Source organism: Mixophyes fleayi, unplaced genomic scaffold, assembly GCF_038048845.1.
Source record: "Mixophyes fleayi isolate aMixFle1 unplaced genomic scaffold, aMixFle1.hap1 Scaffold_52, whole genome shotgun sequence".
NCBI lineage: Eukaryota > Metazoa > Chordata > Amphibia > Anura > Limnodynastidae > Mixophyes > Mixophyes fleayi.
Window position 1 is genome coordinate 129,600 of NW_027448212.1, and position 72,089 is coordinate 201,688.

General features: G+C 31.8%; 7 non-coding genes across 7 annotated transcripts; all 7 read left to right on the forward strand.

Moving 5' to 3' along the window:
* Window positions 1-19,572: 19,572 nt before the first annotated feature.
* TRNAP-AGG (transfer RNA proline (anticodon AGG)) lies at window positions 19,573-19,644 on the forward strand. The gene has a single exon. It is a non-coding gene; the product is annotated as a tRNA-Pro (tRNA).
* Window positions 19,645-23,794: 4,150 nt separating this feature from the next.
* TRNAP-AGG (transfer RNA proline (anticodon AGG)) lies at window positions 23,795-23,866 on the forward strand. Its single transcript has one exon. It is a non-coding gene; the product is annotated as a tRNA-Pro (tRNA).
* Window positions 23,867-24,781: 915 nt separating this feature from the next.
* TRNAP-AGG (transfer RNA proline (anticodon AGG)) lies at window positions 24,782-24,853 on the forward strand. The gene has a single exon. It is a non-coding gene; the product is annotated as a tRNA-Pro (tRNA).
* Window positions 24,854-28,883: 4,030 nt separating this feature from the next.
* Window positions 28,884-28,955, forward strand: TRNAP-AGG (transfer RNA proline (anticodon AGG)). The gene has a single exon. It is a non-coding gene; the product is annotated as a tRNA-Pro (tRNA).
* A 917-nt stretch (window positions 28,956-29,872) lies between these two features.
* On the forward strand, window positions 29,873-29,944 carry TRNAP-AGG (transfer RNA proline (anticodon AGG)). Its single transcript has one exon. It is a non-coding gene; the product is annotated as a tRNA-Pro (tRNA).
* Window positions 29,945-30,935: 991 nt separating this feature from the next.
* Window positions 30,936-31,007, forward strand: TRNAP-AGG (transfer RNA proline (anticodon AGG)). The gene has a single exon. It is a non-coding gene; the product is annotated as a tRNA-Pro (tRNA).
* A 3,958-nt stretch (window positions 31,008-34,965) lies between these two features.
* Window positions 34,966-35,037, forward strand: TRNAP-AGG (transfer RNA proline (anticodon AGG)). The gene has a single exon. It is a non-coding gene; the product is annotated as a tRNA-Pro (tRNA).
* Window positions 35,038-72,089: the final 37,052 nt, after the last annotated feature.

The window sequence follows — 72,089 nt, forward strand, 5'->3', positions numbered from 1 at the left end:
TGTACTCTGCGATTCCCTCGCAGAGTGAACCAAACAGTAGGATATGTAATAAGGTTCATTATGATACCACTCATGATGTTATTCCTTCAACCCTTTCCGTGTATTTCACTAATATGCATGTAACTCTGATATAACATATAAATACTACTATATTTCGACATAACTGACTATGTGTTGCAACTACCATTAATGTGTACTATTTTTTAAGTATGCGTGTTTGTGCGAATGTATGGTAAAAGACCAATTACTGTTGCTGCCACGTGTAATGGATGCGTACGAACTTTCACGCCATAGAGTACCCTTGTACGTAGATGCGTACCATACGCATCTTTTCACACAGACAACCAAGTTTGCTAGACTTTAATTGAAATGACTTTATCCAATTTGCTGACTTCGACATCACATAGAGTGTGATAGATTCTCTGATTATTCCCCAGAAAAACCCAAACACTGTAGGCATCATATATAATAAAATTGCAATATTGAAATGGGTTTACATTGTAAAATGTCTAGTTAAAGGTAATATTTTCTATACTTTACAAGTTTCTTTTTGTCAGAATTAAATTTTTAAAATAATTACTTCTTTTTGCTTTTAAAAATTTGAAAAACGCACTTAAATTTTTACTCCTAAATGGCTCGTTGGTCTAGGGGTATGATTCTCGCTTAGGGTGCGAGACGTCCCGGGTTCAAATCCCAGACAAGCCCATGACTTATAGTCATTTTCATCTTATTGTTTTTATTTGATTCAGTACAGCTAGCCATTTGAAGTTAGATTTTGTCAATTTCCAAAAATAGCTCTCATAACATTGTCTAAAACAAAATCCCTATGTATTAATGGGATGATTCTTAGTTAATGTTTCAAAAAGTCTCATGTGCCCAAACTGAATGAGACTATTCTTTGCAGGTACTTATGAATCTTGGCTTTATGATTTTCAAGTGAGTAAATTTAGTAAAATGTGACTCCTATGGTTACATTTTCGATGACTTGTACATTTCTTTTCTATGGAAGACAGTAGTGTTCCTAAATAAATCTATATTAACTTAAGATATGAATAAATAAAGTCTTTCTCTTGAGTGTCTTTATTATTTACAGATATGATACTAATAAAGAGTAGGTACTTTGTAGGTACTGTGATTCTTGGCTTTCAAATTTTCAGATGTGAATGCTTACAAAAATCTCAACATCAACAATATGTTATATTAATAAAAACTTACACTTTCATAAGTGCATACTTCGTAAGAAAATCAACCATATGGAACCATGTCAGATAAACAAATCTCTCCAACGTAGATGACCTGGAGTGTATTTAAAGAACAGTCTCATTTTGACACAAAACACAGCTAAATCATGTTCTCTTGTGTTGCTTATTGGTCTAAAAACGTACTTTTCACATAGAGTGTGCTAAATTCTCTGATTATTCCCCAGTAAAACCCAAACACTGTAGGCATCATATATAATAAAATTGCAATATTGAAATGGGTTTACATTTTAAAATGTCTAGTTAAAGGTAATATGTTCTATACTTTACAAGTTTCTTTTTGTCAGAATTAAATTTTTAAAATAATTACTTATTTTTGCTTTGAAAAATTCGAAAAACGCACCTAAACTTTTACTTCTGAATGGCTCGTTGGTCTAGGGGTATGATTCTTGCTTAGGATGCGAGAGGTCCCGGGTTCAAATCCCAGACGAGCCCTTGACTTATAGTCATTTTCATCTTATTGTTTTTAGTTAATTCAGTAAAGCTAGACATTTCAAGTTAGATTTTGTCAATTTCCCAAATTAGCTCTCATAACATTGACCAAAACAAAATCCCTATGTATTAATGGGATGATTCTTAGTTAATGTTTCAAAAAGTCTTATGTGCCCAAACTGAATGAGACTATTCTTTGCAGGTACTTATGATTCTTGGCTTTATGATTTTCAAGTGAGTAAATTTAGTAAAATGTGACTCCTATGGTTACATTTTCGATGACTTGTACATTTCTTTTCTATAGAAGACAGTAGTGTTCCTAAATAAATCTATATTAACTTAAGATATGAATAAATAAAGTCTTTCTTTTGAGTGTCTTTATTATTTACAGATATGATACTAATAAAGAGTAGGTACTTTGTAGGTACTGTGATTCTTGGCTTTCAAATTTTCAGATGTGAATGCTTAGAAAAATCTCAACATCAACAATATGTTATATTAATAAAAACTTACACTTTCATAAGTGCATACTTCGTAAGAAAATCAACCATATGGCACCATATCAGATAAACAAATCTCTCCAACGTAGATGACCTGGAGTGTATTTAAAGAACAGTCTCATTGTGACATAAAACACAGCTAAATCATGTTCTCTTGTGTTGCTTATTGGTCTAAAAACGGACTTCTCACATAGAGTGTGATAGATTCTCTGAATATTCCCCAGAAAAACCCAAACACTGTAGGCATCATATATACTAAAATTGCAATATTGAAATGGGTTTACATTGTAAAATGTCTAGTTAAAGGTAATATTTTCTATACTTTACAAGTTTCTTTTTGTCAGAATTAAATTTTTAAAATAATTACTTCTTTTTGCTTTTAAAAATTCGAAAAACGCACCTAATTTTTTGCTTCTGAATGGTTTGTTGGTCTAGGGGTATGATTCTCGCTTTGGTTGCGAGAGGTCCTGGGTTGAAATCCCGGACGAGCCCATGACTCCTTGTCATTGTCATCTTATTGTTTTTATTTGATTCAGGAAAGCTAGCCATTTGAAGTTAGATTTTGTCAATTTCCAAAAATAGCTCTCATAACATTGTCTAAAACAAAATCCCTATGTATTAATGGGATGATTCTTAGTTAATGTTCCAAAAAGTCTCATGTGCCCAAACTGAATGAGACTATTCTTTGCAGGTACTTATGAATCTTGGCTTTATGATTTTCAAGTGAGTAAATTTAGTAAAATGTGACTCCTATGGTTACATTTTCGATGACTTGTACATTTCTTTTCTATGGAAGACAGTAGTGTTCCTAAATAAATCTATATTAACTTAAGATATGAATAAATAAAGTCTTTCTCTTGAGTGTCTTTATTATTTACAGATATGATACTAATAAAGAGTAGGTACTTTGTAGGTACTGTGATTCTTGGCTTTCAAATTTTCAGATGTGAATGCTTACAAAAATCTCAACATCAACAATATGTTATATTAATAAAAACTTACACTTTCATAAGTGCATACTTCGTAAGAAAATCAACCATATGGAACCATGTCAGATAAACAAATCTCTCCAACGTAGATGACCTGGAGTGTAGTTAAAGAACAGTCTCATTTTGACACAAAACACAGCTAAATCATGTTCTCTTGTGTTGCTTATTGGTCTAAAAACGTACTTTTCACATAGAGTGTGCTAAATTCTCTGATTATTCCCCAGTAAAACCCAAACACTGTAGGCATCATATATAATAAAATTGCAATATTGAAATGGGTTTACATTTTAAAATGTCTAGTTAAAGGTAATATGTTCTATACTTTACAAGTTTCTTTTTGTCAGAATTAAATTTTTAAAATAATTACTTATTTTTGCTTTGAAAAATTCGAAAAACGCACCTAAACTTTTGCTTCTGAATGGCTCGTTGGTCTAGGGGTATGATTCTCGCTTAGGGTGCGAGTGGACCCGGGTTGAAATCCTGGACAAGCACATGACTTATATTTATTTTCATCTTATTGTTTTTAGTTGATTCAGTTTAGCTAGCCATTTGAAGTTAGATTTTGTCAATTTCCCAAAATAGCTCTCATAACATTGTCCAAAACAAAATCCCTATATAAAGAACAGTCTCATTTTGACAGAAAACACAGCTAAATCATGTTTTCTTGTGTTGCTTATTGGTCTAAAAACGTACTTCTCACTGTTATGTGCGTATTGTCGCTAACCAATAACGATTGTCGAACCTCGGGTTGTGTTTCCAAGGCATAAAAATTTATTCGCAAATAGTAGAATAAATATGCTCAAGCGAAGTAATAGTAAATACAGATGTTACTTATCGCAGGCACTCTGGATCCAGTGCAGTCATTCAATCCTGAAGTCTCTGGTTGTGTTTCCAAAGCACAAAGATTTATTCGCAAATAGTAGAATAAATATGCTCAAGCGAAGTAATAGTAAATACAGCCATTACTTATCGCAGGCACTCTGGATCCAGTGCAGTAATTCAATCCTGAAGTCTGGGGATAAGATGTCTGCACTCTGGATCACAAGCTGCTGCTTATATACACAATCAAATACAGTAATACAATGAAGATGGTATAGTTTGCATCTATTGGTCCAGGTCTCAGGAATGTCCAAGGGGTTGTCAATCATTGGCTCGTTCATCCTAAGGAATCCAAAGGAGGGGGTCATCTCTGCAGGGGGTATGCTCTGCTCTTCCCGCCAAGATTCCTTAGTCTTAAGTAGTTCATAATTCCCTACCATTCATAACTTGTGTATGCACTCTGCGATTCCCTCGCAGAGTGAACCAAACAGTAGGATATGTAACAAGGTTCATTATGATACCACTCATGATGTTATTCCTTCAACCCGTTCCGTGTATTTCACTAATATGCATGTAACTCTGATATAACATATAAATACTACTATATTTTGACATAACTGACTATGTGTTGCAACTACCATTAATGTGCACTATTTTATAAGGAAGCGTGTTTGTGCGAATGTATGGTAAAAGACCAATTACTGTTGCTGCCACGTGTAGTGGATGCGTACGCCCTTTCACGCCGTAGCGTGCCCTTGTACGTAGATGCGTACCATATGCATCTTTTCACACAAAGACAACCAAGTTTGCTAGACTTTAATTGAAATTACTTTATCCAATTTGCTGACTTTGACAGCTTCACCCTTTGATAGTGTACTAAACTATCACCCAATCACCGTTTCAAGTTCAGGATTATACAATACTTCTTCACAGACCATGATCTCGGTATCTGGTACCACCCTTTCAGTCTCTTTCTCAGTGTTACTCCTATGAGACCGTTTTCCACACTTCAACACAGTAGGAACACATTTGCCAACTAAACCAATTGTTAAGATGACACCCAGTATAAGGAGAAGGAGCTTACCTACACTAGCAACCATTTCCTGTACCCACTCCTCCAGACCGGAGAACCATTTCACAGGGTTCAACCACGAGAACCAACCCACCACCTTTTCCCCGACCTCATATAACGAAGAATTATGGCTCTTTCGAAATTCCCATTTCAGCTGTAAAATTTCATCCATCTTCCGGTCTATAACCTCTTTAGGGTCATCCGTATTATTATTGATGTACGTGCAACATTTGACACCAAACTGGGTGGCCAGTGTCACACAGTACCAACCAGTAATAGAGGTGAGATAATTTAGTACCAGTCTATGTTGCACCAACTCCTTCTTGTACGCTTGTAGCTCCCTTCCAGTATACCTGAAAGTGTCATCATACATCTCGGTGATATTATCTATTAATTTGGCTAGGTCTTGGATATATTTAAAGTTTAATGTTCCCCGAGCGGTCCTGGTGAGTTCTAGAGCAACCATAACTTGGAAACCAGCAGTTTCACTAATCAATTTTGTAGCTATGGGTTCCTCACCAGGAATAATATTTCTCTTGCCACGGTGTTCATACTGTGTGTGTATGTATGGTGGTGATGTAGTCTTGTGAATACCAACCATTTCTTCATGAGTAATAATCATGATTTCAGGAACCAGTTTAGCTAAGAAACACAAGCCCTTGGAACTCGGAGTCACCCAGGAATAAGCTTTCCTCCCACAAACAAAATACACATCATCAGGGAGAACATAAGGAGCAGTATGCCCATGAATTATATCACACAGAGTTTTGATAAAACTACCCATGCCCAGTGTCCCCATTTGTTCTAGACACGTGTCGGCATTAATGACATTTCTACATTTATCTGTAGAGACTTTTCCAATGGATACCTTCTTATGTTTGGTTATACGCCCTAATTTGTGACTTCCATCAACATTCCTGCCTAGTAGTGACCTTGTGAGTCTCCCTCTAAAATGAGTCTGGCGAGCCATTGTCTGATCTGATAGGTCAGCCTCCCAATTCTCCAGGCGCTTTGCATGAGATATATTTAGGCACAGCAAAGATCTGCCTATGGAGTATTGTCGAAGCGTCAGACTAGGGGACCTAGTGTTATTGTACCTCCCGTCTATGGGCCTCCCACCCCTCATTTCGAATACCTCAGATATGTTTATAGGGAATGGCACTAGTCCTATATTATGCTGCCCTTGAGGCACGTGAGAGCACAGCCAACACTCGGTTTGGTTTTGCACCTTACCCACCAGGGAGTGATAATCCTCCAAAGGATGCCCGCCTATATTCAGAGTACTGGGGGACTGGCATCGTTGGATGCATCTCTCTTCAACTAGGGAGTCGCAGAACTTGCAGATACAATACTCATCAGACAATAGCCCCTCACACTGCCTCCGAGTTCCTGAGCTAGCAGACCTTTTCATAACCCCTGGACCAAGTTTGATAATGGGCTGCTCTGAGTATCCTATTAACTTTTCTTTTGCCTCCATTTCATCCGTATCACTCCCAGAACTCTCCTCTGTCCTCCATCCTCCTTCACAAAAATAGAATGTCCTAGAAAGAGTAAAAACAAGGAAAATCCTGGAACAAAAGAAAAGCAAAAACTGCCACTCCATCGCTGGAAAGATAGTTCTGAGGCAATGTCTCTGGTTCAGGTGTCTCGACTTCAGGCTTTAGGTCTCCCGGAACAGGCTCACAAGTGACAGCTCTGTGTCGTCGGTCTTAGTTTTATCTTGCACTTTCTCCGGATTATGGACTCTCCTGCAGTGATTGGAATAGACCCAAGTGTCTCTCTCTGCAACCTTCAGTGATGTAGTACTGGTCCACAGCACTTGGTACGGGCCTTCCCAACGGTCTGTTAAACAACCTGAACGTAAGAAATTGCGGATCATAACAGTCTCCAGGTTCAACATCATGACAGTTCGTCTCTGGCATACCAGGTGACAGCATTTTTAGTTTTTGTTGTTGTTGTTTTAGCTGTCTACTCATTCTTATAAGATATTGTACAGTCACTTCATTATTACACTTCAAGTCGTCTTGTGGACTCACGATCAAATAAGGTTGTCGTCCGAACAGTATCTCAAAGGGGGAGAGATTAAGAGGAGGTCTAGGAGTGGTTCGAATGCTATGGAGGACCAATGGCAAAGCCTCAGGCCATGCCAACCCAGTTTCAGCCATTATCTTACTGTTACGATTTTGATGCCTTAGTCAGTATTAGCACAGGCTTACCTAGGGCGCGGAGTCTAACGGCCTTCCGGTCTTCACCAAGAACCACCGCAAGGTAGTGTGGGCTTAGCTGCCGAAGAACCGCAGGTCGCGGCCCCCAGATTAGCCTACTGACATAAGGGAGAAAGTTCTAATTGATGGCAGGCAGACAAGAAAATAGACAATGCGGTGCAAGTACAGGCACTAACCGTTAATTCCAGGCGTTGTAGGTCTGGAACAGTAACCGGTAGATGCACGGAGGCAATGGGTGCGTGGCAGGATCCAGAGAATAGTTGGTAACACAGCCGGGTCGGTACACAGAAGGTATCAGGTATACGGTGCCAGAGGGAGATCCAGAGAATAGTTGGTAACACAGCCGGGTCGGTACACAGAAGGTATCAGGTATACGGTGCCAGAGGGAGATCCAGAGAATAGTTGGTAACACAGCCGAGTCGGTACACAGAAGGTATCAGGTATGCGGTGCCAGAGGGAGATCCAGAGAATAGTTGGTAACACAGCCGAGTCGGTACACAGAAGATAGTCCAGTTGCGTAGTGCCAGGGATAAGCCAAAGAATAGTCAGGTCACAGCCAGGTAGGTACACAGGAGTAAGAGGAATAGAGGGGTTAACAGGGAACAGGTTCACAGGAGTCAGGACACAGGAACTGTAGCCAGGAACAGGAAACACATTGCTCTGACACAGGCAGCGTGTCAGAGCAGGGGAGATATAGGAGTTTGAATTCCCCGCCCAGGAGTCACACGATCAGCAGCAGAGAGAACCCGGAAGTGCGGCAGCGCTAACAGAAGAAGCGCTGAAGAGATGGACACCGCTGTCAGCTCCCGCTGACAGCGCAGCGGAACGGGAACAAGGTAAGTTCCTAACAGTACCCCCCCTTCAGGGGTGGCCTCCGGACAACCTATAAGGCTTTAGAGGGAACTTGGTATGGAATTTCTTCAACAAACTCGGAGCATGAAGGTCTCGTGCAGGAATCCAAGAACGCTCTTCAGGACCGTAACCTTTCCAGTCAACCAGGAACTGCAAGGAACCTCTGGAAATCCGAGAATCTAGAATCTCCTTCACCTCAAATTCCTGATCAGGTGCAGAAATAGCAGCAGGAGGTCTTCTTCAAGAGAAGAATTTGTTAACAACAAGTGGTTTGAGAAGGGAAATGTGGAAGACATTGGGAATCCTCAAGGTAGGGGGTAATTTTAATCTAAAGGCCACCGGATTAATGACCTCAATGATCTTGAAGGGACCGATAAATCGGGGAGTGAATTTCCTAGAAGGAACCAACAAGCGAAGATTCTTTGTAGACAATCACACTTTGTCACCAGGAGTAAGTAGTGGAGACGGTCTTCTTCTTTTGTCAAATGCTTTTTTACTGATGGCAGAGGTGTGAAGTAATTTGCGTTTGATAAGATCCCACCTAGACGAGAAGTCCGATAGAAGGGAATCCACTGCAGGAACCCCAGAAGCGGTTAACTCTTTGAAGGGTGGAACTTTAGGATGAAATCCCTGAAGAGCAAAAAAGGGAGAAATGGAGGTAGAGTTGTGAGAATTATTATTGTGGGCGAATTCTGCCCAAGGTAATAAATCAACCCAATCATCATGTTTAGCTGAAATGAAACATCTGAGGAATTTCTCCAATTCTTGATTCGTCCTTTCCGTGAGACCATTACTTTGCGGTTGATATGCAGAAGAGAAATTTAACTTAATTCCACAAAGACCAGAAAAGGCCCTCCAAAATCTTGCCACGAACTGAGTTCCTCGATCAGAAACAATAATATCTGGACAGCCATGTAGGCGGAAAATTTCTTTAATGAAGAGTTGAGCCAGAATAGGAGCAGAAGGGAGACCTTTTAATGCCACAAAATGAGCGGCTCGGGAAAGGCGATCGGTGACCACCCACACTACTGAGAACCCTCTGGAGGAGGGTAAATCTGTGATAAAATCCATGGAGAGATGACTCCAAGGTCGATCCGGAATTAGCAGAGGCTGCAGCAGACCGTATGGAGCTTGACGAGGAACTTTATTCTGAGCGCAAGTGGAACACGCCGTCACAAACTGTCGAACGTCCGAACGGATAGCCGGCCACCAATAACTACGGGAGATAAATTCCAAGGTCTTCTTTATACCGGCATGACCAGAAAAACGGGAGGCATGAGCCCATTTAAGGAGTTTAGTTTGGAGATGTGGAGGAACCAAAGTCTTCCCGTGAGGAATGATCACCCGAGTAGGAGTAGTAGCCAAAATACATTCTGGATCTAGAATAGACCTAACACTCTCTTCTTCGGTATCCATAGAATCAAAGGAACGAGAGAGAGCATCAGCCTTCTTGTTCTTGGACCCTGGTCTGAAGGTAATGATCATATTGAATCGTGAAAAAAATAAAGACCATCTGGCCTGACGGGGATTGAGGCAGGATGCAGTTTGTAGATAAAGCAGGTTCTTGTGATCCGTAAAAATAGTAACAGGAAATCTGGCTCCCTCCAAATGATGTCTCCAGGCCTCCAAGGCCAATTTGATAGCAAGTAGTTCTCTGTCTCCAATGCCGTAGTTTTTTTTCGGTGGATGAGAATTTACGAGAAAAGAAGCCACAGGGAGAAAACGTTCCAGTAGAATTCTTCTGAGACAAAATAGCTCCTACTCCAGTGGAGGATGCGTCAACTTCGAGAAAAAAGGGGAAGGAAGAATCTGGCTGTTGAAGAATAGGTGCCGATATGAAGGCTTCTTTAAGATACTTGAAGGCCTCTACCGTCTCTGGTGGCCAGGTCTTAGCGTTGGCAGATTTCTTGGTCAGGGAAGTGATGGGTGCAATAACAGACGAAAACCCTTTGATAAAGTGGCGGTAATAATTAGAGAACCCAATAAAACGCTGGATGGCCTTAAGTCCAACCGGTTGGGGCCAATCAGAAATCGCCTTTAATTTCTCAGTGTCCATACGTAATCCGGAGCCAGAAACCACGTGACCAAGAAAAGGAAGATGCGTTTTTTCAAAGACACACTTGTCCACATTACAGTACAGATGATGCGACCGAAGGCGTTGAAGAATCAAGGAGACATGATGGCGATGAGTAATAATATCAGGTGAAAAAATAAGAATATCGTCTAGGTAGATGTCAACAAATTGATACAGGAAATCCTGAAAAACTTCGTTAATGAAATTTTGAAAAACCGCAGGAGCGTTACAAAGTCCAAATGGCATGACAAGATACTCAAAATGCCCATCGTGCGTATTGAACGCCGTCTTCCATTCATCCCCTTGTTTAATACGGATAAGGTTGTAGGCCCCTTTCAAATCCAGTTTAGAAAAAATTGAAGCTCCCTTGATCCTATCAAAGAGTTCAGAGATTAATGGTAAGGGGTACCTATTCTTTTTCGTTATGGCGTTGAGGCCACGGTAGTCTATGCAAGGACGCAATCCGCCGTCCTTCTTTTTTACGAAAAAGAAACCTGCTCCTGCTGGTGACGAGGATTTCCGGATAAAACCCCTGTTTAAATTCTCCTTAATATATAGGGACATGGCCTCTGATTCGGGTAGAGATAATGGAAATACCCGTCCTCTAGGTGGTATCTTATCCGGCAACAATTCAATGGAGCAATCCCAAGGTCTATGAGGTGGTAACTTGGAAGCCTCCTTTTCACAAAAGACATCAGAAAACGAATGATATTGAGGAGGAATACTGGAGGGTGTTGGAAGACAGCCCATAGTGGGTCTATGAATCCTGGGAAGACATCGGGAATGACACTCTGAACCCCATGCAAGAACTTCCGGCTTCTGCCAATCTAAAGTGGGGGAGTGAAGTCTGAGCCAAGGTAGGCCTAAGATCAACGGGTTGATAGCCTTTGGAATGACTAAGAAGGAGATTTCCTCAGTGTGTAAGGCTCCAATGCGTAGAGACATGTTGACAGTTCTGTTCTTAATGGATCCTCCAATGATACGACTGCCATCTATAGCTGTAATGGCAATAGGTGGATCTAAGGGTTGCCTAGGCAATGATAACCGCTCTACAATGTCAGCTCGTAAAAAGTTCCCCGCTGCACCTGAGTCAATAAGCACTGGAAGAGACAATTGTTTATCAGTATATTGCAGAATAACTTGGATAGAAAAACTAGAATCCATAGGAGAGAGAATGTTCATACCTAACTTAGTCTCTCCGTCATCAGTTAGGTCCGATCGTTTCCCGGGCGCTTCCCACATTGACTCAGGACATGACCGGGTTCCCCGCAATAAAGGCATAAACGATTCTTGAACCGCCTCTCTCTTTCCTCCTGGGATAAACGTGCTCTTCCCAACTGCATAGGCTCTTCCTCCGGTGTAATAGGACTTTGGAAGCGAGGAGCCAAACGGAAAGTAGATCGACGGGAACTCTCTCTCTCCTGAGTGCGCTCACGGAAACGTATATCAATCTGGTTACAGAGAGAGATCAAAGCATCCAGGGTAGTGGGTAACTCTCGGGCTGCTAGCTCGTCCTTAATACGATCGGACAAGCCTTGCCAAAATGTGGCCACTAAAGCTTCATTGTTCCAACGAAGTTCGGCCGCCATAGTGCGAAATTGAAGGGCATACTGGCCCAGAGTAAGGGTACCCTGGCACAGACGGAGGAGTCCAGAAGCTGCACTGGAGACTCGTCCGGGTTCATCAAAGATGCGTCTGAAGGTTTCCAAGAAAGTGGCACAATTATGGAGAATGGGGTCATCATGTTTCCAGAGAGGAGAAGCCCAGGCAAGCGCTTGACCAGACAATAAGGAAATAATATAAGCGACTTTAGTTTTCTGTGTGGGAAAGTTTCCGGGCAAAAGTTCGAATTGAATAGCACACTGGTTCAAGAAGCCTCGGCATTCCTTAGGATCCCCATTGAACTTGGGTGGGTTAGGTATGCGGAGTTGAGAGGTGGTGGGAGCAGATACAACTGAACCGCTTGGAGCAGGGGCAGGCTGTGGGGCCGGAGCAGGTGGAGGATTAGGAGCTGCAACCTGAGCTGCTTGGAGCGTATCCAACTTGTTAGACAGAGTCTGCAGAATCTGTAATAACTGTTCTTGATTTTTCCCCTGTTCCTCAACCTGAGCCGCTAAGTTATCCAGTAGTACTCTCGCAGTGGGATTCCCTGTCGCTTCCATCAGTTAGATAAGGGTCAGAGCAAACTGTTACGATTTTGATGCCTTAGTCAGTATTAGCACAGGCTTACCTAGGGCGCGGAGTCTAACGGCCTTCCGGTCTTCACCAAGAACCACCGCAAGGTAGTGTGGGCTTAGCTGCCGAAGAACCGCAGGTCGCGGCCCCCAGATTAGCCTACTGACGTAAGGGAGAAAGTTCTAAGTGATGGCAGGCAGACAAGAAAATAGACGATGAGGTGCAAGTACAGGCACTAACCGTTAATTCCAGGCGTTGTAGGTCTGGAACAGTAACCGGTAGATGCACGGAGGCAATGGGTGTGTGGCAGGATCCAGAGAATAGTTGGTAACACAGCCGGGTCGGTACACAGAAGGTATCAGGTATACGGTGCCAGAGGGAGATCCAGAGAATAGTTGGTAACACAGCCGAGTCGGTACACAGAAGGTATTAGGTATGCGGTGCCAGAGGGAGATCCAGAGAATAGTTGGTAACACAGCCGAGTCGGTACACAGAAGATAGTCCAGTTGCGTAGTGCCAGGGATAAGCCAAAGAATAGTCAGGTCACAGCCAGGTAGGTACACAGGAGTAGGAGGAATAGAGGGGTTAACAGGGAACAGGTTCACAGGAGTGAGGACACAGGAACTGTAGCCAGGAACAGGAAACACATTGCTCTGACACAGGCAGCGTGTCAGAGCAGGGGAGATATAGGAGTTTGAATTCCCCGCCCAGGAGTCACATGATCAGCAGCAGAGAGAACCCGGAAGTGCGGCAGCGCTAACAGAAGAAGCGCTGAAGAGATGGACACCGCTGTCAGCTCCCGCTGACAGCGCAGCGGAACGGGAACAAGGTAAGTTCCTAACACTTACCCAGCTTGTTCTTTATAGTACCGTTTACTTTCTCCACCTTACCACTGGCTTGTGGTCGGTAAGGGGTGTGAAGTCTGCTACTGATTTCCATGAGTTTACACATATTTTGGAAGATATCACCAGTAAAATGGGTACCCCTATCACTTTCAATGATTCTAGGGATACCGAACCTACACACAAAGTCTTGTACAATTTTCTTTGCAGTGAACACAGCAGTATTAGTGGCTGCCGGATATGCTTCTACCCAACTGGAAAACACATCAATACACACTAACACATACTTTAGATTCCTGCACGGTGGTAATTTGGATATAGTCAATTTGTATTACCTGAAAAGGTCCGTCTGTAGGAGGGATGTGGGATGGCTCAGTTGGAATCGTTTTCCCAACATTTTTCCGCAAACAAGTAAGACATGACATTGCTTTCTTACCAGCCTGAGAGGAAAATTCGGGAGCACACCAGTATGCTCTCACCAGTTTGCACATACCTTCTTTACCCAGGTGAGTCAGACCGTGTGCTGCTTCAGCCAGGCTTGGATAGTATGTTCGGGGAGCTACAGGCTTACCTTGTCCATCACTCAAGAGTCCTGAGGACTCTTGGCCACATCCCTTCGCGTTCCAGACCGCCTTTTCCTGCAGGGAACACAAATCTTGCATTTCAATTAATTTCTGCATGTCTAATGTCTGAAAAACCATCATAGTCTCGGTCGATACAGTCATAGGTTGCCCTGCTGCCCATTTAGCAGCTTCGTCTGCCCTGTTGTTGCCCAACGACACTGGGTCTTCTTCAAAGGTATGGGCTTTGCACTTCAGCTTCTACCACATCCTGATCGTCTACAACAGCGTAACCAGTACATAGCTCTCCTGTCTCTGTCTGTCTATGGCAACTTCCATCTGTATAAAACGTAAAATCTACATTTCCTAAGGGGGTGTCACGTATGTCGGGACTTGCAGTAAAGGTCTGATTCAGGTGTTCCATACAATCATGCGTGTCAGTATTCTTGCCTAACTCATCATAAACCAGGGTCTCCTCACCTCCCACCTTTTGTGTCTCTAGAGAGCTGGATTTAAGGTGCTACATCGTTTGATGGTGATGTTTGAGGGTGCCATCAGGGCTAGTTCCCACTTTGTGAATCTAGCTGAAGAAACATGTCTGGTTTGGGCTCAATTTAACAGAGCTGATACAGCATGGGGTGTATAGATAGTTGAATTATGTCCTAGTACTACGTCCTCGCTCTTTTTTACCAGAAGAGCTGTTGCTGCTACACTTCTGAGACATGTTGGAAGTGATCTTGCCACATTGTCTAATTGTGCACTGTAGTATGCTACCGGTCTGCTAGCGTCACCAAGTTTCTGTGCGAGGACCCCTGCTGCACAACCATCAGCTTCTGTACAAAATAGCTCAAAAGGCTTTTCATAATCAGGTATTCCCAATGCAGGTGCTCTCATCAGACTATCTTTAAGATTAAAGAACGCTTGCTCTGACTCTTCTGTGTGTACAACACGTTCTGGTTTTGAGGAAGAGACTAGCTCCTGCAATGGTAATGCCAGAATAGAAAAACCTGGGATCCAGGATCTACAGTATCCACACATCCCTAAGAAAGTACGAATCTGCTTCTGGCTCTGCGGCAGAGTCATGTGTTGTATGGCCTCAATTCTGTCGGTTGTCAGCTGTCTTAGCCCCTTAGTGAGGCAGTGTCCTAAGTATTTGACCTTAGTCTGATATGGCTGTAATTTATCCTTTGCCACCTTGTGCCCTGTTTGTGAAAGATGAAGCAACAACAAATTAGTATCATGTAAACATGACATAAAAGAATCAGAGCACAACAACAAATTGTCCACATATTGAATTAGAACAGACCCATTGTGGGGTTGAAAGGATTGCAAACAGTCATGTAAGGCTTGGGAGAAAATACTGGGGCTGTCAATGAACCCCTGGGGTAGTCTGGTCCATGTGTATTGCTTTCCCCTGTAGGAGAATGCAAAAAGGTATTGGCAGTCAGGGTGAAGAGGGACTGAGAAGAAAGCAGAACAGATCAATGACAGTAAAATGACTGGCAGACGGTGGAATCTGCATGAGGATGACAGCTGGATTCGGCACTACGGGGAATTGGCTCTCAACAACTTTATTAATTCCCCTTAAGTCCTGGACTAATCTATAGCCCCTCCCCCCATTCTTCTTCACAGGGAAAATGGGACTATTTGCTGTACTGGCTGTACGAATTAAAATCCCTTGTTGTAACAGCCTCTCAATAACAGGGTATACCCCTAGTTCCACCTCCGGTTTTAATGGATACTGTGGGATTTTTGGAGCTATCCTACCACTTTTTAGATTGACCATGACAGGGGCTACGTTTGCCATCAGTCCAGTGTCCTGTCCATCTCTGGTCCATAGGGAACCTGGTATTTCCAGCAACATCCCCTTTACTTGAGATGGACTTTGTTCTATAACAGGAGAGTGTAACATTAACCTTTGAGGGGTGTCCAATATATCCTGTACCTCATGTGCGACCTTCTCCGGTATATCTAAGAACACACCATCAGAAGTACAGTATATGACACATCCCATTTTACATAACAAGTCTCTCCCTAGCAAGTTAGTAGGAGCCGCTGCAGACAAGAGAAACGAATGCTTAGTATGCAGAGACCCGATAGTAACTTCAGCGGGTTTAGTTAGAGGATAATGTAACACTTTTCCCGTTACCCCCATAGCTGGAATGGTTTTACTGGTCACCTGTAGATTGAAAGGAGAGGTTATCACAGATCGGGCCGCCCCTGTATCTACAAGAAAAGTTTGTTTCCTACCAGCTATGTCAAATATCATTGTTGGTTCTTCACTCTGACTCTCAGTTAACCTCACTGGCTGTAGACTACAGGTATGACCTGACCCCTAGCGCTGACTATTGATTTCCCGCGCAGCATTTGCTGCTGTCATATGTGCGGGTAGATGTGAGTCTTCTAGTCTATGTGAATCCCTCCTTGGAGGATATCTATGTGACCCACCCTTCTGTGTATTGAGTCTTTCCTTTTTACAATCTCTCATGTAATGTCCTTCCTCGTTACAGTTGAAACACCTGATCACTTTAGGTTTCTTGTTATATGGGTTGTATGCTGGTGGTCGTGTATGCACCCCTTCTAGAGCCTGTATACTTACCGTCATTAACCTATCACTTTTCTCTTCCCTTTTTCTAAAAAGGTTTTTGTCATGCTCCACAGCAGACTCCCTAAGAGAGTCTACCGTGACGACTCTCCAATTAGGTAATGTGGTTTGTACTCTCGTCTTTAAATTTTCTCTAAGGCCATCCATCAGTACTCCTACAGCTACCTCTCTGTGATGTGGGTCCTCACTTATGTTGGATATCCCAGTAAACCGTGTTATCGCTGCTATAGCTCTAGTCAAGTAATCTGCTGCTGTTTCACTATCCTTTTGTTTAATTGTGAAAATCTTACTCCAATTTACTACTACTGGAAAATAGATGGCTAAGTGTTTGACAATTTGTTCTATATTCTTTTGGTTAATCTCATCAGTCAAGGTGTCATCTTCCTCCAACAAACAATCTTCAATAAATTTTTGTATGTTAGTATTGGGAGGAAGACACGCCCTCAACACTACACGCCAATCCTTATTGGTTAGTTCGTGGGCATTTCCTAAGTCTTTAACAAATTTCTGACATTTAGCTAACTCCTTTCTAGGATCTGGGAATTCAGTCATAGTGGAACGTAATTCTGATCTAGTCCAGGGACAATGCATTGTAACATTTCTTAAAGGAACTACACCATCCTTATCCGGTTTCCCATTGGGAACTGATATTGTGCGGACTGGGAACGCACCCTCTGGTACACTGACTTCAGGGGACACTACAGGATTTGCTGGTTCTAGATTTAGAACGCTTTCACTCAAAGTGATCACGCTACTCTCACCTATCTCAGCCATTTTCTCATACTTGCACTGAGCCTCTAGTACACTAACAGCATGGGCAATGGCCGAAATCACAGTGGGTTCATCTTAATTTTTTAGATACACTTGATTTAAACTGGCTTAAAACAGGATACAACTTAGCAATTTTTCTATATTCAGTTTTAACAACGGCTGTACTTACCCATCCCGCCACATAAGGTGGCGGGGGCACGCTTGCGCTGAGTTCGCCACACTTCTCAACGGTTACATCCGCCTTGCGTGCGCTTTTTGCCACGCCTACTTCCGGTTTGCATTCGCTGCTCTGCCACGTGTTACCTTCCATTTGCCACAATTTTAAACAATCATTATGTCTATTTCTCTTTTTCGTTGACTTGATCAAACATACTTTATCTTTTACAGTATTTAGTACCTCTGCATTAAAACTTCCTATTGTTGGGAAAGGCCTATCACAGTCTTTGGTCATCTTGACCCACGTGTCACAATACACAGTTGCGTATGCACCATATTTCTTACACATGAGAAACCTAGCTGAACCAATAGGGCCTTCCTTATGCAGTACACTGACCATCTCTAACGTATGCTTAGCACCCATGTTGAACAATATACCTTCTACCCGGAACACAGACACACCACAATGCTCTGTTCCTTCCGGCTAACAATTCCAACTCTGTTGCTACAATCACAGCTAGAGATCTCTAATGCTCGGTGAATGTATTTTCTTTAGCCGCGTTCACTCGTTTTTCTCGCACCAGGCGAGGATCCCTAATACAGAAATAACAATGTGGGCCCCAAGGGCTATCAGCTCCTCGATACCCTGGCTCAACCACAATAATCTGTTGAGTTTATTATAACTGGGAGAACAAAGTCGATACAATCAACCAGCCTTTCCACTATAATTCCTCCTAGCTGCTTCACCAATTCGCACTAACGGTGCGGTTAGATCGCACTGCCTACCAATACTAATTATTAGCAAACTTTGCGATCTATTGGTAGCGCATTGCGAAAACCCGGTTTTCGCATTTGGTATACCTGCCCTGTATACCGTCCTTCAGTTGGGCAATCCGCCTCATCAGACAGCAACTGAGCACAATGAATAATGAACAGTGTATCTACATTACAACATCACACACTATACACCTTTTCTGCGCAGAAAATCTAAAGTTCCCAACAACAGTAATAATATCTCAGAGGCTTTCACAAGTAATTATACTATGCATTTATAATAACTATCAAAACCATTGTTTAACCACGTGTCAAATCTACCGGAAGTTCGCGTACCCTTTGTTGCGGAACCGTAATCCGTTGGTCTTGCGTATCATCGGCAACGAAACCTCCAAAGCTCACGAGCCCACAAATTGTTATGTGCGTATTGTCGCTAACCAATAACGATTGTCGAACCTCGGGTTGTGTTTCCAAAGCACAAAGATTTATTCGCAAATAGTAGAATAAATATGCTCAAGAAAAGTAATAGTAAATACAGCCGTTACTTATCGCAGGCGCTCTGGATCCAGTGCAGTCATTCAATCCTGAAGTCTGGGGACAAGATGTCTGCACTCTGGATCACAAGCTGCTGCTTATATACACAATCAAATACAGTAATACAATGAAGATGGTATAGCTTGCATCTATTGGTCCAGGTCTCAGGAATGTCCAAGGGTTTGTCAATAATTGGCTGGTTCATCCTAAGCAATCCAAAGGAGGGGGTCATCTCTGCAGGGGGTATGCTCTGCTCTTCCCGCCAAGATTCCTTAGTCTTAAGTAGTTCATAATTCCCTATCATTCATAACTTGTGTATGCACTCTGCGATTCCCTCGCAGAGTGAACCAAACAGTAGGATATGTAACAAGGTTCATTATGATACCACTCATGATGTTATTCCTTCAACCCTTTCCGTGTATTTCACTAATATGCATGTAACTCTGATATAACATATAAATACTACTATATTTCGACATAACTGACTATGTGTTGCAACTACCATTAATGTGTACTATTTTATAAGTATGCGTGTTTGTGCGAATGTATGGTAAAAGACCAATTACTGTTGCTGCCACGTGTAATGGATGCGTAAGCCCTTGTACGTAAATGCGTACCATACGCATCTTTTCATACAAAGACAACCAAGTTTGCTAGACTTTAATTGAAATGACTTTATCCAATTTGCTGACTTCGACATCACATAGAGTGTGATAGATTCTCTGATTATTCCCCAGAAAAACTCAAACACTGTAGGCATCATATATAATAAAATTGCAATATTGAAATGTGTTTACATTGTAAAATGTCTAGTTAAAGGTAATATTTTCTATACTTTACAAGTTTCTTTTTGTCAGAATTAAATTTTTAAAATAATTACTTCTTTTTGCTTTTAAAAATTCGAAAAACGCACTTAATCTTTTGCTTCTGAATGGCTCGTTGGTCTAGGGGTATGATTCTCGCTTAGGGTGCGAGAGGTCCCGGGTTCAAATGCCGGACGAGCCCATGACTTATAGTCATTTTCATCTTATTGTTTTTAGTTGATTCAGGAAAGCTAGCCATTTGAAGTTAGATTTTGTCAATTTCCAAAAATAGCTCTCATAACATTGTCCAAAACAAAATCCCTATGTATTGATGGGATGATTCTTAGTTAATGTTTCAAAAAGTCTCATGTGCCTAAACTGAATGAGACTATTCTTTGCAGGTACTTATGAATCTTGGCTTTATGATTTTCAAGTGAGTAAATTTAGTAAAATGTGACTCCTATGGTTACATTTTCAATGACTTGTACATTTCTTTTCTATAGAAGACAGTAGTGTTCCTAAATAAATCTATATTAACTTAAGATATGAATAAATAAAGTATTTCTTTTGAGTGTCTTTATTATTTACAGATATGATACTAATAAAGAGTAGGTACTTTGTAGGTACTGTGATTCTTGGCTTTCAAATTTTCAGATGTGAATGCTTAGAAAAATCTCAACATCAACAATATGTTATATTAATAAAAACTTACACTTTCATAAGTGCATACTTCGTAAGAAAATCAACCATATGGAACCATATCAGATAAACAAATCTCTCCAACTTAGATGACCTGGAGTGTATTTAAAGAAAAGTTTCATTGTGACACAAAACACAGCTAAATCATGTTCTCTTGTGTTGCTTATTGGTCTAAAAACGGACTTCTCACATAGAGTGTGATAGATTCTCTGAATATTCCCCAGAAAAACCCAAACACTGTAGGCATCATATATAATAAAATTGCAATATTGAAATGGGTTTACATTGTAAAATGTCTAGTTAAAGGTAATATTTTCTATACTTTACAAGTTTCTTTTTGTCAGAATTAAATTTTTAAAATAATTACTTCTTTTTGCTTTTAAAAATTCGAAAAACGCACTTAAATTTTTGCTTCTGATTGGCTCGTTGGTCTAGGGCAGTGGTTCCCAAACTTTCCCAGTTCGAGGCACCCCTAGGGTCACCATAATTTTTCCACGGCACCTATAAGCAAAAATAATTACCAGATAGTCACGTTTTTTTAGTAGTTACGTCAAAATGACGTAAGATGTATTTAGACCCCTTCACCATCACATTGTACCCCTTCATCATATCACTCTGTATCCCCTTCGCCATCTCACACCCTGTGTCCCCCTCTTTGCCATCTCATACCCTGTGTCCCCCTCTTCGTCTGCTATTACTATGTGCCCCCTCTTCGCCTGCTCTCACTATGTTCCCCCCTTCAGCATCTCACTGTGTCCCCCCCTTCAACATCTCACTGTCCCCCCCTTCAGCATCTCACTGTCCCCCCCCTTCAGCATCTCTTTCTGTCCCCCTCTTCAGCATCTCTTTCTGTTCCCCCCCCTTCAGCATCTCTCTGTCCCCCCCTTTCAAGTGCTCATTGATGCCCGGGTTTACTGGTGGGTACGGGCAACCAACACCAGAGGTCTACTGCCCCTCCCCCTTTGAACACACAGGTGTTTACCACAGACGTGATGTGTAGTTGACACTAGTGTGTGGTGCAGTACAGACAAAATTGAGCACCAGATCACCTCAGTTCAAACATGAAACAAACTTAATTTAACATCTTCCTCCAGCACAATAATTGTAACTGTTGCAAAAGTGCACTTTTTTTTGTTTTGTTTTTAATACCTTCCCCCTCTGCACAGTTTCTTCAGCAGGTATTATTGCTAGCTCCTTCACATTACATGGGAAGTGCCATCTTGTAGCGGCTGTTGCTTTCTTTTTCCTCAATCCTGTTTCTTTTTTATTTCAAATGGTAAGTAAGCCTTTAAAGACTGTAGTGTATGTTTGGTCCACCCATTGCACTCTGTTGAACATGGTTCTGACATTGTTTGTGATAGGCACATGTACAGTAGATTTCATATGACTCCTATGAACAGCGGAGGCAATCGTTTTATTGTTTGATTTATGAGACTGCTGCCTGTCGATTTTACTAGGAAGTTTTGACACTACTGAAGCACGAGACGGCAAAATATTCACAAGTAAAACGGTTGACCGTACATTGATAGGCTACAGTTTCATGGTTGTTGAATCACTACACTAAATGGCTGCTACAGGTTATAGGTGCATCTAAATAGATTATCAAACAATCAGTCTTGAGTTCTCGTTGACCGTTCTGAACGTCCTTCTGCATGTCTCTCTCTGTCCCTTTACTTACCTTCTTTCTTCATGTTCCGCTGTCTTCTGTCCTCTTTGCTGCTGCTTCTCACTGACACTGTCGGACGTGATGACGTCACGCCCGGCAGTCAGTGAGAGCAGTGAGGAGGATCCAGGCACTGGATGGGTAAGTTTGTTTTTTGTTTTTTTTCTTTCCTTCTTTTTTTGGAGGGCATTCACAGCACCCCTGTGACAGTGCCTCAGCACCCCAGGGAGCCGCGGCACACACTTTGGGAACCGCTGGTCTAGGAGTATGATTCTCTCTTAGGGTGCGAGAGGTCCCAGGTTCAAATCCCGGACGAGCCCATGACTTATAGTCATTTTCATCTTATTGTTTTTAGTTGATTCTGTAAAGCTAGCCATTTCAAGTTAGATTTTGTTAATTTCCGAAAATAGCTCTCATAACATTGTCCAAAACAAAATCCCTATGTATTAATTGGATGATTCTTTGTTAATGTTTCAAAAAGTCTCATGTGCCCAAACTGAATGAGACTATTCTTTGCAGGTACTTATGAATCTTGGCTTTATGACATTCAAGTGAGTAAATTAAGTAAAATGTGACTCCTAATAATAAAAACTTACACTTTCATAAGTGCATACTTCGTAAGAAAATCAACCATATGGAACCATATCAGATAAACAAATCTCTCCTACGTAGATGACCAGGAGTGTATTTAAAGAACAGTCTCATTTTGACACAAAACACAGCTACATCATGTTCTCTTGTGCTGCTTATTGGTCTAAAAACGTACTTCTCACATAGAGTGTGATAGATTCTCTGATTATTCCCCAGAAAAACCCAAACACTGTAGGCATCATATATAATAAAATTGCAATATTGAAATGGGTTTACATTGTAAAATGTCTAGTTAAAGGTAATATTTTCTCTACTTTACAAGTTTCTTTTTATCAGAATAAAATTTTTAAAATAATTACTTCTTTTTGCTTTTAAAAATTCGAAAAACGCACTTAAATCTTTGCTTCTGAATGGCTTGTTGGTCTAGGGGTATGATTCTCACTTAGGGTGCGAGAGGTCCCGGGTTCAAATCCCAGACGAGCCCATGACTTATAGTCATCTTCATCTTATTGTTTTTAGTTGATTCAGTAAAGCTAGCCATTTGAAGTTAGATTTTGTCAATTTCCAAAAAAAGCTCTCATAACATTGTCCAAAACAAAATCCCTATGTATTAATGGGATGATTCTTAGTTAATGTTTCAAAAAGTCTCATGTGCCCAAACTGAATGAGACTATTCTTTGCAGGTACTTATGAATCTTGGCTTTATGATTTTCAAGTGAGTAAATTTAGTAAAATGTGACTCCTATGGTTACATTTTCGATGACTTGTACATTTCTTTTCTATAGAAGACAGTAGTGTTCCTAAATAAATCTATATTAACTTAAGATATGAATAAATAAAGTCTTTTTTTTGAGTGTCTTTATTATTTACAGATATGATACTAATAAAGAGTAGGTACTTTGTAGGTACTGTGATTCTTGGCTTTCAAATTTTCAGATGTGAATGCTTAGAAAAATCTCAACATCAACAATATGTTATATTAATAAAAACTTACACTTTCATAAGTGTACTTCGTAAGAAAATCAACCATATGGAACCATATCAGATAAACAAATCTCTCCAACGTAGTTGACCTGGAGTGTATTTAAAGAACAGTCTCATTTTGACACAAAACACAGCTACATCATGTTCTCTTGTGCTGCTTATTGGTCTAAAAACGTACTTCTCACATAGAGTGTGATAGATTCTCTGATTATTCCCCAGAAAAACCCAAACACTGTAGGCATCATATATAATAAAATTGCAATATTGAAATGGGTTTACATTGTAAAATGTCTAGTTAAAGGTAATATTTTCTCTACTTTACAAGTTTCTTTTTATCAGAATAAAATTTTTAAAATAATTACTTCTTTTTGCTTTTAAAAATTCGAAAAACGCACTTAAATCTTTGCTTCTGAATGGCTTGTTGGTCTAGGGGTATGATTCTCACTTAGGGTGCGAGAGGTCCCGGGTTCAAATCCCGGACGAGCCCATGACTTATAGTCATCTTCATCTTATTGTTTTAAGTTGATTCAGTAAAGCTAGCCATTTGAAGTTAGATTTTGTCAATTTCCAAAAAAAGCTCTTATAACATTGTCCAAAACAAAATCCCTATGTATTAATGGGATGATTCTTAGTTAATGTTTCAAAAAGTCTCATGTGCCCAAACTGAATGAGACTATTCTTTGCAGGTACTTATGAATCTTGGCTTTATGATTTTCAAGTGAGTAAATTTAGTAAAATGTGACTCCTATGGTTACATTTTCGATGACTTGTACATTTCTTTTCTATAGAAGACAGTAGTGTTCCTAAATAAATCTATATTAACTTAAGATATGAATAAATAAAGTCTTTTTTTTGAGTGTCTTTATTATTTACAGATATGATACTAATAAAGAGTAGGTACTTTGTAGGTACTGTGATTCTTGGCTTTCAAATTTTCAGATGTGAATGCTTAGAAAAATCTCAACATCAACAATATGTTATATTAATAAAAACTTACACTTTCATAAGTGTACTTCGTAAGAAAATCAACCATATGGAACCATATCAGATAAACAAATCTCTCCAACGTAGATGACCTGGAGTGTATTTAAAGAACAGTCTCATTTTGACACAAAACACAGCTACATCATGTTCTCTTGTGCTGCTTATTGGTCTAAAAACGTACTTCTCACATAGAGTGTGATAGATTCTCTGATTATTCCCCAGAAAAACCCAAACACTGTAGGCATCATATATAATAAAATTGCAATATTGAAATGGGTTTACATTGTAAAATGTCTAGTTAAAGGTAATATTTTCTCTACTTTACGAGTTTCTTTTTGTCAGAATAAAATTTTTAAAATAATTACTTCTTTTTGCTTTTAAAAATTCGAAAAATGCACTTAAATATTTGCTTCTAAATGGCTTGTTGGTCTAGGGGTATGATTCTCGCTTAGGGTGCGAGAGGTCCCGGGTTCAAATCCCAGACGAGCCCATGACTTATAGTCATCTTCATCTTATTGTTTTTAGTTGATTCAGTAAAGCTAGCCATTTCAAGTTAGATTTTGTCAATTTCCAAAAAAAGCTCTTATAACATTGTCCAAAACAAAATCCCTATGTATTAATGGGATGATTCTTAGTTAATGTTTCAAAAAGTCTCATGTGCCCAAACTGAATTAGACTATTCTTTGCAGGTACTTATGAATCTTGGCTTTATGACATTCAAGTGAGTACATTTAGTAAAATGTGACTCCTATGGTTACATTTTCAATGACTTCCACATTTCTTTTCTATAAAAAACAGTAGTGTTCCTAAATAAATCTATATTAACTTAAGATATGAATAAATAAAGTCTTTCTTTTGAGTGTCTTTATTATTTACAGATATGATACTAATAAAGAGTAGGTACTTTGTAGGTACTGTGATTCTTGGCTTTCAAATTTTCAGATGTGAATGCTTAGAAAAATCTCAACATCAACAATATGTTATATTTATAAAAACTTACACTTTCATAAGTGCATACTTCGTAAGAAAATCAACCATATGGAATCATATCAGATAAACAAATCTCTCCAACGTAGATGACCTGGAGTGTATTTAAAGAACAGTCTCATTGTGACACAAAACACAGCTAAATCATGTTCTCTTGTGTTGCTTATTGGTCTAAAAACGGACTTCTCACATAGAGTGTGATAGATTCTCTGATTATTCCCCAGAAAACCCAAACACTGTAGGCATCATATATAATAAAATTGCAATATTGAAATGGGTTTACATTGTAAAATGTCTAGTTAAAGGTAATATTTTCTATACTTTACAAGTTTCTTTTTGTCAGAATTAAATTTTTAAAATAATTACTTCTTTTTGCTTTTAAAAATTCGAAAAACGCACCTAAATCTTTGCTTCTGAATGGCTTGTTGGTCTACGGGTATGATTCTCGCTTATGGTGCGAGAGGTCCCGGGTTCAAATCTCGGACGAGCCCATGACTTATAGTCATCTTCATCTTATTGTTTTTAGTTGATTCAGTAAAGCTAGCCATTTGAAGTTAGATTTTGTCAATTTCCAAAAAAAGCTCTCATAACATTGTCCAAAACAAAATCCCTATGTATTAATGGGATGATTCTTAGTTAATGTTTGAAAAAGTCTCATGTGCCCAAACATGTGCCCAAACAAAACCCCTATGTATTAATGGGATGATTCTTAGTTAATGTTTCAAAAAGTCTCATGTGCCCAAACTGAATGAGACTATTCTTTGCAGGTACTTATGAATCTTGGCTTTATGATTTTCAAGTGAGTAAATTTAGTAAAATGCGACTCCTATGGTTACATTTTCGATGACTTGTACATTTCTTTTCTATAGAAGACAGTAGTGTTCCTAAATAAATCTATATTAACTTAAGATATGAATAAATAAAGTATTTTTTTTGAGTGTCTTTTTTATTTACAGATATGATACTAATAAAGAGTAGGTACTTTGTAGGTACTGTGATTCTTGGCTTTCAAATTTTCAGATGTGAATGCTTACAAAAATCTCAACATCAACAATATGTTATATTAATAAAAACTTACACTTTCATAAGTGTACTTCGTAAGAAAATCAACCATATGGAACCATATCAGATAAACAAATCTCTCCAACGTACATGACCTGGAGTGTATTTAAAGAACAGTCTCATTTTGACACAAAACACAGCTACATCATGTTCTCTTGTGCTGCTTATTGGTCTAAAAACGTACTTCACACATAGAGTGTGATAGATTCTCTGATTATTCCCCAGAAAAACCCAAACACTGTAGGCATCATATATAATAAAAATGCAATATTGAAATGGGTTTACATTGTAAAATGTCTAGTTAAAGGTAATATTTTCTATACTTTACAAGTTTCTTTTTGGCAGAATTACATTTTTAAAATAATTACTTCTTTTTGCTTTTAAAAATTCGAAAAACGCACCTAAATATTTGCTTCTGAATGGCTTGTTGGTCTACGGGTATGATTCTCGCTTATGGTGCGAGAGGTCCCGGGTTCAAATCTCGGACGAGCCCATGACTTATAGTCATCTTCATCTTATTGTTTTTAGTTGATTCAGTAAAGCTAGCCATTTGAAGTTAGATTTTGTCAATTTCCAAAAAAAGCTCTCATAACATTGTCCAAAACAAAATCCCTATGTATTAATGGGATGATTCTTAGTTAATGTTTGAAAAAGTCTCATGTGCCCAAACATGTGCCCAAACAAAATCCCTATGTATTAATGGGATGATTCTTAGTTAATGTTTCAAAAAGTCTCATGTGCCCAAACTGAATGAGACTATTCTTTGCAGGTACTTATGAATCTTGGCTTTATGATTTTCAAGTGAGTAAATTTAGTAAAATGCGACTCCTATGGTTACATTTTCGATGACTTGTACATTTCTTTTCTATAGAAGACAGTAGTGTTCCTAAATAAATCTATATTAACTTAAGATATGAATAAATAAAGTATTTTTTTTGAGTGTCTTTTTTATTTACAGATATGATACTAATAAAGAGTAGGTACTTTGTAGGTACTGTGATTCTTGGCTTTCAAATTTTCAGATGTGAATGCTTACAAAAATCTCAACATCAACAATATGTTATATTAATAAAAACTTACACTTTCATAAGTGTACTTCGTAAGAAAATCAACCATATGGAACCATATCAGATAAACAAATCTCTCCAACGTACATGACCTGGAGTGTATTTAAAGAACAGTCTCATTTTGACACAAAACACAGCTACATCATGTTCTCTTGTGCTGCTTATTGGTCTAAAAACGTACTTCACACATAGAGTGTGATAGATTCTCTGATTATTCCCCAGAAAACCCAAACACTGTAGGCATCATATATAATAAAATTGCAATATTGAAATGGGTTTACATTGTAAAATGTCTAGTTAAAGGTAATATTTTCTATACTTTACAAGTTTCTTTTTGTCAGAATTAAATTTTTAAAATAATTACTTCTTTTTGCTTTTAAAAATTCGAAAAACGCACCTAAATCTTTGCTTCTGAATGGCTTGTTGGTCTACGGGTATGATTCTCGCTTATGGTGCAAGAGGTCCCGGGTTCAAATCTCGGACGAGCCCATGACTTATAGTCATCTTCATCTTATTGTTTTTAGTTGATTCAGTACAGCTAGCCATTTGAAGTTAGATTTTGTCAATTTCCAAAAAAAGCTCTCATAACATTGTCCAAAACAAAATCCCTATGTATTAATGGGATGATTCTTAGTTAATGTTTCAAAAAGTCTCATGTGCCCAAACTGAATGAGACTATTCTTTGCAGGTACTTATGAATCTTGGCTTTATGATTTTCAAGTGAGTAAATTTAGTAAAATGCGACTCCTATGGTTACATTTTCGATGACTTGTACATTTCTTTTCTATAGAAGACAGTAGTGTTCCTAAATAAATCTATATTAACTTAAGATATGAATAAATAAAGTATTTTTTTTGAGTGTCTTTTTTATTTACAGATATGATACTAATAAAGAGTAGGTACTTTGTAGGTACTGTGATTCTTGGCTTTCAAATTTTCAGATGTGAATGCTTACAAAAATCTCAACATCAACAATATGTTATATTAATAAAAACTTACACTTTCATAAGTGTACTTCGTAAGAAAATCAACCATATGGAACCATATCAGATAAACAAATCTCTCCAACGTACATGACCTGGAGTGTATTTAAAGAACAGTCTCATTTTGACACAAAACACAGCTACATCATGTTCTCTTGTGCTGCTTATTGGTCTAAAAACGTACTTCACACATAGAGTGTGATAGATTCTCTGATTATTCCCCAGAAAAACCCAAACACTGTAGGCATCATATATAATAAAATTGCAATATTGAAATGGGTTTACATTGTAAAATGTCTAGTTAAAGGTAATATTTTCTATACTTTACAAGTTTCTTTTTGGCAGAATTACATTTTTAAAATAATTACTTCTTTTTGCTTTTAAAAATTCGAAAAACGCACTTAAAACTTTGCTTCTGAATGGCTTGTTGGTCTAGGGGTATGATTCTCGCTTAGGGTGCGAGAGGTCCCGGGTTCAAATCCCAGACGAGCCCATGACTTATAGTCATCTTCATCTTATTGTTTTTAGTTGATTCAGTAAAGCTAGCCATTTGAAGTTAGATTTTGTCAATTTCCAAAAAAAGCTCTTATAACATTGTCCAAAACAAAATCCCTATGTATTAATGGGATGATTCTTAGTTAATGTTTCAAAAAGTCTCATGTGCCCAAACTGAATTAGACTATTCTTTGCAGGTACTTATGAATCTTGGCTTTATGACATTCAAGTGAGTACATTTAGTAAAATGTGACTCCTATGGTTACATTTTCAATGACTTCCACATTTCTTTTCTATAAAAAACAGTAGTGTTCCTAAATAAATCTATATTAACTTAAGATATGAATAAATAAAGTCTTTCTTTTGAGTGTCTTTATTATTTACAGATATGATACTAATAAAGAGTAGGTACTTTGTAGGTACTGTGATTCTTGGCTTTCAAATTTTCAGATGTGAATGCTTAGAAAAATCTCAACATCAACAATATGTTATATTTATAAAAACTTACACTTTCATAAGTGCATACTTCGTAAGAAAATCAACCATATGGAATCATATCAGATAAACAAATCTCTCCAACGTACATGACCTGGAGTGTATTTAAAGAACAGTCTCATTTTGACACAAAACACAGCTAAATCATGTTCTCTTGTGTTGCTTATTGGTCTAAAAACGTACTTCACACATAGAGTGTGATAGATTCTCTGATTCTTCCCCAGAAAAACCCAAACACTGTAGGCATCATATATAATAAAATTGCAATATTGAAATGGGTTTACATTGTAAAATGTCTAGTTAAAGGTAATATTTTCTATACTTTACAAGTTTCTTTTTGGCAGAATTACATTTTTAAAATAATTACTTCTTTTTGCTTTTAAAAATTCGAAAAACGCACTTAAAACTTTGCTTCTGAATGGCTCGTTGGTCTAGGGGTATGATTCTCGCTTAGGGTGCAAGAGGTCCTGGGTTCAAATCCCAGACGAGCCCATGGCTCCTTGTCATTTTCATCTTATTGTTTTTAGTTGATTCAGTAAAGCTAGCCATTTCAAGTTAGATTTTGTCAATTTCCGAAAATAGCTCTCATAACATTGTCCAAAACAAAATCCCTATGTATTAATGGGATGATTCTTAGTTAATGTTTCAAAAAGTCTTATGTGCCCAAACATGTGCCCAAACAAAATCCCTATGTATTAATGGGATGATTCTTAGTTAATGTTTCAAAAAGTCTCATGTGCCCAAAATGAATGAGACTATTCTTTGCAGGTACTTATGAATCTTGGCTTTATGACATTCAAGTGAGTAAATTTAGTAAAATGTGACTCCTATGGTTACATTTTCGATGACTTGTACATTTCTTTTCTATAGAAGACAGTAGTGTTCCTAAATAAATCTATATTAACTTAAGATATGAATAAATAAAGTTTTTTTTTGAGTGTCTTTATTATTTACAGATATGATTCTAATAAAGAGTAGGTACTTTGTAGGTACTGTGATTCTTGGCTTTCAAATTTTCAGATGTGAATGCTTAGAAAAATCTCAACATCAACAATATGTTATATTAATAAAAACTTACACTTTCATAAGTGTACTTCGTAAGAAAATCAACCATATGGAACCATATCAGATAAACAAATCTCTCCAACGTAGATGACCTGGAGTGTATTTAAAGAACAGTCTCACTGTGACACAAAACACAGCTAAATCATGTTCTCTTGTGTTGCTTATTGGTCTAAAAACGGACTTCTCACATAGAGTGTGATAGATTCTCTGAATATTCCCCAGAAAAACCCAAACACTGTAGGCATCATATATAATAAAATTGCAATATTAAAATGGGTTTACATTGTAAAATGTCTAGTTAAAGGTAATATTTTCTATACTTTACAAGTTTCTTTTTGTCAGAATTAAATTTTTAAAATAATTACTTCTTTTTGCTTTTAAAAATTCGAAAAACGCACTTAAAACTTTGCTTCTGAATGGCTCGTTGGTCTAGGGGTATGATTCTCGCTTAGGGTGCGAGAGGTCCCGGGTTCAAATCCCGCACGAGCCCATGACTCCTTGTCATTTTCATCTTATTGTTTTTAGTTGATTCAGTAAAGCTAGCCATTTCAAGTTAGATTTTGTCAATTTCCGAAAATAGCTCTCATAACATTGTCCAAAACAAAATCCCTATGTATTAATGGAATGATTCTTAGTTAATGTTTCAAAAAGTCTCATGTGCCCAAACATGTGCCCAAACAAAATCCCTATGTATTAATGGGATGATTCTTAGTTAATGTTTCAAAAAGTCTCATGTGCCCAAACTGAATGAGACTATTCTTTGCAGGTACTTATGAATCTTGGCTTTATGACATTCAAGTGAGTAAATTTAGTAAAATGTGACTCCTATGGTTACATTTTCGATGACTTGTACATTTCTTTTCTATAGAAGACAGTAGTGTTCCTAAATAAATCTATATTAACTTAAGATATGAATAAATAAAGTTTTTTTTTGAGTGTCTTTATTATTTACAGATATGATTCTAATAAAGAGTAGGTACTTTGTAGGTACTGTGATTCTTGGCTTTCAAATTTTCAGATGTGAATGCTTAGAAAAATCTCAACATCAACAATATGTTATATTAATAAAAACTTACACTTTCATAAGTGTACTTCGTAAGAAAATCAACCATATGGAACCATATCAGATAAACAAATCTCTCCAACGTAGATGACCTGGAGTGTATTTAAAGAACAGTCTCATTTTGACACAAAACACAGCTACATCATGTTCTCTTGTGCTGCTTATTGGTCTAAAAACGTACATCTCACATAGAGTGTGATAGATTCTCTGATTATTCCCCAGAAAAACCCAAACACTGTAGGCATCATATATAATAAAATTGCAATATTGAAATGGGTTTACATTGTAAAATGTCTAGTTAAAGGTAATATTTTCTATACTTTACAAGTTTCTTTTTGGCAGAATAAAATTTTTAAAATAATTACTTCTTTTTGCTTTTAAAAATTCGAAAAACGCACTTAAATCTTTGCTTCTGAATGGCTCGTTGGTCTACGGGTATGATTCTCGCTTAGGGTGCAAGAGGTCCCGGGTTCAAATCCCGGACGAGCCCATGACTTATAGTCATCTTCATCTTATTGTTTTTAGTTGATTCAGTAAAGCTAGCCATTTGAAGTTAGATTTTGTCAATTTCCAAAAAAAGCTCTCATAACAATGTCCAAAACAAAATCCCTATGTATTAATGGGATGATTCTTAGTTAATGTTTCAAAAAGTCTCATGTGCCCAAACTGAATGAGACTATTCTTTGCAGATACTTATGAATCTTGGCTTTATGACTTTCAAGTGAGTAAATTTAGTAAAATGTGACTCCTATGGTTACATTTTCGATGACTTGTACATTTCTTTTCTATAGAAGACAGTAGTGTTCCTAAATAAATCTATATTAACTTAAGATATGAATAAATAAAGTCTTTCTTTTGAGTGTCTTTGTTATTTACAGATATGATACTAATAAAGAGTAGGTACTTTGTAGGTACTGTGATTCTTGGCTTTCAAATTTTCGGATGTGAATGCTTAGAAAAATCTCAACATCAACAATATGTTATATTAATAAAAACTTACACTTTCATAAGTGCATACTTCGTAAGAAAATCAACCATATGTCACCATATCAGATGAACAAATCTCTCCAACGTAGATGACCTGAAGAGTATTTAAAGAACAGTCTCATTTTGACACAAAACACAGCTAAATCATGTTCTCTTGTGTTGCTTATTGGTCTAAAAACGTACTTCTCACATAGAGTGTGATAGATTCTCTGATTATTCCCCAGAAAAATCCAAACACTGTACACATTATATATAATAAAATTGCAATATTGAAATTGGTTTACATTGTAAAATGGCTATTTAAAGGGAATATTTTCTCTACTTTACAAGTTTCATTGTGTCAGAATTAAATTTTTAAAATAATTACTTCTTTTTGATTTTAAAAATTCGAAAAACGCACTTAAATTTTTGCTTCTGAATGGCTCGTTGGTCTAGGGGTATGATTCTCACTTAGGGTGCGAGAGGTCCCGGGTTCAAATTCCGGACGAGCCCATGACTCCTTGTCATTTTCATCTTATTGTTTTTAGTTGATTCAGTAAAGCTAGCCATTTCAAGTTAGATTTTGTCAATTTCCAAAAATAGCTCTCATAACATTGTCCAAAACAAAATCCCTATGTATTAATGGGATGATTCTTAGTTAATGTTTCAAAAAGTCTCATGTGCCCAAACTGAATGAGACTATTCTTTGCAGGTACTTATGAATCTTGGCTTTATGATTCTCAAGTGAGTAAATTTAGTAAAATGTGACTCCTATGGTTACATTTTCGATGACTTGCACATTTCTTTTCTATAGAAGACAGTAGTGTTCCTAAATAAATCTATATTAACTTAATATATGAATAAATAAAGTCTTTGTTTTGAGTGTCTTTATTATTTACAGATATGATACTAATTAAGAGTAGATACTTTGTAGGTACTGTGATTCTTTGCTTTCAAAGTTTCAGATGTGAACGCTTAGAAAAATCTCAACATCAACAATATGTTATACTAATAAAAACTTACACTTTCATAAGTGCATACTTTGTAAGAAAATCAACCATATGGAACCATATCAGATAAACAAATCTCTCCAACGTAGATGACCTGGAGTGTATTTAAAGAACAGTCTCATTTTGACACAAAACACAGCTAAATCATGTTCTCTTGTGCTGCTTATTGGTCTAAAAATGTACTTCTCACATAGAGTGTGATAGATTCTCTGAATATTCCCCAGAAAACCCAAACACTGTAGGCATTATATATAATAAAATTGCAATATTGAAATGGCTTTACATTGTAAAGTGGATAGTTAAAGGTAATATTTTCTATACTTTGCAAGTTTCTTTTTGGCAGAATTACATTTTTAAAATAATTACTTCTTTTTGCTTTTAAAAGTTGGAAAAACGCACTTAAAATATTGTTTCTGAATGTCTCGTTGTTCTAGGGGTATGATTCTTGCTGAGGGTGCGAGAGGTCCCGGGTTCAAATCCCGGACAAGCCCATGACTTCTTGCCATTTTCATCTTTTTGTTTTTAGTTGATTCAGTAAAGCTAGCCATTTGAAGTTAGATTTTGTCAATTTCCCAAAATAGCTCTCATAACATTGTCTGAAACGAAATGACTATGTATTAATGGGATGATTCTTAGGTAATGTTTCAAAAAGTCTCATGTGCCCAAACTGAATGAGACTATTCTTTGCAGGTACTGATGAATCTTGGCTTTATGATTTTCAAGTGAGTAAATTTAGTAAAATGTGACTCCTATGGTTACATTTTTCGATCACTTGTACATTTCTTTTCTATAGAAGACAGTAGTGTTCCTAAATAAATCTATATTAACTTAAGATATGAATAAATAAAGTCTTTCTTTTGAGTGTATTTATTATTTACAGATATGATACTAATAAAGAGTAGGTACTTTGTAGGTACTGTGATTCTTGGCTTTCAAATTTTCAGATGTGAATGTTTAGAAAAATCTCAACATCAACAATATGTTATATTAATAAAAACTTACACTTTCATAAGTGCATACTTCATAAGAAAATCAACCATATAGAACCATATCAGATAAACAAATCTCTCCAACGTAGATGACCTGGAGTGTATTTAAAGAACAGTCTCATTTTGACAGAAAACACAGCTAAATCATGTTCTCTTGTGTTGCTTATTGGTCTTAAAACGTACTTCTCACATAGAGTGTGATAGATTCTCTGATTATTCCCCAGAAAAACCCAAACACTGTAGGCATTATATATAATAAAATTGCAATATTGAAATATGTTTACATTGTAAAATAGCTAGTAAAAGGGAATATTTTCTATACTTTACAAGTTTCTTTTTGGCAGAATTAAATTTTTAAAATAATTACTTCTTTTTGCTTTTAAAAATTCGAAAAACGCACTTAAATCTTTGCTTCTGAATGGCTCGTTGGTCTAGGGGTATGATTCTCGCTTAGGGTGCGAGAGGTCCTGGGTTCAAATCCCAGACGAGCCCATGACTCCTTGTCATTTTCATCTTATTGTTTTTAGTTGATTCTGTAAAGCTAGCCATTTCAAGTTAGATTTTGTCAAATTCCGAAAATAGCTCTCATAACATTGTCCAAAACAAAATCCCTATGTATTAATGGGATGATTCTTTGTTAATGTTTCAAAAAGTCTCATGTGCCCAAACTGAATGAGACTATTCTTTGCAGGTACTTATGAATCTTGGCTTTATGATTTTCAAGTGAGTAAATTTAGTAAAATGTGACTCCTATGGTTACATTTTCAATGACTTGTACATTTATTTTCTGTAGAAGACAGTAGTGTTCCTAAACAAATCTATATTAACTTAAGATATGAATAAATAAAGTCTTTCTTTTGAGTGTCTTTATTATTTACAGATATGTTACTAATAAAGAGTAGGTACTTTGTAGGTACTGTGATTCTTAGCTTTTCAAATTTTCAGATGTGAATGCTTAGAAAAATCTCAACATCAACAATATGTTATATTAATAAAAACTTACACTTTCATAAGTGCATACTTTGTAAGAAAATCAACCATATGGAACCATATCAGATAAACAAATCTCTCCAACGTAGATGACCTGGAGTGTATTTAAAGAACAGTCTCATTTTGACACAAAACACAGCTAAATCATGTTCTCTTGTGATGCTTATTGGTCTTAAAACGTACTTCTCACATAGAGTGTGATAGATTCTCTGATTATTAACCAGAAAAACCCAAACACTGTAGGCATCATATATAATAAAATTGCAATATTGAAATGGGTTTACATTGTAAAATGTCTAGTTAAAGGGAATATTTTCTCTACTTTACAAGTTTCTTTTTGTCAGAATAAAATTTTTAAAATAATTACTTCTTTTTGCTTTTAAAAATTCGAAAAACACACTTAAATCTTTGCTTCTGAATGCCTCGTTGGTCTAGAAGTATGATTCTCGCTTAGGGTGCGAGAGGTCCCGGGTACAAATCCCAGACGAGCCCATGTCATTTTCATCTTATTGTTTTTAGTTGATTCAGTAAAGCTAGCCATTTGAAGATAGATTTTGTCAATTGCTCAAAATAGCTCTTATAACATTGTCCAAAACAAAATCACTATGTATTAATGGGATGATTCTTAGTCAATGTTTCAAAAAGTCTCATGTGCCCAAACTGACTGAGACTATTCTTTGCAGGTACTTATGAATCTTGGCTTTATGATTTTGAAGTGAGTAAATTTAGTAAAATGTGACTTCTATGGTTACATTTTTGATGACTTGTACATTTCTTTTCTATAGTAGACAGTAGTGTTCCTAAATAAATCTATATTAACTTAAGATATTAATAAATAAAGTCTTTCTTTTGAGTGTCTTTATTATTTACAGATATGATACTAATAAAGAGTAGGTACTTTGTAGGTACTGTGATTCTTGGCTTTCAAATTTTCAGATGTGAATGCTTAGAAAAATCTCAACATCAACAATATGTTATATTAATAAAAACTTACACTTTCATAAGTGCATACTTCTTAAGAAAATCAACCATATGGAACCATATCAGATAAACAAATCTCTCCAACGTAGATGACCTGGAGTGTATTTAAAGAACAGTCTCATTTTGACACAAAACACAGCTAAATCATGTTCTCTTGTGTTGCTTAATGGTCTAAAAACGTACTTCTCACATAGAGTGTGATAGATTCTCTGATTATTCCCCAGAAAAACCCAAACACTGTAGGCATCATGTATAATAAAATTGCAATATTGAAATGGGTTTACATTGTAAAATGTCTAGTTAAAGGTAATATTTTCTATACTTTACAAGTTTCTTTTTGTCAGAATTAAATTTTTAAAATAATTACTTCTTTTTGCTTTTAAAAATTCGAAAAACGCACTTAAATTTTTGCTTCTGAATGGCTCGTTGGTCTAGGGGTATGATTTTTGCTTAGGGAGCGAGAGATCCTGGGTTCAAATCCCGGACAAGCCCATGACTCTGTCATTTTCATCTCATTGTTTTTAGTTGATTCAGTAAAGCTAGCCATTTCAAGTTAGATTTTGTCAATTTCCAAAAATAGCTCTCATAACATTGTCCAAAACAAAATTCCTATGTATTAATGGGATGATTCTTAGTTAATGTTTCAAAAAGTCTCATGTGCCCAAACTGAATGAGACTATTCTTTGCAGGTACTTATGAATCTTGGCTTTATGATTCTCAAGTGAGTAAATTTAGTAAAATGTGACTCCTATGGTTACATTTTCGATGACTTGTACATTTCTTTTCTATAGAAGACAGTAGTGTTCCTAAATAAATCTATATTAACTTAATGTATGAATAAATAAAGTCTTTCTTTTGAGTATCTTTATTATTTACAGATATGATACTAATAAAGAGTAGATACTTTGTAGGTACTGTAAATTGTTGGGTTTCAAACTTTCAGATGTGAATGCTTAGAAAAATCTCAACATCAACAATATGTTATATTAATAAAAACTTACACTTTCATAAGTGCATACTTCTTAAGAAAATCAACCATATGGAACCATATCAGATAAACAAATCTCTCCAACGTAGATGACCTGGAGTGTATTTAAAGAACAGTCTCATTTTGACACAAAACACAGCTAAATCATGTTCTCTTGTTTTGCTTATTGGTCTAAAAACGTACTTCTCACATAGAGTGTGATAGATTCTCTGATTATTCCCCAGAAAAACCCAAACACTGTAGGCATCATATATAATAAAATTGCAATATTGAAATGGGTTTACATTGTAAAATGTCTAGTTAAAGGTAATATGTTCGATACATGAAGCATGAATTATAAATCATGAATCATGAATTCTGAATGGAATCATGAATCATGAATCATGAATTGAGTCATCAATCATGAATCATAAATTGAATCATGAATCATGAATCATAAATTGAATCACGAATCATGAATCATGAATTGAATCATGAATCATGAATCATGAATCGAATCATGAATCATGAAGCATGAATTATAAATCATGAATCATGAATAATGAATGGAATTATGAATCATGAATCATGAATTGAATCATGAATCATGAATCATAAATTGAATCATGAATCATGAATCATGAATTGAATCATGAATCATGAATTGAATCATGAATCATGAATCATGAATTGAATCATGAATCATGAATCGAATCATGAATCATGAATCAAGAATCATGAATCGAATCATGAATTGAATCATGAATCATAAATCATGAATTGAATCATGAATCATGAATTGAATCATGAATCATGAATCAAGAATCATGAATCGAATCATGAATCATGAATTGAATCAAGAATCATGAATCATGAATTATGAATCATGAATTGAATCATGAAACATGAATCGAATCATGAATTAAATCATGAATTGAATCAAGAATCATGAATCATGAATTGAAACATGAATCATGAATCATTAATTTATTCATGAATCATGAATCATGAATCGAATCATGAATCATGAATTTAATCATGAATCATGAATCATGAATTGAATCATGAATCATGAAACATGAATCAAATCATGAATCATGATTTAAGAATCATGAATCGAATCATGAATCATGAATCATGAATCATGAATTGAATCATGAATCATGAATCGAATCATGAATCATGAAGCATGAATTATAAATCATGAATCATGAATTCTGAATGGAATCATGAATCATGAATCATGAATTGAGTCATCAATCATGAATCATAAATTGAATCATGAATCATGAATCATGAATTGAATAATGAATCATGAATTATGAATTGAATCATGAATCATGAAACATGAATCGAATCATGAATCATAATTTAAGAATCATGAATCGAATCATGAATCATGAATCATGAATCATGAATTAAATCATGAATCATGAATCATGAATCGAATCATGAATCATGAAGCATGAATTATAAATCATGAATCATGAATACTGAATGGAATTATGAATCATAAATCATGAATTGAATCATGAATCATGAATCATAAATTGAATCATGAATCATGAATCATGAATTGAATCAAGAATCATGAATTGAATCATGAATCATGAATCATGAATTGAATCATGAATCATGAATCGAATCATGAATCATGAATCATGAATCAAGAATCATGAATCGAATCATGAATCATGAATTGAATCAAGAATCATGAATCATGAATTATGAATCATGAATTGAATCATGAAACATGAATCGAATCATGAATTAAATCATGAATTGAATCAAGAATCATGAATCATGAATTGAAACATGAATCATGAATCATGAATTTATTCATGAATCATGAATCATGAATCGAATCATGAATCATGAATTTAATCATGAATCATGAATCATGAATCTAATCATGAATCATGAATCAAATCATGAATTGAATCATGAATTGAATCATGAATCATGAACTGAATCATGAATCATGAATTGAATCATGAATCATGAATCATGAATCAAGAATCATGAATCGAATCATGAATCATGAATTGAATCAAGAATCATGAATCATGAATTGAATCAAGAATCATGAATCATGAATTATGAATCATGAATAGAATCATGAAACATGAATCGAATCATGAATTAAATCATGAATTGAATCAAGAATTATGAATCATGAATTGAAACATGAATCATGAATCATGAATCGAATCATGAATCATGATTTAAGAATCATGAATCGAATCATGAACCATGAATTGAATCATGAATCATGAATTGAATCATAAATTGAATCATGAATTGAATTTATGAATTGAATCATGAATCATGAATTGAATCATGAATCATGAATTATGAATTGAATCATGAATCATGAATTGAATCATGAATCATGAATCATGAATCGAATCATGAATCATGAATTTAATCATGAATCATGAATCAAATCATGAATTTAATCATGAATCGAATCATAAATTGAATCATGAATCATGAATTGAATCATGAATCATAAATTTAATCATGAATCATGAATCATGAATTATGAATTGAATCATGAGTCATAAATTGAATCATGAATCATGAATCATGAATCATGAATTGAATCATGAATCATGAATCATGAATCGAATCATGAATCATGATTTAAGAATCATGAATCGAATCATAAATCATAAATCAAATCATGAGTCATGAATTGAATCAGGAATCGAATCATGAATTGAATCATGAATCGTGAATTGAATCATGAATCATGAATTATGAATCATGAATTGAATCATGAATCATGAATCATAAATTGAATCATGAATTAAATCATTAATCATGAATCATGAATTGAATCATGAATCATGAATCATGAATCATGAATTGAATCGTGAATCATGAATCATGAATCGATTCATGAATCATGAATTGAATCATGAATCCTGAATCATGAATCATGAATTGAATCGTGAATCATGAATCATGAATCGATTCATGAATCATGAATTGAATCATGAATCATAAATCGAATCATGAGTCATGAATTGAATCAGGAATCAAATCATGAATTGAATCATGAATCATGAATTGAATCATGAATCGTGAATTAAATCATGAATCATGAATCATGAATTGAATCATGAATCATGAATTATGAATAATGAATCATGAATTGAATCATGAATCATAATTCATGAATCATGAATCATGAATTGAATCATGAATCATGAATCATGAATTGAATAATGAATTATAAATTGAATCATGAATCATGAATCATGAATTGAATCATGAATTGAATCATAATTTGAATCATAAATTGAATCATGAATCATGAATTGAATCATAAATTGAATCATGAATCATGAATCATGAATTGAATCATGAATCATGAATCATGAATAATGAATCGAATCATGAATCATGAATTGAATCAAGAATCATGAATCATGAATTATGAATCATAAATTGAATCATGAATCATAATTCATGAATCATGAATCATGAATTAAATCATGAATTGAATCATGAATCATGAATTGAATCATGAATCATGAATCATGAATTGAATCATGAATCATGAATCATGAATTGAATCGTGAATCATGAATCATGAATCGATTCATGAATCATGAATTGAATCATGAATCATAAATCGAATCATGAGTCATGAATTGAATCAGGAATCGAATCATGCATTGAATCATGAATTATGAATTGAATCATGAATCGTGAATTAAATCATGAATCATGAATCATGAATTGAATCATGAATCATGAATTATGAATAATGAATCATGAATTGAATCATGAATCATAATTCATGAATCATGAATCATGAATTGAATCATGAATCATGAATCATGAATTGAATAATGAATCATTAATTGAATCATGAATCATGAATCATGAATTGAATCATGAATTGAATCATAATTTGAATCATAAATTAAATCATGAATCATGAATTGAATCATAAATTGAATCATGAATCATGAATCATGAATTGAATCATGAATCATGAAACATGAATCATATATTGAATCATGAATCATGAATCATGAATAATGAATCGAATCATGAATACTGAATCGAATCATGAATCATGAATCTAGAATCATGAATCGAATCATAAATCATGAATTGAATCAAGAATCATGAATCATGAATTATGAATCATGAATTGAATCATGAATCATAATTCATGAATCATGAATCATGAATTAAATCATGAATTGAATCATGAATCATGAATTGAATCATGAATCATGAATCATGAATTTAATCATGAATCATGAATCATAATTTTAATCATGAATCATGAATTTAATCATGAATTATGAATCATGAATCAAATCATGAATTGAATCATGAATCGAATCATAAATTGAATCATGAATCATGAATTCAATCATGAATCATGAATTCAATCATGAATCATGAATCATGAACCATGAATTCAATCATGAATCATGATTTAAGAATCAAGAATTGAATCACGAATCATGAATCATGAATTGAATCATGAATCATGAATCATGAATCGAATCATGAATCATGAATTATGAATCATGAATCATGAATCATGAACCATGAATTCAATCATGAATCATGATTTAAGAATCAAGAATTGAATCACGAATCATGAATCATGAATTGAATCATGAATCATGAATCGAATCATGAATCATGAATTATGAATCATGAATTATGAATCATGAATCATGAATTGAATCATGTATCATGAATACTGAATGGAATCATGAATCATGAATTGAAACATGAATCATGAATTGAATCATAAATTGAATTATGAATTGAATCATGAATTAAATCATGAATCATAATTTGAATCATGAATCATGAATTATGAATTGAATCATGAATCATAAATCGAATCATGATTCATGAATTGAATCAGGAATCGCATCATGAATTGAATCATAAATCATGAATCATGAATTGAATCATGAATAATGAATTGAATCATGAATCATGATTTGAATCATGAATTGAATCATGAATCATGAATCATGATTTGAATCATGAATCATGAATCATGAATCATGATTTGAATCATGAATCATGAATCATGAATTGAATCATGAATTGAATCATGAATCATAAATCATGAATTGAATCATGAATCATGAATCATGAATTGAATCATGAATCATGAATTGAATCATGAATCATGAATCATGAATCATGAATTAAATCATGAATCGAATCACAAATCATGAATTGAATCAAGAATCATGAATTATGAATCATGAATTCAATCATGAATCATGAATCATGAATAATGAATCATGTATAATGAATCATGAATTAAATCATGAATTAAATCATGAATCATGAATCATGAATTGAATCATGAATCATGAATTGAATCATGATTCATGAATCATGAATCGAATCATGATTCATGAATCGTGAATCGAATCATGAATCATGAATGAAATCATGAATTGAATCATGAATCTAATCATGAATTGAATGATGAATCATGAATTGAATCATGAATCATGAATTGAATCATAAATTGAAGCATGAATCATGAATTATGAATTATGAATTGAATCATGAATCATAAATTGAATCATGAATCATGAATTGAATCATGAATCATGAATCATGAATGATAAATTGAATCATGAATCATGAATCATGAATTGAATAATGAATTGAATCATGAATCATGAATTGAATCATGAATCATGAATTGAATCATGAATCGAATCATGAAATATGAATTGAATCATGAATCATAAATCATAAATTGAATCTTGAATCATGAATTGAATCATGAATCATGAATCATGAATCAAATCATGAATTGAATCATGAATTGAATCATGAATTGAATCATGAATCATGAATTCAATTATGAATCATGAATTGAATCATGAATCATGGATTGAATCATGAATCATGAATCATGAATTGAATTATGAATCATGAATCCTGAATCGAATCATGAATCATGATTTAAGAATCATGAATCGAATCATGAATACTGAATGGAATCATGAATCATGAATTTAATCATGAATTGAATCATGAATCATGAATTGAATCATGAATCATGAATTATGAATTGAATCATCAATCATGAATCATAAATCGAATCATGAGTCATGAATTGAATCAGGAATCGAATCATGAATTGAATCATGAATCATGAATTGAATCATGAATCGTGAATTGAATCATGAATCATGAATTGAATCATGAATCATGAATCATGAATTGAATCATGAATCATGAACTGAATCATGAATCTTGAATCATGAATCATAAATTGAATAATGAATCATGAATTGAATCATGAATCATGAATCATGAATCATGAATCGAATCATGAGTCATGAATTGAATCATGAATTGAATCATGAATCATGAATTGAATCATGAATCATGAATTGAATCATGAATCATGAATCAGAAATCAAATCATGAATCATTAATTGAATCATGAATCGAATCATGAATTGAATCATGAATCATGAATTGAATCATAAATCATGAATTATGAATCATGAATCATGAATTAAATCATGAATCTTGAGTTATGAATTGAATCATAAATTGAATCATGAATCATGAATTATGAATTGAATAATGAATTGAATCATGAATCATGAATCGAATCATGAATCATGAATCATGAATTATGAATCATGAATCATGAATTGAATCATGAATCATGAATCGAATCATGAATCATGAATTATGAATCATGAATTATGAATCATGAATTATGAATCATAAATCATGAATTGAATCATGAATCCTGATTGGAATCATGAATTAAATCATGAATCATGAATTTAATCATGAATCATGAATTATGAATTGATTCATGAATCATAAATCGAATCATGATTCATGAATTGAATCAGGAATCGAATCATGAATTGAATCATAAATCATGAATCATGAATCATGAATTGAATCATGAATCATGAATCATGAATCATGAATTGAATAATGAATCATGAATTATGAATCATGAATTGAATCATGGAACATGAATCATGAATTATGAATCATGATTTAAATCATGAATTGAATCATGAATCATGAATCATGATTTGAATCATGAATCATGAATCATAAATTGAATCATGAATCATGAATTGAATCATGAATCATGAATTATGAATCATGAATTCAATCATGAATCATGAATCATGAATCATGATTTGAATCATGATACATGAATCATGAATTAAATCATGAATTGAATGATGAATCATGAATCATGAATTGAATCATGAATCATGAATCATGAATTGAATCATGAATCATGAATTGAATCAAGAATCATGAATTATGAATCATGAATTCAATCATGAATCATGAATTAAATCATGAATTGAATCATGAATCATGAATCATGAATTCAATCATGAATCATGAATCATGAATCGAATTATGAATCATGAATCAAATCATGAATTGAATCATGAATTTAATCATGAATTGAATCATGAATCATGAATCATAAATTGAATCATGAATCATGAATTGAATCATAAATTGAATCATGAATTATGAATTATGAATTAAATCATGAATCATGAATTGAATCATGATTCACGAATCATGAATTGAATCATGAATCAAGAATTGAATCATGAATCATAAATCATGAATCATGAATGATAAATTGAATCATGAATTAAATCATGAATCATGAATCATGAATCGAATCATGAATTGAATCATGAATCGAATCATGAATTGAATCATGAATCATGAATTGAATTATGAATCATGAATTGAATCATGAATCATGAATTATGAATTGAATCATCAATCATGAATCATAAATCGAATCATGAGTCATGAATTGAATCAGGAATCGAATCATGAATTGAATCATGAATCATGAATCGTGAATTGAATCATGAATCATGAATTGAATCATGAATCATGAATCATGAATTGAATCATGAATCATGAATTATGAATCATGAATTGAATCATGAATCATAAATCATGAATCATGAATTGAATCATGAATCATGAACTGAATCATGAATCTTGAATCATGAATCATAAATTGAATAATGAATCATGAATTGAATCATGAATCATGAATCATGATTTGAATCATGAATCGAATCATGAGTCATGAATTGAATCATGAATTGAATCATGAATCATGAATTGAATCATGAATTGAATCATGAATCATGAATTGAATCATGAATCATGAATCATAAATCAAATCATGAATCATTAATTGAATCATGAATTGAATCATAATTTGAATCATAAATCATGAATTGAATCATAAATCATGAATTATGAATCATGAATCATGAATTAAATCATGAATCTTGAGTTATGAATTGAATCATGAATCTTGAGTTATGAATTGAATCATGAATTGAATCATGAATCATGAATTATGAATTGAATAATGAATTGAATCATGAATCATGAATCGAATCATGAATCATGAATCATGAATTGAATCATGAATCATGAATCATGAATTGAAGCATGAATCATGAATCATGAATTATGAATCATGAATCATAAATCATGAATCATGAATCATGAATTGAATCATGAATTATGAATACTGCATAGAATCATGAATCATGAATTGAATCATGAATCATGAATTGAATAATAAATTGAATTATGAATTAAATCATGAATTGAATCATGAATCATGAATTGAATCATGAATAATGAATTATGATTTGAATCATGAATCATAAAACAAATCATGATTCATGAATTGAATCATGAATCGAATCATGAATTGAATCATGAATCATGAATCATGAATCATGAATTGAATCATGAATCATGAATCATGAATTGAATAATGAATCATGAATCATGAATCATGAATTGAATCATGAATCATGAATTATGAATCATGAATTGAATCATGAATCATGAATCATGAATTATGAATCATGATTTGAATCATGAATTGAATCATGATTCATGAATAATGATTTGAATCATGAATCATAAATTGAATCATGAATCATGAATTGAATCATGAATCATGAATTGAATCATGAATCATGAATTATGAATTGAATCATCAATCATGAATCATAAATCGAATCATGAGTCATGAATTGAATCAGGAATCAAATCATAATTTGAATCATGAATCATGAATTGAATCATGAATCGTGAATTGAATCATGAATCGTGAATCATGAATTGAATTATGAATCATGAATTATGAATCATGAATTGAATCATAAATCATGAATCATGAATTGAATCATGAATTGAATCATGAATCATGAATCATGAACTGAATCATGAATCATGAATCTTGAATCATGAATCATAAATTGAATCATGAATCATGAATTGAATCATGAATTTAATCATGAATCATGAATCATGAATCGAATCATGAATCATGAATTGAATCATGAATTGAATCATGAATCATGAATCATGAATCGAATCATGAATCATGAATTGAATCAGGAATTGAATCATGAATCATGAATCATGAATTGAATCATGAATCAAGAATTGAATCATGAATCATAAATCATGAATCATGAATGATAAATTGAATCATGAATTAAATCATGAATCATGAATCATGAATCGAATCATGAATTGAATCATGAATCGAATCATGAATTGAATCATGAATTATGAATTGAATTATGAATCATGAATTGAATCATGAATCATGAATTATGAATTGAATCATCAATCATGAATCATAAATCGAATCATGAGTCATGAATTGAATCAGGAATCGAATCATGAATTGAATCATGAATCATGAATCGTGAATTGAATCATGAATCATGAATTGAATCATGAATCATGAATCATGAATTGAATCATGAATCATGAATTATGAATCATGAATTGAATCATGAATCATAAATCATGAATCATGAATTGAATCATGAATCATGAACTGAATCATGAATCTTGAATCATGAATCATAAATTGAATAATGAATCATGAATTGAATCATGAATCATGAATCATGATTTAAATCATGAATCATGAATCGAATCATGAGTCATGAATTGAATCATGAATTGAATCATGAATCATGAATTGAATCATGAATTGAATCATGAATCATGAATTGAATCATGAATCATGAATCATAAATCAAATCATGAATCATTAATTGAATCATGAATTGAATCATGAATTGAATCATAAATCATGAATTGAATCATAAATCATGAATTATGAATCATGAATCATGAATTAAATCATGAATCTTGAGTTATGAATTGAATCATGAATCTTGAGTTATGAATTGAATCATGAATTGAATCATGAATCATGAATTATGAATTGAATAATGAATTGAATCATGAATCATGAATCGAATCATGAATCATGAATCATGAATTGAATCATGAATCATGAATCATGAATTGAAGCATGAATCATGAATCATGAATTATGAATCATGAATCATAAATCATGAATCATGAATCATGAATTGAATCATGAATTATGAATACTGCATAGAATCATGAATCATGAATTGAATCATGAATCATGAATTGAATAATAAATTGAATTATGAATTAAATCATGAATTGAATCATGAATCATGAATTGAATCATGAATCATGAATTATGATTTGAATCATGAATCATAAAACAAATCATGATTCATGAATTGAATCATGAATCGAATCATGAATTGAATCATGAATCATGAATCATGAATCATGAATTGAATCATGAATCATGAATCATGAATTGAATAATGAATCATGAATCATGAATCATGAATTGAATCATGAATCATGAATTATGAATCATGAATTGAATCATGAATCATGAATCATGAATTATGAATCATGATTTGAATCATGAATTGAATCATGATTCATGAATAATGATTTGAATCATGAATCATGAATCATAAATTGAATCATGAATCATGAATTGAATCATGAATCATGAATTGAATCATGAATCATGAATTATGAATTGAATCATCAATCATGAATCATAAATCGAATCATGAGTCATGAATTGAATCAGGAATCGAATCATAATTTGAATCATGAATCATGAATTGAATCATGAATCGTGAATTGAATCATGAATCGTGAATCATGAATTGAATTATGAATCATGAATTATGAATCATGAATTGAATCATAAATCATGAATCATGAATTGAATCATGAATTGAATCATGAATCATGAATCATGAACTGAATCATGAATCATGAATCTTGAATCATGAATCATAAATTGAATCATGAATCATGAATTGAATCATGAATTTAATCATGAATCATGAATCATGAATCGAATCATGAATCATGAATTGAATCATGAATTGAATCATGAATCATGAATCATGAATCGAATCATGAATCATGAATTGAATCAGGAATTGAATCATGAATCATGAATTGAATCATGAATCGAATCATGAATCATGAATTGAATCATGAATCATGATTAATAAATCAAATCATGAATCATGAATTGAATCATGAATTGAATCATAAATCATGAATTATGAATCATGAATCATGAATTGAATCATGAATCATGAGTTTTGAATTGAATCATGAATTGAATCATGAATCATGAATTATGAATTGAATCATGAATTGAATCATGAATCATGAATCATGAATCATGAATCATGAATCGAATCATTAATCATGAATCATGAATTATGAATCATGAAACATGAATTGAATCATGAATCATGAATTGAATCATAAATTTAATTATGAATTGAATCATGAATCATGAATTGAATCATGAATCATGAATTGAATCATGAATCATGAATCATAAATCGAATCATGATTCATGAATTCAATAAGGAATCGAATCATGAATTGAATCATGAATTGAATCATTAATTGAATCATGAATCATGAATTGAATCATGAATCATGAATTATGAATTGAATCATGAATCATGAATCATAAATTGAATCATGAGTCATGAATTAAATCAGGAATCGAATCATGAATTGAATTATGAATCATGAATTGAATCATGAATCGTGAATTTAATCATGAATCATGAATTGAATCATGAATCATGAATTATGAATCATGAATTGAATCATGAATCATGAATCATGAATCATGAATTGAATAATGAATTATGAATCATGAATCATGAATTGAATCATGAATCATGAATTATGAATCATGAATTGAATCATGAAATATGAATCATGAATTATGAATCATGATTTGAATCATGAATTGAATCATGAATCATGAATAATGATTTGAATCATGAATCATGAATCATAAATTGAATCATGAATCATGAATTGAATCATGAATTGAATCATGAATCATGAATCATGAATTGAATCATGAATCATGATTTCAATCATGAATCATGAATCATAAATCGAATCATGAATCATGAATTGAATCATGAATTGAATCATGAATCATGAATTGAATCATGAATCGAATCATGAATCATGAATAATAAATCAAATCATGAATCATTAATTGAATCATGAATTGAATCATAAATCATGAATTATGAATCATGAATCATGAATTGAATCATGAATCATGAGTTTTGAATTGAATCATGAATTGAATCATGAATCATAAATTATGAATTGAATCATGAATTGAATCATGAATCATGAATCATGAATTTAATCATGAATCATGAATCATGAATCGAATCATTAATCATGAATCATGAATTATGAATCATGAAACATGAATTGAATCATGAATCATAAATTGAATCATAAATTTAATTATGAATTGAATCATGAATTGAATCATGAATCATGAATTGAATCATGAATCATGAATTGAATCATTAATCATGAATCATAAATCGAATCATGATTCATGAATTCAATAAGGAATCGAATCATGAATTGAATCATGAATTGAATCATTAATTGAATCATGAATCATGAATTGAATCATGAATCATGAATTATGAATTGAATCATGAATCATGAATCATAAATTGAATCATGAGTCATGAATTAAATCAGGAATCGAATCATGAATTGAATTATGAATCATGAATTGTGAATTGAATCATGAATCATGAATTGAATCATGAATCATGAATTATGAATCATGAATTGAATCATGAATCATGAATTGAATCATGAATTGAATCATGAATCATGAATTGAATCATGAATCATGAATCATGAATTGAATCATGAATCATGAATCATGAATCGAATCATGAATCATGAATCAAATCATGAATTGAATCATGAATCTAATCATGAATTGAATCATGAATCATGAATTGAATCATGAATCATGAATCATGAATCATAAATTGAATCATGAATCATGAATTGAATCATAAATTGAATCATGAATCATGAATTATGAATTATGAATCATGAATCATGAATCATGAATCATGAATTGAATCATGAATCATGAATCATGAATTGAATCATGAATTGAATCATGAATCATGAATCATAAATTGAATCATGAATCATGAATTGAATCATGAATTGAATCATGAATTGAATCATGAATCATGAATTGAATCATAAATCATGAATTATGAATTGAATCATGAATAATGAATCATAAATCGAATCATGAGACATGAATTGAATCAGGAATCGAATCATAATTTGAATCATGAATCATGAATTGAATCATAAATCGTGAATTGAATCATAAATCATGAATTAAATCATGAATCATGTGTAATGAATCATGAATTGAATCATAAATCAAGAATCATGAATCATGAATTGAATCATGAATTGAATCATGAATCATGAATCATGAACTGAATCATGAATCATGAATCTTGAATAATGAATCATAAATTGAATCATGAATTATGAATTGTATCATGAATTGAATCATGAATCATGAATCATGAATTGAATCATGAATCATGATTTCAATCATGAATCATGAATCATGAATTATGAATTGAATCATGAATTGAATCATGAATCATGAATTATCAATTGAATCATGAATTGAATCATGAATCATGAATCATGAATTGAATCATGAATCATGAATCGAATCATGAATCATGAATCATAAATCATGAATTATGAATCATGAATTATGAATCATGAATCATGAATTGAATCATGAATCATAAATCGAATCATGATTCATGAATTGAATCATAAATCATGAATCATGAATCATGAATTGAATCATGAATCATGAATTATGAATCATGAATTGAATCATGAATCATGAATCATGAATCATGAATTGAATCTTGAATCATGAATTATGAATCATGAATTGAATCATGAATCATGAATCATGAATTATGAATCATGAATCATGAATTATGAATCATGATTTGAATCATGAATTGATTCATGAATCATGAATCATGATTTGAATCATGCATCATGAATCATGAATCATAAATTGAATCATGAATCATGAATTGATTCATGAATTAAATCATGAATCATGAATCATGAAATGAATCATGAATCATGAATTGAATCATGAATCATGAATTGAATCATGAATCATGAATCATGAATTATGAATCATGAATTCAATCATGAATCATGAATCATGAATCATGAATTAAATCATGAATCGAATCATAAATCATGAATTGAATCAAGAATCATGAATCATGAAATATGAATCATGAATTGAATCATGAATCATGAATCATGAATTAAATCATGAATTGAATCATGAATCATGAATTGAATCATGAATCATGAATCATGAATCGAATCATGAATCATGAATCAAATCATGAATTGAATCATGAATCATGAATCATGAATTAAATCATGAATTGAATCATGAATCATGAATTGAATCATGAATTATGAATTATGAATTAAATCATGAATCATGAATTGAATCATGAATCTAATCATGAATCGAATCATGAATCATGAATTGAATCATGAATCATGAATCATGAATCATAAATTGAATCATGAATCATGAATTAAATCATAAATTGAATCATGAATCATGAATTATGAATTATGAATTAAATCATGAATCATGAATTGAATCATGAATCATGAATCATGAATTGAATCATGAATTGAATAATGAATAATGAATTGAATCATGAATCATGAATCATGAATCATGAATGATAAATTGAATCATGAATCATGAATCATGAATTGAATCATGAATTGAATCATGAATCATGAATTGAATCATACATCATGAATTGAATCAGGAATCATGAATCATGAATTGAATCATAAATTGAATCATGAATCATGAATCGAATCATAAATCATGAATCAATAATCATGAATCAAATCATGAATTATGAATTGAATCATGAATCATAAATCATAAATTGAATCTTGAATCATGAATTGAATCATGAATCATGAATCATGAATCGAATCATGAATTGAATCATGAATCGAATCATGAATTGAATCATGAATCATGAATTGAATTATGAATCATGAATTGAATCATGAATCATGAATTGAATTATGAATCATGAATTGAATCATGAATCATGGATTGAATCATGAATCATGAATCATGAATTGAATTATGAATCATGGATCCTGAATGGAATCATGAATCATAATTTAAGAATCATGAATCGAATCATGAATACTGAATGGAATCATGAATCATGAATTGAATCATGAATTGAATCATGAATCATGAATCATGAATTATGAATCATGATTTGAATCATGAATTGATTCATGAATTATGAATCATGATTTGAATCATGAATCATGAATCATGAATCATAAATTGAATCATGAATCATGAATTGATTCATGAATTAAATCATGAATCATGAATCATGAAATGAATCATGAATCATGAATTGAATCATGAATCATGAATTGAATCATGAATCATGAATCATGAATTATGAATCATGAATTCAATCATGAATCATGAATCATGAATCATGAATCATGAATTAATTCATGAATCGAATCATAAATCATGAATTGAATCAAGAATCATGAATCATGAAATATGAATCATGAATTCAATCATGAATCATGAATCATGAATCATGAATTAAATCATGAATTCAATCATAATTCATGAATCATGTATTGAATCATGAATCATGAATCATGAATCGAATCATGAATCATGAATCAAATCATGAATTGAATCATGAATCTAATCATGAATTGAATCATGAATCATGAATTGAATCATGAATCATAAATTAAATCATAAATTGAATCATGAATCATGAATTATGAATTAAATCATGAATCATGAATCATGAATTGAATCATGAATCATGAATCATGAATTGAATCATGAATTGAATAATGAATCATGAATTGAATCATGAATCATGAATCATGAATCATGAATGATAAATTGAATCATGAATCATGAATTGAATCATGAATTGAATCATGAATCATGAATTGAATCATGAATCATGAATTGAATCATGAATCATGAATCATGAATTGAATCATAAATTGAATAATGAATCATGAATCATGAATCGAATCATAAATCATGAATCAATAATCATGAATCAAATCATGAATTATGAATTAAATCATGAATCATAAATCATAAATTGAATCTTGAATCATGAATTGAATCATGAATCATGAATCATGAATCGAATCATGAATTGAATCATGAATCGAATCATGAATTGAATCATGAATCATGAATTGAATTATGAATCATGAATTGAATCATGAATCATGAATTGAATTATGAATCATGAATTGAATCATGAATCATGGATTGAATCATGAATCATGAATCATGAATTGAATTATGAATCATGGATCCTGAATGGAATCATGAATCATAATTTAAGAATCATGAATCGAATCATGAATACTGAATGGAATCATGAATCATGAATTGAATCATGAATTGAATCATGAATCATGAATCGAATCATGAATCATGAATTATGAATTGAATCATCAATCATGAATCATAAATCGAATCATGAGTCATGAATTGAATCAGGAATCGAATCATAATTTGAATCATGAATCATGAATTGAATCATGAATCGTGAATTGAATCATGAATCATAAATCATGAATCATGAATTAAATCATGAATTGAATCATGAATCATGAACTCAATCATGAATCATGAATCTTGAATCATGAATCATAAATTGAATAATGAATCATGAATTGAATCATGAATTGAATCATGAATCATGAATCATGAATTGAATCATGAATCATGATTTCAATCATGAATCATGAATCATGAATCGAATCATGAATCATGAATTGAATCATGAATTGAATCATGAATCATGAATTGAATCATGAATTGAATCATGAATCATGAATTGAATCATGAATCATGAATCATAAATCAAATCATGAATCATTAATTGAATCATGAATTGAATCATGAATCATGAATTGAATCATGAATCATGAATTATGAATCATAAATCATGAATTGAATCATGAATCATGAGTTATGAATTGAATCATGAATCGAATCATGAATCATGAATCATGATTTATGAATCAAGAATCATGAATCATAAATCGAATCATGAGTCATGAATTGAATCAGGAATCGAATCATGAATTGAATCATGAATCATAAATTGAATCATGAATCATGAATTATGAATTTAATCATGAATAATGAATCATAAATCGAATCATGAGTCATGAATTGAATCAGGAATCGAATCATAATTTGAATCATGAATCATGAATTGAATCATGAATCGTGAATTGAATCATGAATCATGAATTAAATCATGAATCATGTGTAATGAATCATGAATTGAATCATAAATCAAGAATCATGAATCATGAATTGAATCATGAATTGAATCATGAATCATGAATCATGAACTGAATCATGAATCATGAATCTTGAATCATGAATCATAAATTGAATCATGAATTATGAATTGTATCATGAATTGAATCATGAATCATGAATCATGAATTGAATCATGAATCATGATTTCAATCATGAATCATGAATCATGAATTATCAATTGAATCATGAATTGAATCATGAATCATGAATTATCAATTGAATCATGAATTGAATCATGAATCATGAATCATGAATTGAATCATGAATCGAATCATGAATCATGAATCATAAATCATGAATTATGAATCATGAATTATGAATCTTGAATCATGAATTGAATCATGAATACTGAATGGAATCATGAATCATGAATTGAATCATGAATCATGAATTGAATCATAAATTGAATCATGAATCATGAATTGAATCATGAATCATGAATTATGAATTGATTCATGAATCATAAATCGAATCATGATTCATGAATTGAATCATAAATCATGAATCATGAATTGAATCATGAATCATGAATCATGAATCATGAATTGAATCATGAATCATGAATCATGAATTGAATCATGAATTATGAATCATGAATTGAATCATGAATCATGAATTATGAATCATGATTTGAATCATGAATTGATTCATGAATCATGAATCATATTTTGAATCATGAATCATGAATCATGAATCATAAATTGAATCATGAATCATGAATTGATTCATGAATTAAATCATGAATCATGAATCATGAAATGAATCATGAATCATGAATCATGAATTGAATCATGAATCATGAATCATGAATTATGAATCATGAATTAAATCATGAATCGAATCATAAATCATGAATTGAATCAAGAATCATGAATCATGAAATTTGAATCATGAATTCAATCATGAATCATGAATCATGAATCATGAATTAAATCATGAATTGAATCATGAATCATGAATCATGAATTGAATCATGATTCATGAATCATGAATTGAATCATGAATCATGAATCATGAATTAAATCATGAATCATGAATCATGAATCGAATCATGAATCATGAATCTAATCATGAATTGAATCATGAATCTAATCATGAATTGAATCATGAATCATGAATTGAATCATGAATCATGAATCATGAATCATGAATCATAAATTGAATCATGAATCATGAATTGAATCATAAATTGAATCATGAATCATGAATTATGAATTATGAATTGAATCATGAATCATGAATCATGAATTGAATCATGAATTGAATAATGAATCATGAATTGAATCATGAATCATGAATCATGAATGATAAATTGAATCATGAATCATGAATCATGAATTGAATCATGAATTGAATCATGAATCATGAATTGAATCATGAATCATGAATTGAATCATGATTCATGAATCATGAATTGAATCATAAATTGAATCATGAATCATGAATCATGAATCGAATCATAAATCATGAATCCATAATCATGAATCAAATCATGAATTATGAATTGAATCATGAATCATAAATCATAAATTGAATCTTGAATCATGAATTGAATCATGAATCGAATCATGAATTGAATCATGAATCATGAATTGAATTATGAATCATGAATTGAATCATGAATCATGAATTGAATTATGAATCATGAATTGAATCATGAATCATGGATTGAATCATGAATCATGAATCATGAATTAAATTATGAATCATGGATCCTGAATGGAATCATGAATCATAATTTAAGAATCATGAATCGAATCATGAATACTGAATGGAATCATGAATCATGAATTGAATCATGAATTGAATCATGAATCATGAATTATCAATTGAATCATGAATTGAATCATGAATCATGAATCATGAATTGAATCATGAATCATGAATCGAATCATGAATCATGAATCATAAATCATGAATTATGAATCATGAATTATGAATCATGAATCATGAATTGAATCATGAATACTGAATGGAATCATAAATCATGAATTGAATCATGAATCATGAATTGAATCATAAATTGAATTATGAATTGAATCATGAATTGAATCATGAATCATGAATTGAATCATGAATCATGAATTATGAATTGTTTCATGAATCATAAATCGAATCATGAATTGAATCATGAATCATGAATCATGAATTGAATCATGAATCATGAATTGAATCATGAATCATGAATCATGAATTGAATCATGAATCATGAATTATGAATCATGAATTGAATCATGAATCATGAATCATGAATTATGAATCATGATTTGAATCATGAATTGATTCATGAATCATGAATCATGATTTGAATCATGAATCATGAATCATGAATCATGAATCATAAATTGAATCATGAATCATGAATTGATTCATGAATTAAATCATGAATCATGAATCATGAAATGAATTATGAATCATGAATTCAATCATGAATCATGAATCATGAATCATGATTCATGAATTAAATCATGAATCGAATCATAAATCATGAATTGAATCAAGAATCATGAATCATGAAATATGAATCATGAATTCAATCATGAATCATGAATCATGAATCATGAATTAAATCATGAATTGAATCATGAATCATGAATCATGAATTGAATCATGATTTATGAATCATGAATTGAATCATGAATCATGAATCATGAATTGAATCATGAATCATGAATCATGAATCAAATCATGAATCATGAATCAAATCATGAATTGAATCATGAATCTAATCATGAATTGAATCATGAATCATGAATTGAATCATGAATCATGAATCATGAATCATAAATTGAATCATGAATCATGAATTGAATCATAAATTGAATCATGAATCATGAATTATGAATTATGAATTGAATCATGAATCATGAATCATGAATTGAATCATGAATCATGAATCATGAATTGAATCATGAATTAAATAATGAATCATGAATTGAATCATGAATCATGAATCATGAATGATAAATTGAATCATGAATTGAATCATGAATTGAATCTTGAATCATGAATTGAATCATGAATCATGAATCATGAATCGAATCATGAATTGAATCATGGATCGAATCATGAATTGAATCATGAATCATGAATTGAATTATGAATCATGAATTGAATCATGAATCATGAATTGAATTATGAATCATGAATTGAATCATGAATCATGGATTGAATCATGAATCATGAATCATGAATTGAATTATGAATCATGGATCCTGAATGGAATCATGAATCATAATTTAAGAATCATGAGTCATGAATTGAATCAGGAATCGAATCATAATTTGAATCATGAATCATGAATTGAATCATGAATCGTGAATTGAATCATGAATCATAAATCATGAATCATGAATTAAATCATGAATTGAATCATGAATCATGAACTGAATCATAAATCATGAATCTTGAATCATGAATCATAAATTGAATAATGAATCATGAATTAATACATGAATTGAATCATGAATCATGAATCATGAATTGAATCATGAATCATGATTTCAATCATAATTCATGAATCATGAATCGAATCATGAATCATGAATTGAATCATGAATCATGAATTGAATCATGAATTGAATCATGAATCATGAATTGAATCATGAATTGAATCATGAATCATGAATTGAATCATGAGTCATGAATCATAAATCAAATCATGAATCATTAATTGAATCATGAATCGAATCATGAATTGAATCATGAATCATGAATTGAATCATGAATCATGAATTATGAATCATGAATCATGAATTGAATCATGAATCATGAGTTATGAATTGAATCATGAATCGAATCATGAATCATGAATCATGAATTATGAATCATGAATCATGAATCATGAATCATGAATCATGAATTGAATCATGAATCATGAATTGAATCATAAATTGAATCATGAATTTAATCATGAATTGAATCATGAATTATGAATTGAATCATGAATCATGAATCATAAATCGAATCATGATTCATGAATTGAATAAGGAATCGAATCATGAATTGAATCATGAATTGAATCATGAATCATGAATTGAATCATGAATCATGAATTATGAATTGAATCATGAATTATGAATTGAATCATGAATCATGAATCATAAATCGAATCATGATTCATGAATTGAATAAGGAATCGAATCATGAATTGAATCATGAATTGAATCATGAATCATGAATTGAATCATGAATCATGAATTATGAATTGATTCATGAATCATGAATCATAAATCGAATCATGAGTCATGAATTAAATCAGGAATCGAATCATGAATTGAATTATGAATCATGAATTGAATCATGAATCGTGAATTGAATCATGAATCATGAATTGAATCATGAATCATGAATTATGAATCATGAATTGAATCATGAATCATGAATCATGAATTGAATCATGAATTGAATCATGAATCATGAATTGAATCATGAATCATGAATCATTAATTGAATCATGAATCATGAATCATGAATCGAATCATGAATCATGAATCAAATCATGAATTGAATCATGAATCTAATCATGAATTGAATCATGAATCATGAATTGAATCATGAATCATGAATCATGAATCATAAATTGAATCATGAATCATGAATTGAATCATAAATTGAATCATGAATCATGAATTATGAATTATGAATTTAATCATGAATTGAATCATGAATCATGAATTGAATCATGAATCATGAATCATGAATCATGAATGATAAATTAAATCATGAATCATGAATCATGAATTGAATCATGAATCGAATCATGAATTGAATCATGAATCGAATCATGAATTGAATCATGAATCATGAATTGAGTTATGAATCATAGATCCTGAATCGAATCATTAATCATAATTTAAGAATAATGAATCGAATCATGAATACTGAATGGAATCATAAATCATGAATTGAATCATGAATTGAATCATGATTCATGAATTGAATCATGAATCATGAAGTATGAATTGTATCATCAATCATGAATCATAAATCGAATCATGAGTCATGAATTGAATCAGTAATCGAATCATAATTTGAATCATGATTCATGAATTGAATCATGAATCATGAATTGAATCATGAATCATAAATCATGAATCATGAATTGAATCATGAATTGAATCATGAATCATGAACTCAATTATGAATCATGAATCTTGAATCATGAATCATAAATTGAATAATGAATCATGAATTGAATCATGAATCATGAATTGAATCATGAATCATGATTTCAATCATGAATCATGAATCGAATCATGAATCATGAATTGAATCATGAATTGAATCTTGAATCATGAATCATAATTCATAAATCATGAATCATTAATTGAATCATGAATCGAATCATGAATTGAATCATGAATCATGAATTATGAATCATGAATTGAATCATGAATCATGAATTGAATCATGAATCATAAATCATGAATCATGAATTGAATCATGAATTGAATCATGAATCATGAACTCAATTATGAATCATGAATCTTGAATCATGAATCATAAATTGAATAATGAATCATGAATTGAATCATGAATTGAATCATGAATCATGAATTGAATCATGAATCATGAATCATGATTTCAATCATAAATCATGAATCGAATCATGAATCATGAATTGAATCATGAATTGAATCATGAATCATGAATTGAATCATGAATCATGAATTGAATCATGAATCATGAATCATAAATCATGAATCATTAACTGAATCATGAATCGAATCATGAATTGAATCATGAATCATGAATTATGAATCATGAATTGAATCATGAATCATGAGTTATGAATTGAATCATGAATTGAATCATGAATCATGAATTGAATCATGAATTGAATCATGAATTGAATCATGAATCATGAATTATGAATTGAATCATGAATCATGAATCATAAATCGAATCATGATTCATGAATTGAATAAGGAATCGAATCATGAATTGAATCATGAATTGAATCATGAATCATGAATTGAATCATGAATCATGAATTATGAATTGAATCATGAATCATGAATCATAAATCGAATCATGATTCATGAATTGAATAAGGAATCGAATCATGAATTGAATCATGAATTGAATCATGAATCATGAATTGAATCATGAATCATGAATTATGAATTGAATCATGAATCATGAATCATAAATCGAATCATGAGTCATGAATTAAATCAGGAATCGAATCATGAATTGAATTATGAATCATGAATTGAATCATGAATCGTGAATTGAATCATGAATCATGAATCATGAATTGAATCATGAATCATGAATTATGAATTGAATGATGAATTGAATCATGAATCATGAATCGAATCATGAATCATGAATCATGAATTATGAATCATGAATCATGAATTGAATCATGAATCATGAATTGAATCATAAATTGAATCATGAATTGAATCATGAATTGAATCATGAATCATGAATTATGAATCATGAATTGAAGCATGAATCATGAATCATGAATCATGAATTGAATCATGAATCATGAATTGAATCATGAATTGAATCATGAATCATGAATCATAAATGAATCATGAATCATGAATTGAATCATGAATTGAATCATGAATCATGAATCATGAATCATGAATCATGAATTCAATCATAAATCATGAATCATGAATCGAATAATGAATCATGATTTAAGAATCAAGAATTGAATCATGAATCATGAATCATGAATTATGAATCATGAATTATGAATCATGAATCATGAATTGAATCATGAATCATGAATACTGCATAGAATCATGAATCATGAATTGAATCATGAATCATGAATTGAATAATAAATTGAATCATGAATCGAATCATGAATTGAATCATGAATCATGAATCATGAATTGAATCATGAATCATGAATCATGAATCATGAATTGAATCATGAATCATGAATCATGAATCATGAATCATGAATTATGAATCATGATTTGAATCATGAATTGAATCATGAATCATGAATAATGATTTGAATCATGAATCATGAATCATGAATCATAAATTGAATCATGAATCATGAATTGAATCATGAATTGAATCATGAATTGAATCATGAATCATGAATTGAATCATGAATCATGAATTATGAATTGAATCATCAATCATGAATCATAAATCGAATCATGAGTCATGAATTGAATCAGGAATCGAATCATAATTTGAATCATGAATCATGAATTGAATCATGAATCGTGAATTGAATCATGAATCATGAATTGAATCATGAATCATAAATTATGAATCATAAATTGAATCATAAATCATGAATCATGAATCATGAATTGAATCATGAATCATGAATCATGAACTGAATCATGAATCATGAATCTTGAATCATGAATCATAAATTGAATCATGATTCATGAATTGAATCATAAATTGAATCATGAATCATGAATCATGAATTGAATCATGAATCATGAATCATGATTTCAATCATGAATCATGAATCGAATCATGAATCATGAATTGAATCATGAATTGAATCATGAATCATGAATTGAATCATGAATTGAATCATGAATCATGAATCATGAACTGAATCATGAATCATGAATCTTGAATCATGAATCATAAATTGAATCATGATTCATGAATTGAATCATAAATTGAATCATGAATCATGAATCATGAATTGAATCATGAATCATGATTTCAATCATGAATCATGAATCGAATCATGAATCATGAATTGAATCATGATTTGAATCATGAATCATGAATTGAATCATGAATCGTGAATTGAATCATGAATCATGAATCATGAATTGAATCATGAATCATGAATTATGAATCATAAATTGAATCATAAATCATGAATCATGAATCATGAATTGAATCATGAATTGAATCATGAATCATGAATCATGAACTGAATCATGAATCATGAATCTTGAATCATGAATCATAAATTGAATCATGATTCATGAATTGAATCATAAATTGAATCATGAATCATGAATCATGAATTGAATCATGAATCATGATTTCAATCATGAATCATGAATCGAATCATGAATCATGAATTGAATCATGAATTGAATCATGAATCATGAATTGAATCATGAATTGAATCATGAATTGAATCATAAATCATGAATTATGAATCATGAATCATGAATTGAATCATGAATCATGAGTTATGAATTGAATCATGAATTGAATCATGAATCATGAATTATGAATTGAATCATGAATTGAATCATGAATCATGAATCAAATCATTAATCATGAATCATGAATTATGAATCATGAACCATGAATTAAATCATGAATCATGAATTGAATCATAAATTTAATTATGAATTGAATCATGAATTGAATCATGAATCATGAATCATGAATCATAAATCGAATCATGATTCATGAATTCAATAAGGAATCGAATCATGAATTGAATCATGAATTGAATCATGAATTGAATCATTAATTGAATCATGAATCATGAATTGAATCATGAATCATGCATTAATTCAGGAATCAAATCATGAATTGAATTATGAATCATGAATTGAATCATGAATCGTGAATTGAATCATGAATCATGAATCATGAATCATGAATTGAATCATGAATCATGAATTATGAATCATGAATCATGAATCATGAATCAAGAATTGAATCATGAATCATGAATCATGAATTGAATCATGAATTGAATCATGAATCATGAATCATAAATTGAATCATGAATCATGAATTGAATCATGAATTGAATCAGGAATTGAATCATGAATCATGAATTAAATCATGAATCATGAATTATGAATTGAATCATGAATAATGAATCATAAATCGAATCATGAGTCATGAATTGAATCAGGAATCGAATCATAATTTGAATCATGAATCATGAATTGAATCATGAATCGTGAATTGAATCATGAATCATGAATCATGAATTAAATCATAAATCATGTGTAATGAATCATGAATTGAATCATAAATCAAGAATCATGAATCATGAATTGAATCATGAATTGAATCATGAATCATGAATTATGAACTGAATCATGAATCATGAATCTTGAATCCTTAATCCTAAATTGAATCATGATTCATGAATTGAATCATAAATTGAATCATGAATCATGAATCATGAATTGAATCATGAATCATGAATCATGATTTCAATCATGAATCATGAATCATGAATCGAATCATGAATCATGAATTGAATCATGATTTGAATCATGAATCATGAATTGAATCATGAATCGTGAATTAAATCATGAATCATGAATCTTGAATCATGAATCATAAATTGAATCATGATTCATGAATTGAATCATAAATTGAATCATGAATCATGAATCATGAATTGAATCATGAATCATGAATTGAATCATGAATTGAATCATGAATCATGAATTGAATCATGAATTGAATCATAAATCATGAATTATGAATCATGAATCATGAATTGAATCATGAATCATGAGTTATGAATTGAATCATGAATTGAATCATGAATCATGAATTATGAATTGAATCATGAATTGAATCATGAATCATGAATCATGAATCATGAATCATGAATTGAATCATGAATCATGAATCATGAATCAAATCATTAATCATGAATCATGAATTATGAATCATGAAACATGAATTGAATCATGAATCATGAATTGAATCATAAATTTAATTATGAATTGAATCATGAATTGAATCATGAATCATGAATCATGAATCATAAATCGAATCATGATTCATGAATTCAATAAGGAATCGAATCATGAATTGAATCATGAATTGAATCATGAATTGAATCATTAATTGAATCATGAATCATGAATTGAATCATGAATCATGAATTAAATCAGGAATCAAATCATGAATTGAATTATGAATCATGAATTGAATCATGAATCGTGAATTGAATCATGAATCATGAATCATGAATCATGAATTGAATCATGAATCATGAATTATGAATCATGAATCATGAATCATGAATCAAGAATTGAATCATGAATCATGAATCATGAATTGAATCATGAATTGAATCATGAATCATGAATCATAAATTGAATCATGAATCATGAATTGAATCATGAATTGATTCATGAATTGAATCATGAATCATGAATTGAATCATGAATCATGAATTATGAATTGAATCATGAATAATGAATCATAAATCGAATCATGAGTCATGAATTGAATCAGGAATCGAATCATAATTTGAATCATGAATCATGAATTGAATCATGAATCGTGAATTGAATCATGAATCATGAATCATGAATTAAATCATGAATCATGTGTAATGAATCATGAATTGAATCATAAATCAAGAATCATGAATCATGAATTGAATCATGAATTGAATCATGAATCATGAATCATGAACTGAATCATGAATCATGAATCTTGAATCCTTAATCATAAATTGAATCATGAATTATGAATTGTATCATGAATTGAATCATGAATCATGAATTGAATCATGAATCATGATTTCAATCATGAATCATGAATCATGAATCATGAATTGAATCATGAATTGAATCATGAATCATGAATCATAAATCAAATCATGAATCATTAATTGAATCATGAATCGAATCATGAATTGAATAATGAATCATGAATTGAATCATTATTCATGAATTATGAATCATGAATTGAATCATGAATCACGAATTATGAATTGAATCATGAATTGAATCATGAATCATGAATTATGAATTGAATCATGAATTGAATCATGAATCATGAATCATGAATTGAATCATGAATCATGAATCATGAATCGAATCATGAATCATGAATCATAAATCATGAATTATGAATCATGAATTATGAATCATGAATCATGAATTGAATCATGAATCATGAATTATGAATTGAATCATGAATTGAATCATGAATCATGAATTATGAATTGAATCATGAATTGAATCATGAATCATGAATCATGAATTGAATCATGAATCATGAATCATGAATCGAATCATGAATCATGAATCATAAATCATGAATGATGAATCATGAATTGAATCATGAATCATGAATTGAATAATAAATTGAATTATGAATTGAATCATGAATTGAATCATGAATCATGAATTGAATCATGAATCATGAATTATGAATTGAATCATTAATCATAAATCAAATAATGATTCATGAATTGAATCAGAAATCGAAACATGAATTGAATCATGAATCATGAATCATGAATCATGAATTGAATCATGAATCATGAATTGAATCATGAATTATGAATTATGAATCATGAATTGAATCATGAATCATGAATCATTAATTATGATTTGAATCATGAATCATGAATCATGAATTGAATCATGAATCATGAATCATGAATTGAATCATGAATCATGAATTGATTCATGAATAAAATCATGAATCATGAATCATGAAATGAATTATAAATCATGAATCATGAATTGAATCATGAATCATGAATCATGAATTATGAATCATGAATTCACTCATGAATCATGAATCATGAATTAAATCATGAATTGAATCATGAATCTAATCATGAATTGAATCATGAATCATGATTTGAATCATGAATCATGAATCATGAATCATAAATTGAATCATGAATCATGAATTGAATCATAAATTGAATCATGAATCATGAATTATGAATTATAAATGAAATCATGAATCATGAATCATGAATTGAATCATGAATCATGAATCATGAATTGAATCATGAATTGAATCATGAATCATGAATTGAATCATGAATCATGAATCATGAATGATAAATTGAATCATGAATCATGAATCATGAATTGAATCATGAATTGAATCATGAATCATGAATTGAATCATAAATTGAATCATGAATCATGTATCATGAATCGGATCATGAATCAAATAATGAATTATGAATTGAATCATGAATCATAAATCATAAATTGAATCTTGAATCATGAATGGAATCATGAATCATGAATCATGAATCGAATCATGAATTGAATCATGAATCGAATCATGAATTGAATCATGAATCATGAATTGAATTATGAATCATGAATTGAATCATAAATCATGAATTGAATTATGAATCATGAATTGAATCATGAATCATGGATTGAATCATGAATCGTGAATCATGAATTGAATTATGAATCATTGATCCTGAATCGAATCATGAGTCATGAATTGAATCAGGAATCGAATCATAATTTGAATCATGAATTGAATCATGAATCGTGAATTGAATCATGAATCATAAATCATGAATCATGAATTAAATCATGAATTGAATCATGAATCATGAACTGAATCATGAATCATGAATCTTGAATCATGAATCATAAAATGAATAATGAATCATGAATTGAATCATGAATTGAATCATGAATCATGAATCATGAATTGAATCATGAATCATGAATCATGAATCATGAATGATAAATTAAATCATAAATCATGAATCATGAATTGAATCATGAATTGAATCATGAATCATGAATTGAATCATGAATCATGAATCATGAATTGAATCATGAATCATGAATCATGAATCATGAATCATGAATCAAATCATGAATCATGAATCAATAATCATGAATCGAATCATGAATTGTGAATTGAATCATGAATCATAAATCATAAATTTAATCTTGAATCATGAATTGAATCATGAATCATGAATCATGAATCGAATCATGAATTGAATCATGAATCGAATCATGAATTGAATCATGAATCATGAATTGAGTTATGAATCATAGATCCTGAATCGAATCATGAATCATAATTTAAGAATAATAATTCGAATCATGAATACTGAATGGAATCATGAATCATGAATTGAATCATGAATCATGAATTGAATCAGTAATCGAATCATAATTTGAATCATGAATAATGAATTGAATCATGAATCATGAATTGAATCATGAATCATAAATCATGAATCATGAATTGAATCATGAATTGAATCATGAATCATGAACTGAATTATGAATCATGAATCTTGAATCATGAATCATAAATTGAATAATGAATAATGAATTGAATCATGAATTGAATCATGAATCATGAATAATGAATTGAATCATGAATCATGAATCATGATTTCAATCATGAATCATGAATCGAATCATGAATCATGAATTGAATCATGAATTGAATCATGAATCATGAATTGAATCATGAATTGAATCATGAATCATGAATTGAATCATGAATCATGAATCATAAATCATGAATCATTAATTGAATCATGAATCGAATCATGAATTGAATCATGAATCATGAATTGAATCATGAATCATGAGTTATGAATTGAATCATGAATCGAATCATGAATCATGAATCATGAATTATGAATCATGAATCATGAATTGAATCATGAATCATGAATTGAATCATAAATTGAATCATGAATTGAATCATGAATTGAATCATGAATCATGAATTATGAATTGAATCATGAATCATGAATCATAAATCGAATCATGATTCATGAATTGAATAAGGAATCGAATCATGAATTGAATCATGAATTGAATCATGAATCATGAATTGAATCATGAATCATGAATTATGAATTGAATCATGAATCATGAATCATAAATCGAATCATGAGTCATGAATTAAATCAGGAATCGAATCATGAATTGAATTATGAATCATGAATTGAATCATGAATCGTGAATTGAATCATGAATCATGAATCATGAATTGAATCATGAATCATGAATTATGAATCATGAATCATGAATCATGAATCATGAATCATGACTTGAATCATGAATCATGAATTGAATCATGAATTGAATCATGAATCATGAATCATAAATTGAATCATGAATCATGAATTGAATCATGAATTGAATCATGAATCATGAATCATGAATCATGAATCATGAATTCAATCATGAATCATGAAACATGAATCGAATAATGAATCATGATTTTAGAATCAAGAATTGAATCATGAATCATGAATCATGAATCATGAATTGAATCATGAATCATGAATCGAATCATGAATCATGAATTATGAATCATGAATTATGAATCATGAATCATGAATTGAATCATGAATACTGAATGGAATGATGAATCATGAATTGAATCATGAATCATGAATTGAATAATAAATTGAATTATGAATTGAATCATGAATTGAATCATGAATCATGAATTGAATCATGAATCATGAATTATGAATTGAATCATGAATCATAAATCAAATAATGATTCATGAATTGAATCAGAAATTGAAACATGAATTGAATCATGAATCATGAATCATGAATTGAATCATGAATCATGAATCATGAATCATTAATTGAATCATGAATCATGAATTGAATCATGAATTATGAATTATGAATCATGAATTGAATCATGAATCATGAATTATGATTTGAATCATGAATCATGAATCATAAATTGAATCATGAATCATGAATTGAATCATTAATCATGAAGTGAATCATGAATCATGAATCATGAATCATGAATCATAAATCGATTCATAAATCATGAATTGAATATAGAATCATGAATCATGAATTGAATCATGAATCATGAATCATGAATCATAAATCGAATCATAAGTCATGAATTGAATCAAGAATCATGAATCATGAATTATGAATCATGAATTGAATCATAAATCATGAATCATGAATCATAAATTGAATCAAGAATCATGAATCATGAATTATGAATCATAAATTGAATCATGAATTGAATCATGAATTGAATCATGAATCATGAATTATGAATTGAATCATGAATCATGAATCATAAATCGAATCATGATTCATGAATTGAATAAGGAATCGAATCATGAATTGAATCATGAATTGAATCATGAATCATGAATTGAATCATGAATCATGAATTATGAATTCAATCATGAATCATGAATCATAAATCGAATCATGAGTCATGAATTAAATCAGGAATCGAATCAGGAATTGAATTATGAATCATGAATTGAATCATGAATCGTGAATTGAATCATGAATCATGAATCATGAATTGAATCATGAATCATGAATTATGAATCATGAATCATGAATTATGAATCATGAATCATGAATCATGAATCATGAATCATGACTTGAATCATGAATCATGAATTGAATCATGAATTGAATCATGAATCATGAATCATAAATTGAATCATGAATCATGAATTGAATCATGAATTGAATCATGAATCATGAATCATGAATCATGAATTCAATCATGAATCATGAATCATGAATCGAATAATGAATCATGATTTTAGAATCAAGAATTGAATCATGAATCATGAATCATGAATTGAATCATGAATCATGAATCGAATCATGAATCATGAATTATGAATTGAATCATGAATCATAAATCAAATAATGATTCATGAATTGAATCGGAAATCGAAACATGAATTGAATCATGAATCATGAATCATGAATCATGAATCATGAATCATGAATTGAATCATGAATCATGAATTGAATCATGAATTATGAATTATGAATCAGGAATTGAATCATGAATCATGAATCATGAATTATGATTTGAATCATGAATCATGAATCATGATGAATTGAATCATGAATCATGAATCATGAATCATGAATTGAATCATGAATTATGAATTATGAATCATGAATTGAATCATGAATCATGAATCATGAATTGAATCATGAATCATGAATCATTAATCATGAATTGAATCATGAATCATGAATTGAATCATGAATTATGAATTATAAATCATGAATTGAATCATGAATCATGAATCATTAATTATGATTTGAATCATGAATCATAAATTGAATCATGAATCATGAATTGAATCATGAATCATGAATCATGAATCATGAATCATAAATTGAATCATGAATTGAATCAAGAATCATGAATCATGAATTGTGAATCATGAATTGAATCATAAATCATGAATCATGAATCATGAATTGAATCAAGAATCATGAATCATGAATTATGAATCATGAATTTAATCATGAATCATGAATCATGAATTAAATCATGAATTGAATCATGAATCATGAATCATGAATTGAATCATGAATCATGAATCATGAATTGAATCATGAATCATGAATCGAATCAGGAATCATGAATCAAATCATGAATTGAATCATGAATCTAATCATGAATTAAATCATGAATCATGAATTGAATCATGAATCATGAATCATGAATCATAAATTGAATCATGAATCATGAATTGAATCATAATATGAATCATCAATCATGAATTATGAATTATGAATTGAATCATGAATCATCAATCATGAATTGAATCATGAATTGAATCATGAATCATGAATTGAATCATGAATCATGAATTGAATCATGAATCATGAATCATGAATTGAATCATGAATCATGAATTGAATCATGAATCATGAATCATGAATTGAATCATGAATAATGAATAAATAATCATGAATCGAATCATGAATTATGAATTGAATCATGAATCATAAATCATAAATTGAATCTTGAATCATGAATTGAATCATGAATCATGAATCATGAATCATAAATTGAATCTTGAATCATAAATTGAATCATGAATTGAATCATGAATCATGGATTGAATCATGAATCATGAATCATGAATGGAATTATGAATCATGAATCCTGAATCGAATCATGAATCATGATTTAAGAATCATGAATCGAATCATGAATACTGAATGGAATCATGAATCATGAATTGAATCATGAATTGAATCATGAATTGAATCATGAATTGAATCATGAATCATGAATCAATAATCATGAATCAAATCATGAATTATGAATTGAATCATGAATCATAAATCATGA